We start from the raw sequence: 71,426 nt of genomic DNA on the forward strand, positions 1-71,426 counted from the left end.
GATGACTTTAAGATTAGGACTTCAGCTCCCAGAATTCCCCAGCCAGCCGTGTCTGTATACACTGAGAAGGTTTAATGCCCGTTCAAAATGTCAACTGCCTCAGAAAAGGTGACTTTAGGACCAGTCCTCACGCTTAATGACCGTCAAAGCATCCTCACAGCCACAGGATCAAAATTGGGAGGCTGGCGAACTGATGTGTGTGTGTGTGTGTGTGTGTGTGTGTGTGTGTGTGTGTGTGTGTGTGTGTTTCACGCCATCCCCATTTGGGTGTCCTTCCCCAGCTGGCCTGCCAGGTCAATGAAAGCAGCAGGATTCACTTCACGATTTCGCGATTCGTTTTAACAACTGCAGCGATTCGCATAATCACCCCAGCAAAAAAAAAAAAAAAAAAGGTCCCCCAATTGGGTGTGACTCGCTTAGCAACCGCTTAGCAATGGGAATTCTGGTTGTAAGTCAAGGACCACCTGTTCTCCGGAGCAGAGCGAGATGAAAATGAAAAAAAAAAAGAAAAAAAAATCAGCTCTGTCTTAGCGCTCATCTTGTTCTTTTCAAACGAGCCTCTCTTTTTGTGCCTCTTTTTTTGAAGGGGGGGGGAATTGGGGGTGGGTGGTCTCTTAAAAAACAGACACATTACCCACAAACACGCCCACCAAAGCTGACCCCAATGCCTGCCCGCCCTCTCTTTAAATAGGCTCTTCCAACATGACAGATGAAGAGGCTGGAGGTCAAATGGAGTTTTCTAAAATTACCTCCCTCTTTACATTCAACGCAGAGGCCGCCTTTGGAGCGAAACTATTTTAGAAATTCAAACTGTGTGCTGCCCCAAACTGGGCTGGGTGGGTGGGTGGGAAATACGCATATGCTTCCTTGTCCCAATTTATCAAGGGCAGCCTCAATTTTCTGATTCCCGTCTCTGCTGGGTTTGATTGCCTTGCCTTGCCAACGCTGAACGTTAATGGTTTCCTAATGAGAGTTTAGATTCCTTGGCACAGTGTGTGTGTGTATTTGTGTGTGTGTGTGGGGGGGAGTCCATCCAGAAATCAAATTTCCGAGTGGGAGGCATTGCCACCGTTATTTGCAAAAGCCGCTGTGCCACGATTAAACGCCGTCGCGCCGCTAGCAGCCCCGCTGCTTGGCACATCGTGGTGGAAGAGAGGATTTTATTTATTTATTTATTTTGAACTGTGGGGGATTTATGGCAGAAATTCTTTCTTTTCCCAGACACTTTGAGAACAAAAATATCCCTGTTTCTATCACCCCGGGATTTGAGTCACGCAAAGGCCTGTCGGCTGCGTTGGAACTACAACTACCATCGGCCCCAGCCAGCAACCTTTTCTCCAACTTAGGCCAGGCGTGGAAAAATCTTGGAAAAGTTTCTGTGGGAGAATTTCCTCATCTCCGTAATGAGAGGGATCGAACCTGACTCGATAGGCATGTGTTATGTGCTGTGTTATGCGCCGTGATTGGATGATAATTGCCTGTGTCTCGTTGTCAACACATAATGGAAGCATTTTAAGTTGCTGTCAGCTGTCCAGATTTTTAATATTTTCTTTTTCTGTCTTCTCCTACGCCTCTAGTTGTCCCACCTGCACGTTCTACTCATGACACGAGTGGGGTCTAAAATCTGTCCATCCTTAATACAGATAGTCCTCAACTTATGTCTTTGACGGAGTCTTGAAATTTCTGTTGCTAAGTGAGACAACTGCTTGGTGAATTTTGCCCCGTTTTAACAACCTTTCTTGCCATTGCTGTTATGCAAGTTGCTGCATTTGTTAAGTTAGTAGCACGGTTGTTATGTGAATGTGGCTTGTCCCATTGACTTTTGCATATCCAGAGGTCGTGAAAGATAACCGCGTGATCCTGGGATGCTGCAACTGTCATAAATAGGAGTCAAATGCCAAGCGTCTGAATTTTGATCACATGAGTAAGGGGATCCTACAAGGGCCGTGTGAAAAATGTGATAAATCACTTTTCCCAGTGTTATTGTTAACTTTGAACAGGCATGCTGGCTTTTGTGTTGGAGGCACCAAGGCGCTTTTGGGAATGAAAGCATTAGCTGGTTGACATCATTGTTGCCCGGTTGGGGGATCCTTTTATTTTCCCTGCTAAGCTGCCCACTAAAGTGGTACCCATCTATGTAGTCGTGGTCACCCGCTTTCAAACTGATGGTTCGGCAGGAGCTGGAATAAATGACAGGAGCTCATCCCACCTCACAGCAGCAATATCTGGTGCGCCAGTTGCGGCCCTATCTGGACCGAGATGCCCTACGCACAGTCACCCATGCGCTCGTAACCTCCCGGCTAGACTACTGCAACGCTTTCTACATGGGGCTGTCCTTGAGGACCAGGCTTCAACTGGTGCAGAATGCAGCCGTGCGAGTTGTTATGGGAGTTTCCCGATACTCCCGTGTAACACCTCTTCTCCGTGAGCTGCATTGGCTTCCGGTTGCCCTCCGGGTGAGATTCAAGGTGCTGGTAATGACCTATAAAGCTCTAAATGGCTTGGGTCCGGATTATCTAAGGGAACACCTGCTGCCGGCATCAACTTCCCATCGTCCTGTGCGCTCCCACAGGGAGGGCCTTCTCAGGGTACCGCCGGTTAAGGAATGCCGGCGGGTTATTCCCAGGGGAAGGGTCTTGTCTGTGGGCGCGCCAGCCCTATGCAACCAACTTCCCACGGAACTCAGGACTGCCCCCGACCTTCGCTCATTTCGCCGGGACTTGAAAACCTGGTTCTTCGAGCTGTTTGGCCCAGACTGAGGGGTTTTAACTAATTTAATTTAATTGGGTTTTAGTTTAACTTCAGGGACTGTAATTTAATCATAGTTTTAACTGATTTTAATTTGTATGTTATGTATTTTAATTTTCCCTGTAAACCACCCTGAGTCCTACAGGAATAGGGCGGTATATAAATTTAAATAATAAATAAATAAATAATAAATAATAAATAAACTGGGTCTCAAACATGGCTTGCTGATCATCAACCCAGCGCCCAACCACGTGAACCATCGCGTTCCCCAACAGTCATTAAATGAAGGGTGGTAAGTTGAGGTCTACCCGAATTAAGGTTAATTTTACAGCAAAAGGTTCGTGTCTTTTATATCAGTACTGAAGAGAGTCAGAAGTTACTCTTTTTCTATATTTACCTGCCTTTTTCTGCATCCCCAGCTGGCCTGTGGTCTGATCCAAAAATATTCTCATAAAAATATGGGCATGGTTGTAAAACGTAGCGGAGCAGCCCCATCTCCAGCATCAAGCCCTGATTGAATGCAAGGATCTTCAGTGTATTCAGGTTTGTCTGAATAATGTGGTCTACTGGTTGAGGCACCAGGCTAGAGAGCAGGAGACGGTGAGTTCTAGTCCCACCTTAGGCACGGAAGCCACTTGGGTGACTTTGGGCCCATCGCTAGGAGACAGTGAGTTCTAGTCCCACCTTAGCCATGAAGGCCAACTGGGTGACTTTGGGCCAATCACCAGGAGATGGTGAGTTCTAGTCCCACCTTAGGCACGGAAGCCAACTGGGTGACTTTGGGCCAGTCCCTCCCTCTCAGCCCAACCTACCTCACAGGGTTATTGTTGTGGGGAAAAATAGGAGGAAGGAGGTGTATTGGATATGTTCACCACATTTGTGAAAACAATAGAGATAGGAAAGAAATAAAGAAAATGTGCAAAGATCACAAACACTCTGTGTACCACACTGACTGCAGAGAAACTGCTTAATTATATATTGCAGGATAATTATGGAGCACTGTACTTAACTGTTTAGGTATGTAAGGAGTTACTGTTATCTGAAAGAACAGTGGTCTTTTAAATAACCCTGTCAAAACTTGTGCCTGCTGAATGCTTAGGACCGTCTCCCATCACCCACCCACTCTGAAATATTTGTGAGCTACCAAGTTGAACACAAGCCAATATATACACATTAACATTTCTGGCCACTTGGTAACCTGAGATAACAATGTCAGCCCCACAGCAGTTTTTCTGCAAGCCTCTCCATGCATGCAATCCAAAGAGAGAAAGAGACCACAAAGGCTATGAATTTTGGGAATGGGATCCCCCCCACCCCCGCGAGCACTGATGAGGTTACCTAGTTGGGTAATGAAATGTCTGCAAGAAAACTAGCAAGGACCCCACAGTAGTCGTCGTCGTCGTCCTCCTCCTCCTCCTCCTCCTCTCTCCAAACCCCACTCTCCTCTAGCACTGATGATCTTCCATAATTGTCTAATGTCTGCAAGAAAACAACCAAGCTCGGAGAGCACCAAGGACCCCCCCCATTTCAACCCCAAGCTACAAATATTCTCCTTTATTGTCCCCACCCTCAAAATCTGGAAGGCAACAAACTGGATGTGAACAGTTGTTGGTCCCCGCAACAGACAGCAGTTCCGATTGTTGTTTTTTTTTAAAAGGGCTGACGATAGACAGACTCGCCTCTTTTCTCCTGCTTTATTTTTTTATTTAAATTAAAAACAATATCCAGACACATCCATTGAAAATCGGCTTAAAAACCACTCTGAAACAACCTGCCAAGCCAAACACAACAATTAACATGAGGTCTCTTGATGGAGTTCCTTCGTCGTGGATTCTGCTGTTTCCAGGAAAAAAAAAACCACAAACACAACACAGGATGACAGACGGTTTAATTTGGAGACCAGGAAGGTAAAAGTGCAACGTCCTTACTCCAAAACACTGGGCCATTGTCCTCTTGCCCCAAAGCTTAGTGTGATCACAGGCTGTGAAGCCACACCCAGCAATTAGCTGTGAGGTTCAGGTTGTACGAGATGCTATCGCACCATGTAGGGATAAATTGACATTTTTTGGGCCAAAGGAAAGAAACGGAGGTGTGGGGGGGAGAAGCTGAAGCCCTGAACACTATCCTAACACCAAGCAGTGGATATTAAAAATAAAATGTTCTCCTCTGCTGCTGCAGACTTAAATGGAGACAAGGCCGACTGGCTAATTCTAACACTGTTAAGTTGAAGTGGGCAAGCTGGGGAATTATTGAGACAGTTGCGGATTGTTGGTTTTTTTTTGCAAAGTGAGGAGACACCCTTGGCCAAACACACACACACACTGTCCATGCTCAGATGCCTTCAAGGAGGCTGGGCTTCCTTCTTGCATTTTTCTGTTGCGGGGGAGCTAATGTAGCATTTGGGCCCAATTCTTCTACGCTAGCAGCTCATTTAAAAGCTTCTTTTCCTTGTAGCTCTGTGCAATATCCCGACAGTCCTACAAGTGGGACGAAGTCCATCTGAAGATCTGGGTCCGGCCCAACGAGATGGTCCTGAAAAGCTTTTTTTTTTCCAGAAAGTACATCCAAAGCTCTGGAATTGTCAACAAACCCAAAGACATTTTTCATCCGGTGCTCAAGAATTATGGAAAACCTGACTGGGATGAGGAGACCTCTGTTTCACTTTCCTTCCCTCCTGCCCAGTAAATGCCAGTTTGCTGGACAAAAACAACAACAACAACAAAACTTGGGAAAAGTTATTTTTCAAAAGGAACCTCACTGTTTAGCCTTGCTCACATCGCTATCTAGCTCCTGATCACTCTCCCTTTGTTTCCGTCTTCTAGTTAGTGGGGTTGATCTGGAGAAAACAAGAACAGGTTCCAGGAGGAGAATCACAATTCCCTTTGTGGCCACCACTTCCCACTACACAACCTCGAGGAACAGCGGCCCAAGTCTACCTATTGATTACAGTAAAAATGCAAAGGGATATTGCCAAGAATTTGGCTGGTGGGAAATCAGCTCCTCTGGCTTCTGAAAAACAGCGTGGGCCAACAGCACGTCACGTGCTTTTCTGAGAAACGAGACCTTTATTATTATTATTATTATTATTTTTCACGTGGCACGAAAAGCCCAGGAGGGTAAGGAGGCCACAGCTGGCTGGCAACACCAATCTCAAAATTGCAAAACAAAAGAAGAACCGTTTGGCACACTCAGGAATCACAGCGAGGACGAGAATGGGAGGGGAAGGCAGAGAATGAAAATGCAACCTCCATCCGCCCAGTTTAGCGGATGGAACAGCCACCCCGTTTGCACGCACAGAAGTCTTAACATGATACAACATACGCTGGGTCTCGCAGAAGGCTGCCAACCCTGTTGTTACATCCTGGAGAGAAACTCCACTGTGGTCGCGGTTTTGCATCCGACTTGAGAGGCTGAGCGGCATCTGGACAGTAATTGATCACGTTGGAAGGGATTTCTTGCCCCTCCTTTTTGGAGAAAATCAAATTTATCTTCCTTCCTTCCCCCACAAAAGCTCGCCACCGAAATCAGGGGGCTCCTGGGTTAAACAACACCCCCATGCCTCCCCCAAACAAACAAAGATCAATCCACGATCATTTTTTCTTGATTTCAGAATAAATGATACCGCTGTCCAGAGGCTGGGGGGATTTTGAGAGTGGCTGAGAAGTGTTTTTTGTGTTGAAAGCTAGTGTTGAATATTGTACGTCTTCTTCACCCTGTAAAAGAGGGGAAAGGGGGGAAGAGATGGAGGGATTAGAACACAGGACATAGAATGAAAGGGGCCAGGGACATTGCTCCCTTCTCACTCCTTTGGGTGGCAATCTGTGCGGAATTAGCCCCTTCCCTGCATCGTCAGCTCTTCACCAAGGAAGGAACGGGGAAACAGGAACAGCTTCAATGACGCAAAAACATGCCTCTTTGGAGACAGATACCAAATAAGGCGTGCAAACATTAGTTCAGCAAGCCTGTGAATTATTCAGAAAGCACGAGAAGTCCATTGCAAAATATGCAAAAGAAATAAATTTAATTTGCCAAGCTATTATGCACATACTCACGCTTTTTTTATTTTGATCCTTTTTGCATCTTGCCCCTGATTCCTCTAGAGCAGAGATCCCCAACCTTGGCCACTTGAAGACCTGTGGACTTCAACTCCCAGGCTGGGGAATTCTGGGAGTTGAAGTCCACAGGTCTTCAAGTGGCCAAGGTTGGGGACCCCTGCTCTAGAGGGATGAGGATCGCTCTGCTTGGACTCTGCTAATTTAACTTTTAGGCATGCATGATCACTCCCAGCAGTTGTGTCCAGTTAGCTCAGTGGGTTAGAACGCTGAGCTTGTCGATCAGAAGGTCGGCAGTTTGGCGGGTCGAATCCCGAGTGCTGCGTAACAGAGTGAGCGCCTGTTACTCGTCCCAGCTTCTGCCAACCTAGCAGTTCGAAAGCACGTAAAAATGCAAGTAGAAAAATAGGGACCGCTACGGTGGGAAGGTAACAGCGTTCCGTGTGCCTTTGGTGTCTAGTCATGCCGGCCACATGACCACGGAGACGTCCTCGGACAAGCGCTGGCTCTTCGGCTTTGAAACGGAGATGAGCTCCGGCCCCTAGAGTCGGAGACGACTAGCATGCATGTGCGGGGGAACCTTTACCTTTACCTTTAAAGGCACCGGAGCACAGCCACGAAGAGAAGGTGACAACTCTTCCTGCATTTGAAGAGGCCCAGAAAAATGACTCCAGAAATATCTGTATAGTTACCTAATCTGTTTTTTCCCCTTTTTCAACAGTTTCGGAAATTCTCTAATTATCGGCAACGATTTTATTTCACAACTGAATCTGGTTTTCTGAGTACTCTTCTTGGATCTCAGTGGCCAATAACTAACTCTATTATAGAAATTATTAACTTACCCAAACTTACCCAAGAGGAAAAAAAAAGGGGGATTCTGATTGTCTGAACTGGGACTATACTTTACGTACCTTGGGGATAGCTGCTCATCAAGTTCCCGAGTCTTTAGAATCCATTAAGGTGTTGATGACTCGGGGGAATAACTGATGTTAATGATTAAATAATAATAATGACCAAAGTATGATGCACCTTAGCAGCAACTTGGTCTACAGGATAACAGCAAGTTCTTATTTGGCTTTTATTTTTAGGCTGTTGTTTTTTTTAGTTTTCAAATAATCTGGAGACATGTACAGGTAGTCCTTGACTCAATGGCCATAACCGGGGCTAGGCTTTCAGTCTCAAGTAATTGCCGTCATAAGTTGAATCAGACCAGATTTTACGATAATTTTTATGATGGTCATAAGTGAATCACCACAGCAGTTAAGCAAACCATGCGGTTGTTAAATGAATGCAGTTTCCCCAATGGTTATGATCATGTGAATACAGGGCACAGCCACGGCTTGTAAACGCAAGCTGGTTGCCAAGATCACTGAATTGTGATCACATGACCACAAGGGTGCTATAACGGTCGTAAGGGTGAGTACAGGTTGTACTTCGAACCATCATTAGACAAACGGTCATAAGTCGGGGACTACCTCTATGCCGGCTTGCCCAGATCTGTAGGACAAACTGCCTATGAAAGAAAGGCAGAAGTAATGAAATAGTGGTCCGCTCTTAAGCAGGCCTTTCGTGTCTCCCAACATTGAAAAGCGGATCCTAAAATCGGGCCCCAAATTTCCATTTTTCTAACTTGACCTTCTTTCCTCCTTGGAATCTGGACATGTTACAAATTAAAAATGTTCCATCCTTACCGGTTTGGACTTGATTTCAGTGGCCTGGTCTGAAATGACAGAGACAGACAGGACAGAGAGAGAGAGAGACAAAATCAGGGAACTGGAACAATCAAAACTGCATCCGTGCCCCTAAGAATCACACACACAAACATGGAAAGCCTCTCCCCCCCCACCCCAACTTCCAGGTAACTTGCAAACAAATGTCTGAAAACACCTACGCTGGGAGGGAAGTCTCTCCTGATTTAAGAGACGTGGCGGGGCAAGTGCGAAAATGCCAAGTTTCTTCTCCCCATGCCAAGGTTATCTCCAACTAAATTCATTATTTTTCTAGATTTTTTTATCTCCAACCAAAGGCCAGCGAAGGAAGAACCAAGATGGTTCAAGTCTCTTCTGGAGGAGTTCTTGGTGCTCTCTAAGCTGGGTGGTTTCTGTGGGGACTCGGCTCATGAAACAAGAAGATCGTCAAGATCACAGAGCACCAAGCAGTCCACACTTCAACCCACGAGCTACAGAGAGATTCGCTTGGGTTGAATTGTCCCAAAGGTGCTTTTTTTCAAGAGGCAACTGGACTTCCTTCATCCAAGAAGCTTCTTCAGCTCTGACTGGGTGGTGGGGAGTTCTTCAAAGTCTTCAAAGAAAAAAGCAAGGAAGTCCAATTGCCTCTTGAAAAAGCTCCTGTGGGACAACCATGACCTGGATGACTGAGAAATCTCCATAGACATTTAGCTAGGTTTACGTTGAATGTTACTTCCATACGAAACTCTTAAAAGAACTTGGGGAATGTCCAGATCAATGGAAGACCATTGTTGGTTTGGTAAAAAGGGACTGGAGAGTTCTAGGATGGGACTTTCTCCCATCTCCCATTGTTCAACCCACCTCCCTTCCCTTCCTACCTGAGTCAAGCTCCAGAGCATCCAAGCCAATGCGGGGGGGGGGGGTAGACAAAGTACCGGTAGGTCAACAGCTTCCCCACATGCGTTCTTCATGCTTGTACCCATGTAGCAGAAGCTCAAGAGAGATGAAAGACTGCTTCTCCAAATGAGCATCCTGCCCAATCTCACCACCTCTGGCAAGCTGTGGAGTTTCGCCCCCACCCCACCCATTAAAACTGTCATGTAGTATAACAGCAGAAATCCCAGATGATTCAGGCTTTGGTGTGTGTGTGTGTGTGTGTGTGTGTGTGTGTGTGTGTGTGTGTGTGTGTGTGAGGGAAGAGGGAGAATCACAGAACGACAGGGGAGGAGAAAAGAGGCGAATCCCAACAAAAGCAGGAGCTTCTCCCCCCCCTCCCCAGAAACTGAGATGCCAAGAAAGAAGGTCAGGGAAGATTTTCCAAGGGGGCTGTTAGAAACAGGAGCCATAGCAGCTAGAAAAGGTCCTCCCAAGATCATGCAGGAATTTCCCAGGATGCATTTGGTCTGTGGATGGAGACACCTGCTCTCCTACGCTCTGACTCTACAGCAATGTTTCTCAACTGCTGACATTTTAAGAGGCATGGACTCCCAGCTCCCAGAATTGCCCAGTCATGCAAGAATTTCCCAGAATGCATTTCAGCTGTGGATGGAGAAAGATGCTCTGCTATTCTCTGGGAATCTACAGCATTGTTTTTCAACCTTAGCCATTTTTAAGATGTTGTGGACTTCAACTTCCAGAATTCCCCAGCCAGCCTGGGTGGCTGGGGAATTCTGGGAGTTGAAATCCACACATCTTAAAATGGCTAAGGTTGAGAAACAACGCTCTAAAGAGTGCAGAAAATCTCCGCCATTTCTCCAGCTTTAGAGAGACTCCTCTAAACCATGAGGCGATGTGTTAGTAGTGGGGGAGACTGTATCACAAATACAGGCATGCATCACACAGGTCCGGCCCAGCCCAAGGGCTGATACTTACTGTGGCCGGATGCCGAGGGTATGTTTCCATTGGATGTGTGCTGTTCCGTTTTCCTAAATAAATAGCAGACACGTGTGACCCCAAATGAAGAAGGGATCCGTTTCCCAACACAGCCAGCAAATTATTTGGGGTCTTGCCCTTCTAACTCCCCCAGTCTTAGAAATTCAACCCTGGATCATGCGACCCTGGGACACTGCAACCGTCATAAGTATGTCAGTTGCCAAGTGTCTGGATTTGGATCTCGTGATCACAGGGATGCTGCAACGGTCGTAAGTGTGAAAAATGGTCGTAAATCACTTTTTCCCAGTGCCGGTGTAACTTTGAACAGTCACTAAATTACCTTCCATCCTTTTCAATTTGACCTTCAAGCCTTTCCTCCCCAGTTAGGATCTTTCAAATATTAGAATTACCAGTAATATAATCAAAATGTTTGATAAACTACGATGCAAACTGCCCTCCCCCATCAAATCCAATGTCTTAACATCTTCTAATAGTTAAGACATTAGTTTTTTTAAAAAAAAAAGCTCTACTCCAGTCTTTTCCAAAGATGAATTGGGACTATAACTCCCAGTATCCCCAGCCAGCACACCTGTTGGCTCATCCATGAGGATTATAGCTCACATACCTGGAAGGCCTCGGAAACAGAAAGATTGATGTGTCCAGCTGAGGTTGATTTGTTCTTCTGCCCATTGTGCACCAGTCTATTAGCATTATTAGATTCAGCAATGGGCACTGAATCTAATCCCAGATCTACCAAGATACTGGGTTGTGGATACCTGCTCTGCTCCTTAGTGGATCCCATTTTGAATCTAGTAAGCCTGGTTAGAGCTGGCATGCCTGCCAGCCAATTGGCCCCTTAAGAGCTTCCAAAAGATTGTACCAGGATAGATTCGTATCCAAGGTGAAGAGAGAGGAAACAACACAACCGCTGGTGAGATCAGTGCCAACAGCCCCTTCAGAGTGCAAGTGCAAAGTCAAAGGAAACCAGGTACCCAGAGCAGAGAAAGTCAAGAAAATGATGCACCCAACTGGGAACGCCGATTTGGCAGGAGACTTACCAACAGGAAGCCTTGGTACCCAGGAAATACACAACGACCACACAAAGGATCACTCCGGCCACAGAACCGATCGTTGTCCCAGCGATGGCTGCAGGAGACATGCGGGGCTGTGTCGAACCCTCTGCTGTCAGAAGAAGACACATGAAGGTTGGATAGCAAGCACATAGCCACAGACCTCTTGATTTTGTTGAGTAAATCAATGGGGGAAGGGCAGGTAGATTTCAGTGGAAGTCCCACTCTGTGCCTGGTATCTTCTGAATGTGAAACTTAAGATGGGAGTTTAACACATTAACAGAGTGGGAAGAGACCTTGGAAGTCCTCAAATCTAATCCCCTGCTCAAGCAGAAGACCCTAGACCAGGGGTAGGCAACCTTGGCTCTTTTATGACTCATGGACTTCAACTCCCAGAATTCCTGAGTCAGTTATGCTGACTCAGGAATTCTGGGAGTTGAAGTCCATGAGTCATAAAAGAGCCAAGGTTGCCTACCCCTGCCCTAGACCATGTCAGACAAATGGTTGCCCAATCTCTTCTTAAAAACCTCCAGTGATGGAGCACCTACAACTCCTAGATGCAAGTCGTTCCACTGGTTAGTTGTTCTCACTGTCAGGAAAATTTCAGTGGAGCTAACATCTTTTAAGAGCCATCTGAAGAATAGACATTTCTCTAGTACTCTACAGTACTAGAGCTGGCCATTTTTGGGGGTATGGACTTCAACTGCCAGAAGTCCTATCGGTGGCCAGGCTGGCAATGGAATTTTGAGAAACCCACCTATTCAGAAATGATCAAGCTTGGGAAAGGATAACATCAAAAGGATAAGAAAAGATAATACCAAGAGCTTTGGATGCTGACACAACCCTGTGCACTTAAAACAGCGTGTCACCTCCACTTTCCGCACCTGATTTAGCTTCTGAACACTGGCACACAAGTTGTGACACTGCAGGAGATAATGTGAGAATGACAGCTTTTGCCATACTTGCTCAAAACAACCCCAACGAACATTTTGGTAAGGAGAAGGATTACCATGACTACCTTATATAAAAGTTTACTGTCATGCTAGATTCTCAAGTCCTTATCAGTTGGTAGTGCTAAAACAACACAACAAAGATTTCTGTGGTGCAAGTGAAAAAGCATTTAATATCTACATACTGCTAAAACTCTTTCCTGTAACCTTGAACTGGGCAAAATGGCGCACCACAGGACAAAACATCTTGAACCAAGCTACCTTCAATAAGCTAGCTTACAGAATGCATCCAAAATCTGGAAGCCATGATTCCCAGGGTATTAAAACTTTATAAAATATTTTATAACGTAAAATAGTCACCAAACAATTTATGACAAAATGTAGAAGGAGTGGCAGAACCAAGGGGTGGAGTCAAGAGAGGAATCAGCCTAGAATCTCTACACAGCCACAAATGGACAAATCCAACCTCTCTTGAATTCCTTTCCCCCCTTATCTAATGCCAAGATAAGGCTAACCCAGGGTTAGGCAACCTTGGCTCTTTTATGACTCGTGGACTTCAACTCCCAGAATTGAAGTCCACGAGTCATAAAAGAGCCAAGGTTGCCTACCCCTGGCTGTGTATAAGCTTCCTTAGCAAAACTTCAGTTTAACTGGGCCTTCAAATATGGATCTGGTCTTTCATGCCTGACACGTAATAGGTCATAAAACATTTCCTGGGCTGACGCCTGTTTGTGCACTACAATTCAACAGGAGCTGTTTTCCAGGCAGATCCATCTCTGAACGTATCACAACTTTTCCAGTGAAAGATGCACATCAAAAGTTCTGTCGCGGTTGAAGATATTGAGGAACCTGATAAAGAAATGGCTCTGAAAGGATCAACAACAGGTTGTGGGCTGTCTAGTTCAGTGATGGCGAACCTTTTAGAGACCCGAGTGCCCAAACTGCAACCCAAAACCCACATGTATCATCGGGTGCCGGGTGGGTGTGTCCCGTTGGCTGGGCATGGCTTTGGTGGTAACGGCAGCCTGGGTGGGACTAGAAAGTTCAATCAATCAATTCCAACTTTGCGAGATCTTTTTTTTTCCAGCGAGAAGTTGACATTGATTGATTGAACCTCTCTTTTTTTGCACACGGCGGTGGAGGCCGAAAGCAAAAAGGTTTTATAAAACCCAGCTGAAGGCCTGGGACTGGGACGATGGCGCGCAGGCTCACAGAGAGGGCTCTGCGTGCCACCTGTGCCACCACGTGCCACAGGTTCGCCACCACGGGTCTAGTCTCTTTTAACACGATCCCCACGACAACAGTCCTGCGAAGGAGGTTTGGCTAAGAGAGGAAAGGGCCCCAAAGCACCTACCAAGTGTTCGGGTTCAAGCTGGACTTGAAACTCGGTTCTTGTCTTAACCCCTGCTTAGCCCCCGAAGTCCTGCCAACTCTGTTACTCGGGTTATTCACCAGGTAAAGCTTTGCTGAGCCTTTCAAGATCAGCCAAGGCTGGCTGGGTGCGGTCACTCCCCTTGTTTCTTTGTCTTTCCTTGAGGATGTTTCACTTTCCACCCAACAACTGAAGAAGCTTCTTGGGTGAGTAGCAAGATGTCTTCAAGGAAAAAGAAAGGAAGTCCAGTTGCCTCTTGAAGAAGCACCTTTGGGATAACCATGACCTGGATGACCGAGAATCTCCATAGACGTTCTCTTGTTAGGTAGCAGATTGCAAACCCTTGGAAAGAATGAAGGAAAGCAAGGCAGGATGGCATCTCCTGCCACAGGCGGGGGGGGGGGTTGGACTAGAAGACCTCCAAGGTACCTTCCAGCCCAAGGATTCTATGATTCTATCCCCTCTACCACCACCACCACCATCCTGATAGCCCAATTCTCAAAGGCACAGCAAGATTGACCAACTCACCCAATACGTACGCAATATAGGAGGTATTCTACGCAAAAGGCCCACATGTCCCCAAAAGACACTTTTCCAGCAGCTCAACTGACATTCTCCCTAACAAACACACCACAAACCACCTAGGCACATCCCACTCCAAAACATTAGTAATCCATGGCACAAAAACCATGGGTTTGGGGAGAAAGTTGCTCAAATGTTTTCCGCAGCAGAGACAAAGGCTTTGACTGATACTCCCAACGCCCGCAGAGAATTAGAAGGTTAGGTTTTTCTATGTTGCAAGGTGTGTGGGATGACAACAGCAACCTTGTAGATCAAAAACTACCTGGCCACAGTTTTATTTACTTAGCTTTTCTCGTCTGTTCTTCTTTACTTTAACTAGCCTGCTGAGGTTGGCAAAGAGAAGTCAAAACTGCTAAGTTCTCTCACTCTTTTGTTCCATTGCTGAATCTGGAATTTCTGACAATTAATTTTTCCTATTGGGGCACTGAATATTTGTGCTCTGCTGATTCCCTAAATGCGGTTTCTTGTCCGCTGGGAAAGTCTGAAGGGCAAAGCATGAATGCAATGCCGTGAAGAGAAGTGTCAGGAACAAAAATAATGCATCGATAAAACCGCAATAGGCTTCCTGACTTTTACTGCATTGAAAATTGTTAGATTGAGAAGGCCCCATCCGATTCTTCCAGATTTTTTTTTTAGCACCAGAGACTATTCTGACTTTTACAATACATTGAAGCAATTAAAACATGCTGAACTTAAAGGAGGGAAAAGATTAAGGAACAAATAAAACAAAATATAAAATCCATGTCATACCAATATAAAATTAATTCCGTCCTAAAACCTGTTCTTAAAGCTAGACCAGTGTTTCTCAGCCTAAGCCACTTTAAGCTGTGCACACTTCAACTCCCAGAATTCTCCAGTCATCGTGGCTGGCTGGAGAATTCTGGGAGTTGAAGTCCACACAGCTTAAAGTGGCCCAGATTGAAAAATCTTAATGTAGACCATACAGAAACATATGGCTCCCATCTTCAGACTATAAATTTATTTATTTATTTATTTATTTTATTGGATTTGTATACCGCCCTTTCCCAAAGGACTCAGGGCGGTTAACAAAATACATTTTGTTAACGGATTTTCTTTGTTGAGCCCTGTACTCCACACCGAGGGATCTGTTCTTGCAGATGTTTGTCCTGTACTCAGTTCGTTATAGTGTAATCTGGAACGATACAGAATAAAAACCAGGGTCCACGCCTCCCCTTGGCATCAGGCTTGTTATACTATCCTTTCCGGGATAGCCTCCGGCCCCACATCATCTGACCCAAGGGGAACTCGGAGGAGTCAAAAATTGGGAGGAGGAACCAGAAAGGATCATGGACGGGTGGTCAATTCCAAGAAATTGGACTTCTCACCTGTCAATTTCACATAGACAGAGGTCGAAGTGGTATGGTTGGTGAAGAAGTTCCTAGCCTGGCAGGTGTAATTGCCTTCATCTTCCCACTCCTTCAAGTGAACAGTGAGAGTGTCTTCCGTCCCATTCTTGACCGTGTTATTGAAGAACCACTCAAACTTTGCCGGAGGCACAGATTCCGCAGAACAGAGAAGAACCAATTCGGAACCCAGGGGTTGCTCTATGGGTCCTGACTGGTTCAGCCGAGCAGACGTGGGCCCGTCTAGAAAGGAAAGGAGGTAGAATCAGGGCAAAGGAGGGGTGGGGAGGGGAGAGGAGGAGGCCCAGCTGGTAAGCAGGGGGAACGTAACCCCACCCCACAAATCAGCAAGATTATTAGGGGGCCCCCTAGGGTCAGGAAAAGGGCTTATCACGAGCCAAGGTTCAGTTTCAAGTATGAGCTTTGGTGGTGGGACTCCATCTCAGGACCCCAGAAGGTTGCCTCAAGTCTCTGCAGAGGTCCTTCCCTCCTTGCAAGGTCTTCTTCCGCTGTCTTCCAAGAGGATTGGGAGGAAGAGGGCTCCTGTCTTCTACAACTAAGGATCCCCCCTATTTGTCATTTTGGAGATGGGTAAGAAAACTCTGGTGGCCATATCTCCACCATAAAGCAGGAAGAAAGGCTCCGTCAAAGGAGGGATTTACTTACATGCCAGTGTAAGTATACTGGGGTTGCTTTCGGCGGTGGTGAAAAGATTCCGGGCCGTACAAGTATAGCTTCCTGCATCGGGTTGTTGGAATTTGCGCAGTGTGAGGGTTCGATTTGCACGGTCAAATTCTACGTTTCTTGGGAAAGGTTTACTGTCCTTGGACCAGGTGACGTTGACTGTGGAGCTACCGGAGGTGTTACAGTTCAGCGTGATAGCTTCATTCTCAGCCACAAGAGATTCCCAAGGCCACAGGATTGGTTTTGAGAGATTTTCTGCACACAAAACACAACAAGGGTCATCTAGGGGGTTACTTACACCTTCCGATACTTGGCTGTCCAGCAAGGTCACCATCTAGGTATCGTCAGGGTTGGGACATTTTGAGAGCTCTCCTCAGGGGCCTGAAAAAGTTGGGTGGGTTACTTTAGCCCCCTCCCCTTCGAGCCACCGTGGCCGACGGACCAAGTCAGGGAGATGGTTAGCACCAACAACTTTCTGCTAAGACGTTCCTGCAAGAATCTCAGATTGGGGTCCGCTTCTACAGAACGAGCGAGCCGTACGACAGAAAGACACGGGTCGGTTTGGGTTGAGGATGATTCCTGCTGCCCACTTTGAAACTGACAATGAAGTGGAATCATTACGCGTGAGCTTTCAGAAAACGGGATTTTAATGGTTTTTCTTTCCTTCGCTTCCATCGAACAGGCTGGACATTCTCTTATAGTGGTAGACGGAGCCTGGTTCCTTTTCTTGATAAGGACGAGGAGAGCCAAGGATTGAAGGAGGACGCTGGAATATTTTTTTTAAAAATAATAATATTTTAACGTGAAACAGGTCACAGAGGAGTGGAGGGCAGAAAAGTGGGGGGGGGGGCTTCCTTCTTATCAGGTCTGCTTCTGGACTTGCCATTCTTGGGGGGGGTGGTCCCGCTGGCCCCCAGCCTTGCAAGAGGAGCTAAAACGGACAAAGAGAGTTGAAAGTTCTTGTTCTCTGAATCTGCTCCATTGGCAGGTAACGGCCACGGGCATCCAGAGGATGGATGGCAGCAGGTAAAAAACATGTGTGTGTGTGTGTGTGTGTGTGTGTGTGTGTGTGTGTGTGTGTGTGTTAGGCAACCTCCTTTGGGATTTGGAAAAGCTCTCACAAAATGGCTGCTGCTGGCAGTTACAAGACACCTCCCCACCCCGCCATCGATACGAAAGGCTGCTTCCTACATTTAAAAAACCCCAGTTTACCTCTCGGCTTTTCAGGTAGTCCTCGACTTTCGACAACTGAGCCCAACATTTCAGTTGCTAAGTGAGACGTTGGTTCAGTGACTTTAGCCCCATTTTACAAGCTTTCTTGCCGCGGTGAAAGAAAGCGAGTTGCCGCCCTTGTTAAGAAGTTACAAAAAGGGGATCGCACGACCCCAGGATTCTGGGACAGTCATAAATACGAGTCATTTGCCCAACGTCTGAATTTTGATCTTGATACCGTGGGGATACCGTAACGGTCATAAGTGTGCAAAACGGTCATGAGCTGCTTTTCTTCAAGGCCGTTGTAACTTTGAACGGTCCCTAAATGAACTGTTGGAAGCCGAGGACTATCTGTATTTCTTGGTAGCCTTCTTCAGAAAATATTGAGCTGCAACATAAAATGCACCACCGTTGCCCAATGAAGCTGGTCATGCACCAACTCAACCTCCCATCTACTGATTTGGCAGACCCCACCACTCCACTGGGCTTTACAGGCAGTCCTCGACTTACGTCCAACAGTTGGGACCAGAATTTCTGTTGCTAAGCGAGGCGGTTGTTAAATGAGCGAGCTCTCTGCTACCGGCCTTTTGCCCCTTTTTCAGCCTTAAGAGTTCAGACTGCACATTTTATTGAGAATTTTAAAAGTCTAGAAGAAAGCTTTTTTTAAAAAAAAAAAAGATTTTTTTTTTAAAAATCTAGTTTATTCTCTTTGCCCGTGTCCTGCTATTTAACTTTTGCTGGATGTTTCGCTTGTTTAGAAAAAAAGGATACAGAGACTATTTTGCTACTGGGAGGAGACAATGGAAGACATAAATAATAATTACGTGGCTCTTGTTTTCTTGAAGAGCTGAACAGATTCAAAACAATCACGAAAGAAAGAATAGGGAAAGAAAAGCAATACATAATAGGCCATAGGTCCTATTACAAAGGGAGGGGGAAAAATCCTTTTTTTACAGAATTTCCCTGCACGGAAAACACATTTATTTTTTATTTATTTTAATCCCATTTATATCCCGCCCTTCTCCGAAGACTCAGGGCGGCTTACAATTTAAAGCACAAATGAATGTGCTTAGCAATAGCCTTCATTCTATGTCTATGCCTGCTTATTAGGGCTTTCACACACACCCCAAGCGGCATTATTACAAAGTCAGCTTAATTGCCCCCAACAATCTGGGTCCTCATTTTACCTACCTCGGAAGGATGGAAGGCTGAGTCAACCTTGAGCCTGGTGGGACTCGAACCTGCACTCATTGCAGGCAGCTGGTGTTACTTAAGGAGGCATTAGCCCACTGCTCCACCAAGGCCATACAGGTATTCCCCCCCCCCAAACAGCAGCTTTACTTTTAGTGGCTCATTTTTTAAACTAACAATTTTAGTAAGCATTGGCATCAGACTGTTTTCCATAAGCTGGGCAGGAGCTGGTTCCTGTGATCAGTACAGTGTGTTGCCAACGTGGACTGCTGCCAACGTAAAAGGGCATAATATCAGCCGAAAATTTTAAAAAGGAGGGCAATTAAACACAGTGGCTTCCATCCAGACATGTCTGCATTAGCCAGGATGTTCCCAGGTGGCTGTAGAAACCATCATGCTGTGTCATATTTCAGTAATTAAATTTCACGAGTCCAATGAAGAAGGGGGGGGAGAACCCAAATAAAGAAAGCAAATAATAATAATAATAAATTGCAGCGTTGGCTACAATATTATTGAGGATGCATTGTTTTGCTGGTCTGTCTGTCTTTTTGTTTTTATTTTAGGACACTGGGATAATCTGGGCTGAGGCGCAGATGAACAAGTAGAGAGCAACCTCAAAGCAAAGAAACCGTTTATAAATTCCAGGAAAGAAAAAGAGCACCCCAAATCCCGGGAGAAATCAACTTTTGCAGATCACTGCTCTCATTAGCTTCTTCCCTTTTGGTCTAATTTGCTGTTTAGCTTCTCTTGCCAAGAAGCCACCTCACAAAGTCCTAGAAGGGACAATAGATCACACGTAGATCGGTCTGGTAAAAACCTCTCAAAGGCTGGTGGAACCAGGATCTGGCGGTGGACTGCAGGGGAAAAAATAATGTTTCTTGCACCGCTTAGATCAGTGATGGCGAACCTTTTAGAGACCGAATGCATGCCCAAACTGCAACCCAAAACCCACTTATGTATCGTCGGGTGCCGGGTGGGCGTGGCCCATTGGGTGGGCGTGGCCCATTGGGGTGGGCGTGGCTGCGGTGGTAACGGCAGACTGGGTGGGACTAAATAGTTCAATCAATCAATTCCAACTTTTTTTTCCCCCCTGGGAGAAGTTGAAATTGATTGATTGAACCTTTTTTTTTTTTTTTTGCAAACGGCGGAGGCCTAAAGTGAAAAGGTTTTATAAAAACCAGCTGAAGGCCTAGGACTGGGGCGACGGCACGCGTGCCCACAGAGAGGGGCTCTGCGTGCCACAGGTTCACCACCACGGACTTAGATCCTGTGATCCATTACCTTGGCAACTAGCCACAAGGGCTGTTTCTTTAGGCTGCCGGTTGCTTGTACAAATTATTTGCTTGTACAAATTATTTTATTATCAGGACTCTGCAGAATATCAACTTTTGACTCTCTCCATTTGGGCAATCTGAATTCTCCGCCCACCTCTGCTTCCCACCCAGGTTTTCTTCCTGATCCAAGTCTCCCCAATTCCTCTAAATTTTATACAGATAATCCTTGACTTACGACCACAATCCAGCCCAATTTTTCTCTTGCCGAGCGAGACGGTTGTTAAGTGAATTTTGCCCCTTTTTATGACCTTTGCTGCCAGTTGTTAAGTGGATCGCTGCAGTGCTTGGGTTAGTAATCTGGCTTCACCCCCACGGACTTGGCTTGTCAGAAGGTCACAAAAGGGGATCACGTGACCCTGGGACGCTGCGACCGTCATAAATGTGAGTCGGTCGCCAAGCGTCTGAATTTTGATCATGTGACCATGGGGATGCTGCAATGGTCACAAAGTGTGAAAAACAGGCATAAGTCATTTTTTTCAGTGCCATTTTAACTTTGAACGCTCACTAAATAAATTTGTTGTAAGTCGAGGATTACCTGTACAGTTCTTTCAGACGTGTGTAAGAATTACAGATCCACAACTCTTACACTTTTAAAGCTTTTGTAAGAGAAGAAGTCCAGACAGATTGGTGTAAACGGCCCAGTAGGCTTCCTAAATGATTGGAATCCCACACACACACACAAAATCAACTCCAAAACCTTAGTTGCTTAGCCACTATTTTCTTTATCAATTTGATATTTTTAAATTGGACTACATTATTTATCTCGTTTTCTGTCAGGTTCCCCTGAAGAAATTCACACCTGTACAGGTGGAAAATTTCAGCAGGAAACCTATGGCCTCGTGTAAAAAATTTTCAGGATCCAAACTTTGCAGGAGACAAAACAGAAAATGGAGCAACCAAATAGGCTGACCCAGTTGATGGCTAAGCTGTTGTTCCGCAAAGGAAATTGGTGGCCAAAATTGCTCCCTGATGCAAATATGAAAGGTGGGACTGACAGATTCTCTAACTTTTTCTGACAGCTCTTTTGCCTTCCATCTCTGTTCCAAAGCAGCCTTGCATTTGAGTTCCAATATCTTCTCTTGCAACAGCAACTCCCTATCTTACTTTTGGTTTTGCTTGATTAAAAAAAAACACTGTCGTCATTTTGCACAGTTTCAGTCGGGCCCTTCTCTGCTTCTACTGTCTTGAGATTTTTTCAAAGACGCACAGACGTAGGATCAAACTGCCTGATCTGAAGGCCTCTCTTATTATTTTTGCCCAATTCCATATTTCTAGCAATGTCTGATACTGTTTCTTCTGGATGGGAATTCATCAGGTGGCACATTGACCAGCTGAGCAGAATTTAACAGAATAATAAAGAGTTGGAAGGGACCTTGGAGGTCTTCTAGTCCAACCCCCTGCTCAGGCAGGAAACTCTATATCATTTCAGACAAACGGTTGTCCAATCTCTTCTTAAAAACCTCCAGTGATGGAGCACCCACAGCTTCTGGAGGGAAGTTGTTCTACTAATTGTTCCCACTGTCAGGAAATTTCTCCTTAGTTCCTGGTTGCTTCTCTCCTTGATTAGTTTCCATCCATTGTTTCTTGTCTTGCCTTCAGGTGTTTGGAGAATAGCTTGACTATTAATGTGAAGTTAACATAACCTTATTACCCTAGGACAATAATTTTGAAATGGATAAAAACAAATTCATATGCATGTCTTTTTGGAACAGCCCCCTACATTTATTCATTCTTTTGAGTACTTTTGAGAACTAAGACTAATAGAAATCGTCTGACACAACCTTCAACCTTCAAAATTGTTCTATTTATTACAGATAAAGCTTCCTAAAGATAAAGTGATGAGCAGGTATCGGTCCTAATGACTGTCTTTCTAATGTTATGGGAGTTTGCAATCAAAACAATGTTGGGAAATGCAGTGACAAAATTTGACATTTTCTCCATCAGAGAAATGAACTGTGGGGGAAAAAGAAAGAAGACACCCCCACATGGCTGGTCTTTTAAACTCCAGTTCCCTCAATATTGTTTAAGGATGACCAAAAGGACGCACAAAAAAGAGAGAGAAATTACAACACTGTAGACGTTGACAATTCAGAATGAAGAAATGCAACAACATTGGAGAAGTTTGAAGCGACAGGAGACAAGTGAATTTCTAATGTCCATCGTACAAATTCCACAATCATCATCTTAAGAATGACAGTGAAAGGTGGTGAACGCCAAACCTTGGAAGGAAAGTAAACGGTTGCATCAAAACTCAAATCCAGTTACAGGACACAAGAAAGTATCTTAGGAAAAACAGTCACGAACAGAAACCATACAAGTTGGCTAAAGCCATGAGATTTCGTGGCGGGGGCGGGGGGAAATGAAAAGAAACTCTCCAGGACTTTTGAAGATTCCGTTGCAAGGCAAACGATTTAAATCCAGCCCAGTCACGTGGGATCGTCTGGGGACAGAACCCCTGTCAACACACCCAAAAGAGTCGTAGATGGAGGAGAAGAAGCTGTCAAGGAAACAAGAATACCCAAACATGTACAATAAATAGAACGGAAGGCAAAAAAAGAGATGTTCAGGGATTGGGTGTCAACCGTCCCATTGGGCACATTCAACAAAAGAAACTCCCGGCTCTTTGGGTGTTGTGTAGCGGGTTCTTTGGTGCAGGAATGAAGATGAGGCAAGTGAGTTCAGGAAAACTCATGGTTTATTGCTTGCAGAATCTGAATTGAGGAAATGGCTGTAACTAGCCGCAATATATAGTCTAGCCCATAGGTGGCAGCCAATAGGCTTGAAGCAACCATTGCCGCCTAGGGATAGCCAATAGCAGCACTGGAGACTTGTAGTCTGGGTTGCTGGAGAGCTGTTAGCTGCTCCAGCAACCCATGTGGTATTACTAATGAGCCCAATACATAACATCAGGTTAACCAAGAGTGTAGCTTTAAGATAAGATAAGATAATCTTTATTGTCATTTTTTACTGTGGGCACAATGGCGCACATCAAAAATGAAGCGAAGTCAGTTCGGGGATTCCCGTGAAAAGCTACATAAGGTAACTCCCTTTTCCCTTCGGGTCACCCAGAGTTCAGCGTTCACCCATTGAGTTTAGTTCTTTTGCTTTGGGTAAAGCTGTCTGATTTATTCAAAACATTCTCCATCCCTTGGCCTTGTTAGATAATGTCTCCCCAGCAACTGACGGCTCACTTGAATTCCACAGCCTCCTCCACCTTTAGGAAGCCACCACCTTTCGCCCAGCAATGTTTGGCAAAGCTGTGAGCAAAAGCAGGTACAGGCTACTACCGGTATGGAGTCGAGTCAGATTTGACACTGGCTTTGTATGATTCCAGACAAGTCCCACGGAGATAGGACATGAGACAGGTGTATAAATTACTAGCCTCAGAAAGATCACCCCGCTTAACAGAACTCATTTATGGAGACCAGAAGTCCATACAACCATGAATATACTCACCCAGGACACAGACAGGCTGGGTTTTAGACTGGGAGAGTCTGGTTTCGTTGTTGGAGGCCTCACATGTATAGGTCCCATTGTTGGCAGAAGACAAACGAAAGAGCCGATAGATCCCCCCTGAATGTGTAGCATTCTTGAAGGACCATGTATAGTTGGCGGGTGGGTTGGAGTCAGCTTGACAGGACAGGGTGAGATTGGAGCCTTCTGCATAAAACTGCCCTTTGGGGCTGATGACTGGGGCATCAGGCCCATCTGGAGCAAATATAGGAGAGTTACAGGTTGAGGAAGGCCAGGGAACTTGGCAAGGAGGGTATTCAGAAGCCACATTTGGTCAAAAAGCTATGAGCTGGAATGACGCATGCCGGTGTCATCGGTGTGGGGCCACAGTGTTGTTCTTGGCATTCATGTGATAATAAAGCAGGGGTCACCAACCATGGCAACTTTAGGACTTGTGGACTTCAACTCCCAGAATTCCTCAGCCAGCATAGCTGGGAGTTGAAGTCCACAAGTCCTAAAGTTACCAAGGTTGGTGATCCCTGCTATATAGGGAGGAGCTGCCCTCCAAAATTGAGTTTGTTCTTCATATCCAGGAGGTATTTAGTTTGGCAGCCTAAAGACAAGTAGTCCTCAACTTACGAAGACCACTGGGAGCGGAATTTCCATTTGTGGTTGTTAAGTGAGTCACGTCCGATTTTGCCACCTTTTTTGCCATAGTTGTCAAGCAAATCAACCGCAGTCGTTAAGTGCATCGTGCAATTGCTAAGCGAAACCAGCTTCCCCATTGACTTTGTTTTTTGGAAGCCGGCTTGAATGGTCGCAAATGGCAAACACGTGATCCCAGGATGCCACGGCTATATTGTTCATACATGCCAGTGGCTAAGCATCTGAATTTCGACCACGTAACTGTGGGGATGTTGCGATGGTTCTAGCTGTGAGGACCGATCGCTTTTCCCCCCCCGTGCTTTTGCAACTTTGCATGGTCACTAAACAAATCGGCGTAAGTCGAGGACTACCTGCAATCTTCCAGCAGCCTTAGAGGAAGTGCCATTATCCATTTATCTCAGTTTCATGCCTGGTAAGAGTTCAGGAGCCCAAATTCTTTTTTACCAAGAAAAGGAAAGAAGGTAGAAGAAATCTAATGTGACTTTTTATAATTCGTCTTTGGGGCCGACTAATTTACATAGTTTAACCTTCTCAGGGTGCCCAGGGACCCTCGCTTGGGGTACCCTGGCCAGAGAGAGAAGCAAAACAGTGAAGCTAACATGGAAAGCTAAGCCAGCTAGCTAGCTAGCTAGCTAGAAGGGTGTGTATGAGGGGGTCCAATCCCTATTTTACATCAGCCTGATGTTACTTTCTCAAGTTACAGATGGCCTTGTAAGCCAACACCTCCCTCTCCAAAGCCTTAAACTGCCTTTCAAGAATAATAAGCCCAGGTGGGCCATTGACGAAACTGGAAAATGAAACTGCCCTTTAAATATGCAGAAGAAGCAATTACTACTTCTGGTTCTTTGGGTGCGGTCTGTAAGCAGCCGTTGACTGGCGTGAAACAAGAAGAAATGAGGGTTTTTTTTCCCCCCCACTAAAATAATATTTCGGGAAGGTAGCTACTTTATTTCATGTAGCAAGGAGTACTAGTATTGAGGAAGTTACAAAAGGAGTACAGACTGTCTCGCAATGTTGTAAAAATGGGGCTTGCTTACAGCAAGGACTCACATTTCATCAATTGACATTTCTACTTAAAGAAACAAAAAAAAAATCCCCTTTGAACAGAGACGGTGTCTGTGCGGTGGAGGAATAATTGATGGAACACGTTATTCTCTATGGCTGTAGGAGAGGACCAGGCAGAATCAGAAGGTGGGGTCAAATGCATCATTACTTTGGAATCGTTACGCTCCCACAAGTTATTTGCTTTGAATATTAGTAGATCAGATTCCTGTGCATAAGTAGCACGTAATGAACTTGAAGGGCTTTGAACTCAACTCCTGTTCCTGGTTACATGTCCTGACAATTGTCATCTCTGCACAGAGGCTCACCAGCAATTATTATTTCCACTCTGTACTGAATATCCTGCTCATTCTGGTTTGTTTTACCACCAAGTGTTATTATCGGATCAATCCGATTTTGTTTCCTTGACCACAGCCAGGTACTTGTTCTACAGCCTGCGCAATACACCTGAGCGCAAATAGTCCTCCTTACGGCCACAACTGAGCCCAACATCTCTGTTGTTAAGTGAGACATTTGTTAAGTGAATTTTGCCCCACTTTACGACCTTTCTTGCCTCAGATGTTAAACGAATCTCTGCAGTTGATAAGTTGGTAACCCGGTTGTTAAGTGAATCTGGCTTCCCCATGGACTTTGCTTGTCAGAAGCTCACAAAGGGGGATCAGAGGACCTTAGGACACAGAAACGGTCGTAAACATGGACCAGTGGCCAAGAGTCTGAATTTTGATCCCGTGATCACAGGGATGCTGCAAAGGGTGGGGGGAAAACCCCCCACTTTTTTCAGTGCCATTGTTAAGTTTGAACGGTCACTGAGCAAACAGTTGAAAGTTTGCCCAGGTTCGCCTGGTGCGCCAGTTGCGGCCCTATTTGGACCGAGATGCCCTACATACAGTCACTCATGTGCTCGTGACCTCTCGAATAGACTACTGCAATGCTCTCTACATGGGGCTGCCCTTGAGGACCACCCGGAGGCTTCAACTGGTGCAGAATGCGGCCGCGCGAGTTGTGATGGGGGTCTCCCGATACTCCCATGTAACACCTCTGCTCCGCGAGCTGCATTGGCTACCAGTTGCCCTCCGGGTGAGATTCAAGGTGCTAGTGATGACCTATAAAGCCCTAAATGACATGGGTCCGGATTATTTACGGGAGCACCTTCTGCCGGCGTCAACTTCCCATCGTCCTGTGCGCTCCCACAGAGAGAGCCTCCTCAGGGTGCCGTCGGCCAGGGAGTGCCGGCTGGCAGCCCCCAGGGGAGAGCATTCTCTGTGGGCGCACCCGCCCTCTGGAATCAGCTTCCTATTGAGCTCCGGATGGCTCCCAACCTTCGCTCTTTTCGCCGCGACCTGAAAACCTGGTTATTTGAGCTTGCCGGCCTGGACTGAGGGATTGGGATTTTAAACTTTAGAATTTGTCTTGTTGGGGCTAACTTAACTTAATTTAATTTATTTTTTAACTTTGTATACCATGTTTTAACTGCCCTGTACACCGCCCCGAGTCCTTTGGGAGAGGGGCGGTATATAAATCCAATAAAATAAATAAAATAAATAAATAAGTTGAGGACTCTCTGTAGTGGTGGGTGTGTAGCAAGAGGGAGAATATTGACTGAAGCAAGTGAAGGGACTCAAAGCACTCAGAATGGATCTGTTCAATGTCACTCATACATTCCCCCTTTTAGAAGTCAGACTCTTATACAAGCTTGCTCGGAAGCTCGTTCCCCTAATCCCTGAATCTCTACAAACCAGACTTACAGAAGACATTCAGAGTGTAGTTGGCGGAGTTGTTAGAAAAACTGTTAATCCCACGGCAAGTGTAGAGGCCTGCATCCTGGCGACTTGTTCGACTCAAGCTAAGGTTTTGCCTGTTGCTGCTTAAAGCAATGTGGCCTCCAGCCTCCAGTTTCTGGTTCCCCTTAAGCCAATCATAGGAAACATTAAAGCCTGAGGCTGTACAATTGAGATAGGTTGTGCTATTCTCGACAATCTTGCCAGGGTCACTGATGGAGATATGATTGATGGCCTCTGTCAGAAAGAGAGAGAGGAGAGAGAAAAAAAAAAGGGGGGGAGTCATTGTTATTTGAGTCAAACGTCTGACCTAAGCGGGCCTCTTCTACATGGTTAGTTGACTCGGGACTTCAAGATCTAATCTTGAATTTCCATATAGAAGGGGTTCTGCAGTCAGATCTGTGGCTGTCTGCATTTAGGATACGTTGGTCAGCCAGGTGTGAGTTAGCTGTGAGATACGAAGCAATGTTTACAGGACAAAAAAGATGGGAGAACTTTGATATATGTCAATTGTCTTCTCCTGGACTGCAAGATTTTATCAAAATGCCTCAAATGTTCCATTCAGGACGATGGCTAAAATGGGAAGGTGGGAAAAACTGAGGCCCAAAATTAGGTTAAACTGAAAATTTAGCAATTTTAAAAAAAAAGGAAGCACAAGGTTTATGTTTTCAGGAACAATATTATCTGTCGCTTCACTGTAAAACAACAAAGGTTTTCTGAACCACTTCTGTGACGTTCAACAACCACCAAGAAGGAAATGGGCAGAGATAAACCTCAAATGAGGCAACTTTGAGGCAGATAAATACATGGAAGAGAAGAATATCAAACACTTACAGAATCAGAGTGAATATCGGTGGATGGCCTTGAATTCCTAGCCAGAAACTGGCCAGTTGGAAACATTCAGTGCTAAAGATGTAAACAATACTGGGATAAAGAGAGGGTACACAAAAAAGAAGAAAGACTGACAAAAATTGCACAACTGTTTTAACTATTTGGGTTCTCACACTGCGAGGAAAGAAAACACAAGGCAAAGAACTCAGTCTGACTATCAGAACTGGCTCAAAATATGCCCGTTTCTGAACCGCAGTGACCATAAAGGAGAAGCTTTGACGCTGACAAGTTGAAGGGGCATCACGCAAGGATCTCATTTCTACTGAAATGACTTTCAGTCCTTGGAGGAATCAGATAGAATCTAGTCTACCAAAGATCAAAGATATTGAAGAAGAAAAGGAATCAAAAGAGGAACAATGTGTTGTGGTAGTCATGGTAAGGTCCCAGAATGGAGTACCATGATAGGAAAACTCAAACAAAAATGCAGGAATGTTCAAAATCAAATCCATGCAGAGCTCTGAAAAGGAGGCTTCAAGGTGACAGGAAGCGAAGACAGAATCACACCAAAAAAAGGCACCCAGAGAAATTACCCACAGCAAGTCCTTCAAAACATCTGAGTAAGCTTGGCCATCCAAGCTACTCACCCTGAACGCTGATCTCCAGGACGGTGTAGTCCGAAAGTCCACTTTCAACATTGGTCACTTTACAAGTATAGTTCCCAGCGCTCTTCCGAGTAAGACGCTGGACCAGGTGTGAATTGTTCTGATGTTCCAGAAGCTGCCCATTAAGATACCAATAAAATTTTGCAGGTGGATTAGAGATGGCAGAGCAGGAGAGGCTGAGAGTGGAATGCTCATGGTAAACCTGTTGTAGGGGGCTCATTACGGGGCGTTCAGGCCCGTCTGGAGCAAACACAGGAAAGTCGTATGTTGGAAAAGCTACTTAGAAAACTACCAGTGCTATGTCTCAAAACAGGATGGGACAACTCACTGAAGCCAACCCAACGTGGGACAAGCTCGCTGCGGGACAATTCAACAAATACAAAAGGTAAATTAATTTTTGACGGACCCGTGGCCAATAATAATAAAGAAAATCAATCCATCAAGAAAGGAGCTACAATAATTTAGACGAAAACGCGGTCACCGATAATAAAAGTACCTGATGAAACGATTAATACGGCACTGAATTGTCTCGCAGTGAGTGGACCAGTTGTCCTAGACCCGTCTGAAAATACAATCCTACATTTTTGGTGTAACCATACGTAGGGAGAAATCCCTGGGAGTGGAAGACCAGGGAATGTCTGAATAAAACCTAAGAACAACAATAACCTCTTAACATGTTACTTGGCTCAGTTTTCTGGGGCTGTCTTTTATTTCTTGCTCATTTTGCAAGCTCCAAGCTTTAATTCAAGCTAAGCGCAGTGAAGAACCTGGTTATTTTTGAGCTTTTCTTTAGCATCCATCTGAGGAGCAAAGAGCTGGGCCGGGCTGAAGGAAAATGAATAGCCCAAAATCACCCGGTTGGTTTTCATGGCTAAGGTGGCACTTGAACTCACGATCTCCCACTTTCTAGCATGGTGCCTTAACCACTAGACCAGAGGTCCCCAACCTTTCGGGCACCAGGGACCAGTTCCACGGAGAAAGGTTCTTCCGCGGATGGGAGAGTGCGTGATTTCGTGTGCTACCTGCATCCCGCGGATTGGGCTTTGCTTGTTTGTGCGGACCGGTGGCTGGCATGCTGCAGTCCGGTACCGGTCTACGGATCCGGGGTTGGGGACCCCTGCACGAGACCAAATTGGCTCTTTATGCCTCTTGGCCATTAGTAATCATTACAGGACTGGATCCTGAATTCAAATCACCAACATTTCCTGCCTTCAGGTTGAGCACGAATTCCGTTCGACTCCCTGGGCTGAAAGAATAATGGCCACGTAGGACAGGTCAGGGGAAAAAAATAAATAATCTAAGTAGAAGGGCCAAAGTCTCTTCCTTCCTTGGATGCAGATTAACCAGAAATCAGCCATTCCAAGAAAAGACAGAGAGAGACTAGAACCAATCACAATGGCTAAGAGGGTCAGTTAAAAGGGGCCAAGTGGTGGTTAGCCGTTGGGTGGATGGGAAGGGACATCTCACCGCCTCCAGCCTAAACTTACAGAAGATTTCAAGCCGGTGAGGCTCACTGCTGTTGGCAGAGAAGCTATTTTGCCCAGAACAGATATAGCTGGCTGCGTCACTCCGAGCAGTTGAAAGGAGTGTGAGGGTCTGGCCGTGGTTCTCCAAGAGGACCTTCCCTCCTCCTTCAATCGGCTGGCCTGCTTTCAACCAGGAGTAGGAAACATTGAAACCCAAAGAGGAACAGCGAAAAGTGACAGGATGGTTTTCTACCCCATGAGAAGGCCCGGTGATGGTGACTTTAAGGACGGCACCTGTGAGGATAGAAAAGGGGCAGGAGAGGCTCCGGGTTGCTGAGGAGTCAAATCATCCACCGCCCACCACCAATTTTATGCAGATGGCAAAGTCCAAGGAAAGAAGCAAACTCTTTTTACAAACAGACAGATACCATCAGTCACAAAGACAATCAGTTTGGGGAAATCACAGAGGAAACACGCTGTAGGCCTAACAGCATTTTAACAGCTGCAGGAGAAGCCCAGAGACAGAGAGATACAGGAAGTCCTCGACTTACAACAGTTTGTTTAGTGACTCTTTGAGGTTACAACGGCCCTGAAAAAAGCGAGTTAGGACTGTTTTTCACACTTACGACCGTTGCAGGATCAAAATTCAGATGTTTGGCAACTGACTCCTATTTATGACCGCTGCAGTGTCCCCAGGTCATGTTTAGAGACTGATTCGCTTAACAACCGTGGTAGTAACTTAATAATGGCAAGGATTCACTTAACAACGGTGGCAAGAAAGGCCGTAAAATGGGTGAAAACTCACTTCACAAATTGTTTTACTTAGCAACAGAAACTTTGGGCTCAACTGTGGTCGTAAGTCGAGGACTCCCTGTAGGAGGACTTAAAAATAGGGGCAAAGTAGCCAACAAACCAAGCCGTCAGTGTGGAATCTACTTTGAAAAGCTCATCATTTATATGGGGGCAACATGAGATGGAGGCTGATCCTATGGAGTGGAATGGAGATCACATAGGAAGACAGCAGATCCCAGCAAGCACAGAGCGTGTAAAGAATTCACACCTTCTTACGAAGGAGATACCGAAACCCTTTTGCCAAATGCCTTTTTTTTTCATTTCTCACTTTGTTCATTTTTTTATGGACCCAGCAAAACACACAACAGGTCAATAAAACACACTTTAAAAGGCAGAGAAACCAAAAGTGAAACCATTAAACCCTGAAACAAACAACGACTGACCAGTTCTGGTAAGTTATAGCTAAGGATGGGAACCTGGCAACTTTTCCAGCCCTTGCCCCAGTTAAGAATCGGTACTGATGCAAGACGTAGGCATTTTATGAGTTGCCCTTAAAAGAATACAACTTTGCCTTTGCTACTTATAAAGGTAAAGGTAAAGGTGTGCCAGTCATTTCCAACTCTAGGGGCCGGTGCTCATCTCCGTTTCAAAGCCGAAGAGCCAGCGCTTGTCCGAGGACGTCTCCGTGGTCATGTGGCCGGCATGACTAGACGCCAAAGGCACACGGAACGCTGTTACCTTCCCACCGTAGCGGTCCCTATTTTTCTACTTGCCTTTTTACGTGCTTTCGAACTGCTAGGCTGGCAGAAGCTGGGACGAGTAACAGGCGCTCACTCTGTTACGTGGCACTCGGGATTTGACCCGCCAAACTGCCGACCATCTGATCGACAAGCTCAGTGTCCTAACCCACTAAGCCACCGCGTCCCTTTGCTACTTATAGCCCTGTGCAATTCTTCTACTTCTTTTCCTCCAGGATTATAGTTAAGAAGGTCTACAGCAGAGGTCCCCAACGTTTTGGGCACCGGGGACCGGTTCCGTGGAGAGAGGTTTTTCCGCGGACCGGAGGGCGCGTGGCTTTGTGTGCTGCCTGCCTCCCACAGATTAGAATAGAATAGAGCTGGAAGGGACCTTGGAGGTCTTCTAGTCCACCCCTCCCCCCAGTTTAACAGGAGACCCTATAACATTTCAGACAAGTGGCTGTCCAGTCTCTTCTTAAAAACCTCCAGTGATCAAGCACCCATAACGTCTGAAGGCAAGCTGTTCCCTGTCTGTGTGGACCAGTTGCTGTTGTGCTGTGGCCCGGTAGTGGTCCACAGACCGGGAGTTGGGGACCCCTGGTCTACAGTCAAGATGGTGGTCTCAATCAGTTGATCAAAGCCCTTCCTGGGTTTTTGATGCCCATTGTTGATGCAGCTTTCACTGGGTGGTTGCGACCACAATCTTCTAACACCCCCTGACTAGAGCCTGCTGACTAGTCCAGGGGTAGGCCAACCTTGGCTCTTTTATGACTCGTGGACTTCAACTCCCAGAATTCCTGAGCCAGCCACGCTGAGGGGAAAGGGAGAGGTTTCCAAGCTGAGCCATGCTGGCTCAGGAATTCTGGGAGTTGAAGTCCACGAGTCATAAAAGAGCCAAGGTTGCCTACCCCTGGCCTAGGCCTAGGCCGCTCTATGACTTGTGGACTTCAACTCCCAGAATTCCTGAGCCAGCCACGCTGAGGGGAAAGGGAGAGGTTTCCAAGCTGAGCCAGGCTGGCTCAGGAATTCTGGGAGTTGAAGTCCATGAGTCATAAAAGAGCCAAGGTTGCCTACCCCTGGCCTAGGCCTAGGCCGCTCTATGACTCGTGGACTTCAACTCCCAGAATTCCTGAGCCAGCCACGCTGAGGGGAAAGGGAGAGGTTTCCAAGCTGAGCCATGCTGGCTCAGGAATTCTGGGAGTTGAAGTCCACAAGTCATAAAAGGGCCAAGGCTCCCTACCCCTGGATTAGTCTGTGCATTAGTTTGTTTTTGTACACCTTATTAAATTCTTCCATTTCAGGAGAAGCCAAACTTGGCTTTTTAACAGTTTCGGCTTAAGACGCTCCTCTCTCTTTTGAACAGGCACCCTGTACAGATAGTCCTTGAGTTACAACCACAATGGAGCTCAAAATGCACAGAATACAATGATTGCAATCGAGGATTTTCTAATCCGCTTTCTTCTTGTTTTGACCTGCTGGCACCCTTTTCAGTCACGGCTGCTCTTCTTCTGCTTGCGTACTGAGGGAATTGCAAAGTCTTATTAGGTGATGAAATAAAATAGCCCCGGGACGATTCCTATCCTCCGGGGATCTAGAAGATTACGAACAGAGCAGCGGCGGGATTTGTGCCACAACATATCGCAGAAGAGCACAGGAAGCTGTTAGCACTCAGCTAACTTTCAGCTCAGAAAAAGCTAAGTACAGAATAATGGAATAAGAGAGTTGGAAGGGGCCAAACCCCACTGCTCGAGCAGGGGACTTTATCCCATTTGAGACAAGTATCTGTCCAGTCTCGTCTTAAAAGCTTCCAGTGATGGAGCACCCACAACTTCTGGAGGCAAGTTATTCTATGGATTAATCATTCTCACTGTCAGGAAATTTCTTCTTAGTTCCAGGTTGCTTCTCTCCTTGATGAGTTTCCATCCGTCACTTCTTGTCCTGCCTTCAGGAGCTTTGGAGAACAGCTTGACTCCCTCTTATCTGTGGCAGCCTCTCAGATACTGGAACACTGCTATCATGTCATCCTTAATCCTCTTCTTCTGAACTTTTACAAAATACAGAATAGAGTTGGAAGGGACCTCTCTGTAGGTCTTCTAGTCCAACCCCCTGCTCAGGCACGAACTCCTATACTATTTCAGGCAAATGTTTGTCCAATCTCTTATTAAAAAGCTCCAGTGTTGGAGCATTCACCACTTCTGAAGGCAGGTTGTTCCACTGATTAATTGCTCTCACTGTCAGGAAGTTTCTCCTTAGTTCTAGGTTGCTTCTCTCCTTGATTAGTTTCCATCCGTTGCTTCTTGTCCTGCTTTCAGGTGCTTTGGAGAATAGCTTGACTCCCTCTTCTTTGGGGCAGCCCCTGAGATACTGGAATGCTGCTATCAAGTCACCCCTAGTCCTTCTCTTCATTAAACTAGACATATCCAATTCCAGCAACTGTTCTGTGTATATTTTAGCCTCCAGTCCGCTAATCATCTTAGTTGCTCTTCTCTGCACTCTTTCCAGAGTCTCAACCTCTTTTTTACATCGTGGTGACCAAAACCAGAGGCAGTATTGGACTTCGTTCTAGTCCTTGACTTACAGCAACAATTGAGCCCCAAATTTCCATTGCTATGCGAGGCAGTCATTAAAGTGTGCTATGCCTCATTTCAGGACCTTTTGCCACAGTTGTTAAGCTAATCACTACAGCTGTTAAATGAAACATGCAGTTGCCAAGCAAATCGGGCTTCCCCCGCTGATTCTGCCTGTGGGAAGCCAGCTTGGGAAGGTTACAAATTGTGATCACATGAGCCCAGGACAGGGCAACCATCATAAATACATACCAGTTGCCAAGTGGTGAATTTTGATCACACGATCACGGGGATGTTGCAACGGTCGTGTGAAAAATGATTATAAATGACTTTCTAAATTGCTATTGTAACTTCGATCACTCAACTGAATAGCAGAGTTTGGAAAAGGACCTTGGAGGTCTTCTAGTGCAGCCCTCTGCTCAGGCAGGAAACTCTATACCAGGGGTGGGGAACCTTGGGTCTTTTATGACTTGTGGACTTCAACTCCCAGAATTCCTGAGCCAGCATGGGGGAACTATGGCCCCCTCATGACTCGTGGACTTCAACTCCCAGAATTACTGAGCCAGCATGGTTCAGCTTGGAAACCTCTCCCTTTTCCCTCAGCATGGCTGGCTCAGGAATTCTGGGAGTTGAAGTCCACGAGTCATAAAAGACCCAAGGTTCCCCACCCCTGCCTTATCCCATTTCAGGCAAATCAACAACCACTTTGCTTAGCAACAGAAACAAATAATTGTAGGTCGAGGATTATGATGGAAAGCAACAGAGCTGACTGGAAGTTGAAACACATTTTGGAAGTCAGCAATGGCAAATTGTTTTCTGTACGGTTGCCAAGAAAACAACACGGATGTATATCCATGAAATCCCCAGGAATTTAGTAAGAGACCTCATCTTTTTATAGTGCAAGGAAAAGCATCAGGCAATTCTTGGCACATGTTAAATTTTGCTTTCCCAATCTTGTTATATCCAACCAGGATGTTTTATATTTCTTCCTTCCATTATGAACATAATGTACAGACGGTCCTCGACTTAACAACCATATGTTTAGCCACCATTCAAAGTTACAGTGATGCAGGAAAAAAAGAGAGAGGCTTGCAGCTGGTCCTTACAGTTAGGGCTGTTGCAGAATCCCCAGTGTCACATGATCAAAATTTGGGCAATTGATCACCGAGATGCATTTACAAGAGTCGCAATGTCCCCCCCCCCCGGTCACATGATCACAAATTGTGACTTTCCCAGCTGAGTCAACCAAAGTCAGTGGGGGAAGCTGGCTTCATTGAACTGCAGCGATCTGCTTAATAATGGTGGTGAAAAGGTTGTAAAATGAGGCATCGCTCACTTAGCAACTACCTTGCTTAGTACGACTTACTTAACAACCACTTTGCTTAGCACTGGAAATTCTAACCCCAGTTGCGGCCATAAACCGAGGACTACCTGTACGGTGAGCTGATTTTTGTACGGTGTGCCAATGAAGTAAACCAATTCATTCTTTTGATAGAAATATGCTATAATCACTACCAGAAATCCCTGGTCTATTTTGCCAAGCTCCGTTTCGTGATTAAAAATTATAATTCCACCACCAGATAACTGCACTTTTATGGTGACAATAAACGCCTTGGTCTCTGATTAATTTTGCCCTCGTTGACGCATCCTGCTGGCGATGAAAACTCAGGCCAAAAATTAAAAAGTGGCTTTTAAGTTTTCAGAGGGTTTGTAGGTTCCACCTCAAAGGCTTTTTAAAGTGGTTGGCGAACAGGCGACAGAGGAAATGTTATTGTTTAGTTAAAGAAAGGGGAATAAATTGCTTTTGGAGGCCCATTTCTGAATGAATAATAGATGAGCGTCTGTTGATTGCTTCATTTTCAAGCACAGCCTGGGATAAATCTCAATTTTCTTCCTTGCCAACGTCAACCAAAGGCAATGTTGTCGCTCTTTCTGGATCTTAAAAGGCTGCCCAATTTAATCTTTCCTACTGGATGTTCGTCTGCATATGGGGCACTGTTCCTGATGCCAACAGTCTTATCTAGGCCTGGTGCCAACCAATTAAAAAAAAAAAAGCTGTTGGGTTAATGAAAAACAAGGAAAGAGAAGGAGAGCAAAAAAAAACTTTGCAAAGGGAAGAAAGAATGTAGCGTGAATCTCCATGGGCTTTTGTAAGAGAAGTCCTTTTGCACTTCCAACCTTTGTGTGAAAACTTATTGAGTTACGGTATTCCAATTCCCAAATCCACTGACTCTACTCTTGTCTTTCTGACTAATTGTTTCTGCAGAATCTGTCTCAAAAACAGAAGGAAAAAGAGAGTAAGGCAGGCTTGAAATAGCAAAGAAATTAGCCACATGAACAGGAAACAAGATGTTTCTCTGCTCCTCCTTTGCCATGTGTTGGTTAACAGACTGAAATCCAGAAACCTGGAATAATGGGAACTCTTTTTTTTGCAACCCTTAAGTGTCTTCTCTCAGACAATAGAATACAATTGCTAGCCTTGAAAATCAGCTTAAATATTGCAAATGTATTTTCTCAAGGACCTGAAGATACTTCTGGAACAATATTGATTTTATATTATTTCAGTAATGCTTCCACAGGCACTTAACTTTTTCTTTCTTTTTCTTTCTTTCTTTCTTTCTTTCTTTCTTTCTTTCTTTCTTTCTTTCTTTCTTTCTTTCTCTTTCTTTCGTAATTCAAGAGGGCAAACATACTTAACATTCCTTCCTCCTATTTTCATTGTAACAACAACTCCGTGGGGGGGAGTGGGGCTAGGGTTGGTGACTGTCCCAAATCACCCAGGTGGGACTAGAACTCACTGTCTCCTGGTGACTGGCCCCAAATCACCCAGCTGGCTTTCACGCCTAAGGAGGGACTGGAATCCCCAATCTCCTGGTAATTGGACTAAAGTCATCCAGCCAGCTTTCACATCTGAAAGATTGTTCCAAAGTCACCCAGCCAGCGGAACTACAACTCACAGTCTCCTGGTTTCTGGGTCAGCAGCTTCACCACTAGACCAAACTAGCTCTTTCATTACTGTAGACCAGACGTAGTTTGATACAAGGCTGCCCTTCAGAACTACCACACAAAATTTCATAAAAGCAATGCCGGCTGAGGATTATGGGACTTGAACTCAACACGCCCCAAGAGGATGACAGATCGGCAAAGGCCGCTGTCCAGTAAGAAGCTGCCTATTGCTATTAAAAGAGTCGCTTTGGACAGTGAGATGGGCAGCACACAACTTTTAATAAATAAATGAATGTATTAAATGAAATTAATAAATGAAAAAGTACAATGAAATTGTGGGTCTCGGTCATCACACCTTGGGGGTGGTGGGAAGAAAAAGTCAATTCTGCCAACATTCTTCCGTGGCTCAAAAGAGACAGACCGTTCCAGTGAGGGAAATTAAATATGTGCAAGGACATCAGTTGTTTAACCAAACAGCTCCTGTGTTTACCCTGCAGTTGGCAGCCCATACAACAATGAAGATTCCTCTTAGGAAGGACAGAAGCAAAAATGCAGACAAATAGAGCCTTGGTGGAGCAGTGGGCTAATGCCTCCTTAAGTAACACCAGCTGCCTGCAATTAGTGCAGGTTCGAGTCCCACCAGGCTCAAGGTTGACTCAGCCTTCCATCCTTCCGAGGTAGGTAAACTGAGGACCCAGATTGTTGGGGGCAATAAGCTGACTTTGTAATAATGCCGCTTGGGGGTGTGTGTGAAAGCCCTAATAAGCAGGCATATACATAGAATGAAGGCTACTGCTAAGCTTGTAAGCTGCCCTGAGTCTTCGGAGAAGGGCGGGATATAAATGGAATTAAAAAATTTAAAAAAAAATGAGGGGACTCCATCAGTGGGGGCCATGGAAATAAATGGCTCGGCATGTTGGAAGTTTAAAAAGAGCATATGCTGAAGAGGTGGCTGACTTATCCAAAGCACCAGGCAATAAAAGTTACGTATTTTTGCATCGTTCCCTAACTTTTCCTTGAGATCTCAAAGGAGAAAACTCATGGGTTTCCTCCTCGTCTTTCAGAACTGGGTTAAGACTGACTGTCCCAAAGCCATCCAAGGACTAGAACCATGTGGACTTCAGCTCCTAGAATGCTTAGCAATGGTCATGCTGGCTGGAGAATTCTGGGAGTTGAAGTCCCAGCATGCTGGCTGGAGCATTCTGGATGTTGAAGTCTCAATATGCTGACCAGGGGATTCTGGGAGCTGAAGTCCCAGCATGCTGATTGTGGGATTCTGAGAGTCAAACTCCCAGCATGCTGACCAGGGGATTCTGGGAGCTGAAATCCAAGCACGTCGGCTGGGAAATTCCGAAGTCCAGAGCTCTTAAGGGCTGTCATGATTGGAAAATGCTGGACTGGACAGCCATTTGTTAATTTTGCTTTCTGTATTGATCAGGAAGCCAGAGGCGAAGTCCCAAAGGGCCTTTTCCAAAGACTAGTGGTTTAAGGATCATATTGTGGATTTTTTTTAAAAAAAACCGGAACAACAAAGATAGCATTTAACACAGAGCTGATGAGTGACCAACGGTTCACCAGTACAATTTAACGGGTCCAATCAAACTACCTCCACAGAATCTGCTCAGTAGCAATCTTGAGGGGAGGGGGAGGCTTCTTTCACACATGCCTATAAGGACAGCAACATAAATAACACCTTGCATGATGAAAATCGACTGGAGAAAAATTTGATATCCAACTGAAATCACCTCCAACTCAACACTTTTCAGTGGACGCCCACATGTGTATAATTGTGGAAAATCAAGTATTTAGTAACCAAGCAAGAAGTCAAGTTACCCAAGCCTACCACGGTTTAATACTATGCTGCTGGTAGATCATTGCACATTATTTTTCAGTGGACATGCAATGCTAGAGGCTCTGCCAGATCTAGGAAATATAACAGAACGACAGAGTTAGAAGGGACCTTGGAGGTCTTCTAGTCCAACCCCCTGCTCAGGCAGGAAACAGTATCCCATTTCATACAAACGCTTGTCCAATCTCTTCTTAAAAACTTCCAATGTTGGAGCACCCACAACTTCTGGAGGCAAGTTGTTCCACTGATTAATTGCTCACACTGTCAGGAATTTTCTCCTTAATTCTAGGTTGCTTCTCTCCTTGATTAGTTTCCATCCATGGTTTCTTGTCCTGCCTTCAGGTGCTTTGGAGAAGAGCTTGACCTCCTCTTCCTTGTGGCAGCCCATTGGCTATTGGAAGACGGCTATCATGTCACCCCCTGGCCCTTCTTTTCACTAGACTAGACATACCCAATTCCTGAAACCGTTCTTCATACGTTTTAACCTCCAGTCCCTGGATCATCTTTGTTGCTCTTCTCTGCACTCTTTCTAGAGTCTCAACATCTCAACATATAACTCCATTTGGGCATGATCAATTCGACCACAACTTTGCATTTGGGCAAAAGTAGGAGATGTATCTCCAGCCAGGATTTGTATCACCAAGAGATATCCAGAAGCAAGTTGCATCTGTGCATACAAAATTGAAATGGTGTCCACTCCACTAATTTCATGTTTTGAAGTGGCTCGGGAGAACTTCCCACAGAGATAGCAACAACAATAGCACTTAAGGCGCATATACCACTTCATGGGGCTTTGCAGCCCTCTCTAAGGTTTACAGACTCAGCATGTTGCCCCCCCCCCCAAAAAAAATCTGGGTCCTCATTTTAGCCACCTTGGAAGGATGGGAGGCCAAATCAACCTTGAGCCGGTGAGCGTTGAACTGCTGGCTGTCGGCAGAATTAGCCTGCAATGCTGCACTCTAAACATTGCTCCACCAGGGCTCTTTAGCTAAAGAATTTTTCCCTTTCAGACTCAAGTCAATTCAGCTGCATTTGTTTCCCTCCAGTTTGACAGTACAGGTAGTCCTTGACTTACAACAGTTCATATAGTAGCCATTCAAAGTTACGGCATTGAAAAAAAGGGACTTATGGCCGTTTTTCACAATTACAACCATCGCGGCATCTTCATGGTCATGTGATCAGAATTCAGACACTTGGCAACTGATTCACATTTATGACGGCTGCAGTGTCCCTGGGTCATGTGACCCTCTTGTGCCACCTTCCGACAAGCCACGTCGATGGGGAAGCCAGATTCCCCCAACAACCATCACTGCAGGGATTCACTTAACAAGCGCGGCAAGATAGGTCGTGAAAGGGAGCAAGATTCACTTAATGAATGTCTTGCTTAGCAACAGGAATTTGGGGCTTTACTGCGTAAGTTGAGGATCACCTGTACAAACCATTTCTATAGCAACAAGCCTAGAAAATCCCGAACATTCACCATAGTATCTTCTCCACAAATTCCTCAAGAGAATTTTGCAATTTTCGTTAAGAAAACTGGTGTGGCTTATTCTGAGCGCTGCTTCCCAGTGTGCCTTTCCCCTTTGCACGCTTTCTACACAGCTATTTTCACACATTCTCCTTTTGGCCCAGCAATTTTCTCCAGCCTAATGAAAATATAAGGATAAAAGGCGTCAACCCGTGTATATGTTGTGCCCAGATTGCTTCTACCGTCCAAAGAACCGCACGTAGGCAAGCAGAACTGAATTTTCACTCGTGTATCGTTCGAGTACATTTCATTTTTCTCCCAATTAAGGGTCACTCTCCTCTCATTGTTCAGATGGATTTAAAATAGTCGAATCAGCCAAACAGGTTTTTAAAAAAACAGCACCAGAGGCCTCCATCTCTCTGCTACCCAATTCTCTATCACAGACTTAAGCCCATCACAGAGGCAATCTTGGGCAAATCTAATCAGAGCCGACAACGTATTTAACATTCCTGAAAGTCACTTCATTTATTTCAGAGCAGCCAGCAGTTACAACCAGATCCCGTAACTGAATCTCCGCTTCTCTGTATACAGATCGATTGTAGTTAGGGAATGCCCTGAGCCAGTGTTTCACCACCTTAGCAACTTGAAGTCCTCTGGATTTCGACTCCCAGAATTCCCCAGCCAGTATTGGGAATTGCGAGACTTGAAGTCTGTCCATCTTCAAGTTGCTAAGGTTGAGCAACACTGCCCTAAGCCATGTTTAGGTTTTTTTTTATCACATTTGGCTGCTGAAGCCACGACAGCCAAGTTGACTTTCTCAGCAAAATAATGTTAGAATATGTAATCATGCGGTTGGAAGGGACCTTGAAGGTCTTCTTGTAGTTCCTGCTTGACTACTTGACAAATGGGTACCCTGTCTCTTCCGGTGATGGGAGCACCAAGAATTTCTGGAGACAAGCCCTTCCACTGATTAATTGTTCACACTGTCAGGAAATTTCTCCTTAGTTCTCTTTAACTAGCATCCACCCATTATTTCTTGTCCTGCCCTCAGGTGCCAGAATAAGTCAACCCCGTCTTTCTTGTAACAGCCCCTCGAGAACTGGAAGACTGTTATCACATCACCCCTAGTAATAAGAGAATAACAGAATAATAATAATAATAGAACAGCAGAGTTGGAAGGGACTTTGGAGGTCTTCTAGTCCAACCCCCTGCTCTGGCAGGACACACAATGCAATTTCAGTCCTTCTGTTTAGTTTAGTTTGGTGCAGTATGTTGTGGGACGTCAGTGACAGTTGGCAGCTTAGCACAGCATACAAACCCAGCCAACCGTGTCTGTTAACAAACGGTGGTGCAAACAAACCACATATAATAGCTTGGGTGGTTTGACCTGTTATGCTAAATTAAAAATCGAGCAGGTCCTTATATGGCTCGGGGAGATGTAAAGACCCATTGTAAAAACATCTTGAAAAAGACACTTCTCTACCAGGAATGAGATCTTGAAATCAAGCTAATGTCTTAGAGCAGGGGTGTCAAACTCAATTTCATTGAGGACCGCATCAGCATTGCAGTTGCCCTCAGGGGGCCGGGTGGGTGTGGCCTACTGGGTGGGCGTGGCTAGAGTGCGTACAGCCTACTGGATGGGCGTGGCCAGCTCTACATCGTTCGCATCAAGGGTGCCTATGGGGGCCTGGGCAGGAGTGGGACAGATCTGAGGGTCTCTGGCAGAAGGAGGGTCTCAGAGCCAAGGCAGTGGGGGGCATTCCCTCACTGTTTCCAGGATGGCTTCGCGGGCCGGATGAAACCACTTCGTGGGCCGGATCCGGCCCCCGGGCCTTGTGTTTAACATGTCTGTCTTAGAGAATGCAGAGAAGAGCAACAAAGATGATTAGGGGGACTGGAGGATAAAACATACGAAGAGCAATTGCAGGAATTGGGTATGGCTAGTTTAATAAAAAGGACTGGGGTTGACATGATAGCGGTGCTCCAATATTTGAGGGGCTGCCCCCCAAAAGAGGTCCACCTGTTCTCCAAAGCGTCTGAAGGCAGGACAAGAAGCAACGGATGGAAACTAATCCAGGAGAGAAGCAACCTAGAGCTAAGGAGAAACTTCCTGACAGTGAGAACAATTAACCAGTGGAACTACCTGCCTCCAGAAACTGTGAATGCTCCAACACTGGAGGTTGTAAAGAAGAGATTGGACAATCATTTGTCTGAAATGGTAAAGGGTTTCCTCCTGGAGCAGGGGGTTGGACTAGAAGACCTCCAAGGTCCCTTCCAGCTTTGTTTATTCTGAATAAGAAACAAGAGCGTTCGAGCAATTCGGAAGAAGATGCAACAGAATTCAGAATGACAACTGAGGTTCAAAGCAGAAAGAGAAACAGCTTCAACCCGCACAGAGAACGTAAATCATACCTAAGACCTCTATGTTTGCTTGGCCGCTTCCGTGCACTGAAGGTCCGTTCATGACCACCAGGTAGGTTCCGGTGTCGTTCAAATTTAAGTTTTTGATGAGTAGGGAGCACCCTAGGCCTACGGTTTCACGCCCGGTGTAGGAATTTCCAGTTGTGTTTCCATTTATCGGTGGTAGGTAGAGAGTGACAATCAGGTTTTCTTTCATTTCGATCCCTCGGTACCAGTTGCACATAGCGAAGTTGGCCGCGTCGTGCTTGAGGGTCAGGTTGATATTCCGCCCTTCGAATGTCTCTGGTGGGTTCGTGGAAATGGAGATCTTGTGGTCAGTTGTCGGACTTAGTTGGCCTTGAGCCAACAGGAAGGACGAACTGAAGATGGAAGCTAGAATGTGGAAGGAAGGGTGGGGGGGGGAAAGGAGAAAAACCTCATTTCAAGCAAAATACCTACTCTGGCCACCCCACAGTAATATATCCTCAGAAGAATGCCGATGGAGATTCCCAGTCATCCAAGTCCTGGTTGTCCCAAAGCTGCTTTTTCAAGAGGCAACTGGACTTCCGTTGTTTTTTTTCCTCGAAGACGTTTCGCTTCTCATCCAAGAAGCTTCTTCAGTTCTGAAGAAGAACTCTCCTTCAGAAGCTTCTTGGGTGAGAAGCGAAAACGTCTTCGAGGAAAAAAACAACGGAAGTCCAGTTGCCTCTTGAAAAAGCAGCTTTGGGGGTCACAAATGCTAATTACATACTCCAATCATCATAAATACATGCCAGTTGCCAAGCACCCCAATTTTGTTCACAGAACCGTGAGGATTCTATGACAATTATAAACAGTGCTTTTTTTGTAAAAGAAAAAGGTGCCGGAACTCCGTTCTGGGCGTTCTATGACAAAAAGATCTATCTATCTATCTATCTATCTATCTATCTATCTATCTATCTATCTATCTACCTACCTACCTACCTACCTATCTATCTATCATCTATCTACCTACCTACCTACCTACCTATCTATCTATCTATCTATGCAGTGCTTTTTTTGTAAAAGAAAAAGGTGCCGGAACTCCGTTCTGGGCGTTCTATGACAAAAAGATCTATCTATCTATCTATCTATCTATCTATCTATCTATCTATCTATCTATCTATCTATCCAGTGCTTTTTTTGTAAAAGAAAAAGGTGCCGGAACTCACACATATCATACAACCCGCCTTGCCTACCCTACAAGGTTCCATCCAAAAAAGGTGCCGGAACTCCGTTCTGAGCGTTCTATGAGAAAAAAAGCCCTGATTATAAAGCAGGTAAGTCACTTCTCCAACATTCAGTCAGAACTGAAGAAGCTTCTCGGGTGAGAATCGAACCGTCTTCAGGGAAAAACAAAAAAGGAAGTCCAGTTGGCTCTGGAAAAAGCACCCTTGGGATTCCCCAGGGGAATCTTAGCTGATCGACACATGCCTGCTCCTCAAAATAATCTTATAAATTTATTCTTGTTTAAAATTGGTGACCCTAATGATGGCGAGGAACACCACGACGATGTGATGAACGACACTCGTCTCCCTAAGTTGGTTAGCAAAGTATAAAATATAAATATAAGAAAAATTTAAAAAGCGATAGTGGAGTTTATTTATTTCTCACGGTGTAGCAAAATGCAACATAGTGCATAAGACTCATGGAAACAACCTATCCAGTGTGTATCAAATAGTTGAGCTAAAGGATCTAAAATCCACTGTGTTTTTTTTAACCCTCTTCTTTTAATAATAATTTTATTTATATACCGCCCTTCTCCCGAAGGACTCAGGGCGGAATAATAATAATAATTTTATTTAGATTCCTTTCCTACTGGTCCTCTCAAAATATGGCGGGCCTTAATTCCCACAGCTCATCACATTCCTCGGGGCTAAAATTCCTGAAAATTGAAGCCCAGGCATAATTTGAAGAGCATGAGACTATAGACTGGCTATTTTGTATTCCACTTGTGACAATTATTGTCAAGAAAGTCTAATCAAACGTATCACTTCCATACAAAGCTTTCCTAGAGGATTGCTCAGTACATTTACTGGTCTCAATTTAATCCAGGATTAAAACTTTACAGAGAAGGTACTATATTGAATGGTCAAGATTTTCTAGGTTTGTTGCTATAGGAATGGTTAGAATTCTCGACTTGCGACAACTGAGCCCGACATTTCTGTTAAGCGAGACAGGCGTTAAGTGAGTTTTGCTCCATTTTACGACCTTTCTGGCCGCAGTTGTTAAGTGAATCACTACAATTGTTAAGTTAGTGACATGGCTGTTAAGTGAATCTGGCTTCCCCATTGAGTTTTCTGGTCAGAAGGTCACAAAAGGGGAATCACAGGATCACCCTGGAAACACAATGACCGTCGTAAATATGAGTCGGTTGCCAAGCATCTGAATTTTTGATCATGTGACCCTGGGGATGCCGCAACGGTCGTAAGTATGAAAAATGGTCATAAGTCACCTTTTTCAGTGCCCTGTTGTAATTTTGGTCACTGAATGAACTGTTGTAAGGTGAGGACTGCCTGTATATATTATTATTTCAAAGTAAAAAAATGAGGTTTCATTTTAGGACCTTTTTCTACTGCACAAAAATGACTCGGAAGTCAATGCCTTTTTATTCTTTCCCTTCCCTCTCCCCTGCCCATTTCTCTCTTCCCCCTTTACTCCATTATTTTAACTGTTTTATTTTCATTTTTTCTTCGTATTTCTGTATTTTATATTTTGATCAGCTAATAAAAATTTTGAAATTAAAAAAAAACAATCTTCAGGATTTTCTTTGATGGAAGAACCAACTATGAGTTTGGTTTTCTGCTACACAACAACAGATGTGGAGGTCTACGTAATAGAAAAACTACGCTTTGTATTTCCTAATACTTTTTTAGCACCACCGCCACCCACCCCACCCCACCCCGCCGGAAAATTTGCTAAAAGCGGTGCTAAGGTTCATTCTTTGAATGGGCCGGCTGGCTTCAGATAGACAAGGCTAAGCTTGTCCAGCAAAGGGTGGCACAGAGTTCAAATTCTATCCCGCTCTTTCTGGTGGATTTTAAGCCCTGCTACATTGGTAGTCTTCAGCATTTTGTGGGCACTTAACCAACATCTTAGCATGTTGGCTGAACCAGGTATTGAATGTAAGCCATCTTTTAGGGTTATATATTTAGACACCGGCAGATGAGAATTTAGCAACTGTGTTTTATTAAGCTGAGTTTAGGACTGCTGCTGTGCCGCAAGGCCCTCTGTAATGGCACACCCCCCCCCAGCTTCTCTCCAAGATCTGTGGGGCTCAGAAAAGGATTCAAAGCTTGGTTGTTCCCCCTGGCCGGTTACGGGATGGGCACAGAGGGCCCCCCCCACGAGTTAAGTTTGGCTTTTGAATTGAATTTCTACTCTGCTGAGCCTCTTTTGTTGTTCTTGCCCAGCCTTGAAAAATGGACTGAAGAAAGAAACCCACACGCTCCCGGTGCAGACAGCAAGAGAAGAATTAAGAAGCAACAAGCTGCATATTCCACATCTGCAAGGGGGAAGGGAAGAATTTCCAGGAAAACAATCGTCCCTGAAAAAAAACAGGAGGATTCAGTTCCCGAGCAGATCTCGGTCAGATGGAACGAAGGACCTTCCTCTTCCTCCTCCTCCTCCTCCTCCTCCTCCTCCTCCACCCTTTTGACGCCAGCTGCTTTGCAGATGTTTGGTGGGACCCCAAACTCTCACGACTGCTAGCCAGCTCAACCAATGATCATTTAGGGAATCTCGGTTAAGGCTGCGGAAAGTTGGTCAGATTCCAGCTGGGGGCCACCTAACCGGGAAACAAACCACAGCCATCTGCGGCAGCAAACGAGGATTTTCGGGAATCCCCGAGCCGCCGCGCGCCCCCCACCCAACCGCCCCCCCCGGAACCTTTCCGGGAAAAACAGCGGGGGGTTCCAACTTCAAAGGGTCGAGCCGACGGGGCCACCCACCCACCCCTCGCCCCTTTTTACCTGCCAGGAGCGCCGCCAGCCAGGAGCGCGTCCATCCGGGAGGGTCCCGAGGGCGGAGGCGCCCAGCTTTTGCCTGCCACTCCATGCTGGACCGGCCGGGCTCCGTCGCCCCGCGCTGCTCGCCTGCCACTCCAGCCGCCAGCAGCAGCGCCTAGTGGTTTCTGCGCCCCCAACCGCCGGGCCAGAGAGGCACAGGGGCGATTCGTCGCCGAGCCCCACCCAGCTCCGTTGCCCCGCCTTCGGGGCGCGGCCACGAAGAAGAGGAGGGGGGGGGGTCAACTTATTTTTCCCAAGCGCCAGGAGGCAGGACAAGAAGCCACGGATGGAAACTGATCCAGGAGAGAAGCAAGCTGGAATTAAGGAGAAAAGTGCCTAACGGTGAGGACAACGAACCGGTGGAACGACTCGCCTCCAGAAATCGTGGGCGCTCCATCACTGGAGGCCTTTAAGAAGAGACTGGACAGTCACCTGTCTGAAACGGGATAGATTGTCCCGCTGGAGCAGGGGGCTGGACTAGACGACCTCCAAGGTCCCTTTCCAGCTCTACTCTATTCTGAGCCTGATTCTGAGACGCGGACCGCAGCTCCGGGCTCTCTGCCCTACCAGGCACCTAGCCGAGGTCGGAGCCCGCCGGGCTGGGGAGGGGGGGGGAAGGGGGCCGCCGTTGCAAGCGGACGTCGGACTCAGTTTCCCCTCCGGGACGCCGCTCGCTGCTCAGCTGGGCTCGGCCGAATTATTGAATTATTATTATTATTATTATTATTATTATTATTATTGTTATTGTTATTGTTATTGTTATTGTTATTATTTATTGCATTTATATACCGCCCTTTCCCTGAGGACTCAGGGCGGTTTACAGGGAGTTAAAATCAACCATACAAAAGTTAAAACCCAATTTAAAAAAAATTAAATCGAATTATCCCAGAGCTTGCCGGGCTGGGCCGGTCACTGGCTTTGCGCGCCCTTTGGGCGCAGATCGGGTGGGTTGGGCTGGATCGGGAGATGCGGGCCGCGAGGGAAGGCGAGACAAGCCTCTCCCCGCCACCGCCTCGCTTTGGGCTAAGCCCGATTTGGGGAAGGAGCCGGGGAGATCGGGGATCCCTCCCCTCGAGGGCTTTGCGCCAGGCGTGGGACGAGCCCCCCCCCTTCCTGGTCTGAATGTGAGCTGTGGATGGCGGGGTGGCCAGGTCGCCAATTTGGTCGCTCCCCTCCCAAGACTTTTAAGGGGAGCCCGCCCCCGCCCCTCCAGCAATTTCCCCCCCCCCTCTCGCTATCCATCCCCCGCCCCAGTCTACCCGCAAACCTTCATTCGTGGTTTCCTTAAGCCGGGCTGTTAAAACTTGACGCTAAACGGGGGGGTGGGAGCGAGTTTGGGCGAGCTGGGTTAGGATCGCGCAGCCCCGCTTCTGAATAGGAATGGGAATAGGATCGTTGGAAGAGACCTTGGAGGTCTTCTAGTCCAGCGTTTCCCAACCTTAGGAACTTGAAGATGCGTGGACTTCAACTCCCAGAATTCCCCAGCCAGCGTAGCTGGCTGGGGAATTCTGGGAGTTGAAGTCCACGCATCTTCAAGTTCCTAAGGTTGGGAAACGCTGCTCTAGTCCAACCCCCTACCATTTCAGACAAATTCGAGGAAGGAATGGGGGGGGGTGTTTCCGGGAACGAGGCAGTGACGAGCAGCGGAGACCCCGCCGGACTTTCCACTTTCCAGCCGCCGGAGAAGGAATCACGCGGCCCCTGCGGGTGCCCATCCCTGCCCGCCGCGGTAGACGGGGAGGACCCCCCCCCCCCCGGCTAGGACCCGGAGCTGGAGAAACCTCGGAAGAGCCGCTCTGCTGCCCTCCCCAGAGTTGGCCCGCATCTTTTGGCCCTTCCACGCGGCGGGGAACCTCCGCGTTTCGCCTCCCGACGTGCGCGGAAAGTCGCGTGAGTTGCAGGTGGCCGCTCGGTTCATTCTCTGCGCGCGAGAAGCTTCGGGGCCTCTCCAGAGGAGAGACGGCGGGGGGGGAAGAGAGAGACAGGAACACCCCCCCCAAAGTAAGGTCAAAAAAGTCAGCGCCCGACGGTGCGAACAAAACTCTAGCTGCGACTTAGCTAAAAAAAAAATCAACACTTTCAGGGCCTCCATTTTGACTTCTTTGACCACAGCTGCAGACAGAATTGATAAAAGTGGAGAAAATATTACTTTGGAGTTTGTCAACGTGTCAAGGCTGCTAATGTCGGATGTTTTTGCATTGACAACAGATGGAAATGTAGCCATTTTCTTCCTTTCGCTTTTGGAGTCAGAGGATGCCGGGAAGTGTGTGTGTGTGTGTGTGTGTGTGTGTGTGTGGGGAAATGTGAATGAAAGTCCAGCTGGACATAACAACACTAAAACGCAGCTTGAGAATCAAGGTTATTGAGCCCAGAGCTGATAAAGAATTGGCAGCTGGGGAGCAAGCCCGGGCTTCAAGCTAATTGGAGGAAGGTGATTTATGACTGCAAATTGGAGGAAGGTGATTTATGACTGCAGTTGTGCTTTGATACTAGGTGCCCAGGGGAGGGGAATTCAATTTTTGGCTTTGATTATGTAAGTGCCGGTATTATGCTACTGGAATAAAAGATCCTTCATCTGTTGGAACCATGACACAAAGGCAGCGAGTTCAAACAGGGTCCTAACCCATGGTTTGGCCAAGCAAAGTGACAGTGGGACAACTTGCTAAAATTCTGGACTTGGAAGAACCAAGATTATAAGTATTAGCAGTTAAAGGGACGCGATGGCTCAGTGGGTTAGGACGCTGAGCCTGTCGATCAGAAGGTCGGCAGTTTGGCGGGTCGAATCCCGAGTGCCGTGTAACAGAGTGAGCGCCTGTTACTCGTCCCAGCTTCTGCCAACCTAGCAGTTCGAAAGCACGTAAAAATGCAAGTAGAAAAATAGGGACCACTACGGTGGGAAAGTAACAGCGTTCCGTGCGCCTTTGGCGTCTAGTCATGCCGGCCACATGACCACGGAGACGTCCTCGGACAAGCGCTGGCTCTTCGGCTTTGAAACGGAGATGAGCACCGTCCCCTAGAGTCGGAAACGACTAGCACGCGTGTGCGGGGGAACCTTTACCTTTACCTTTTAGATAAAGGGATGGGGAATTGGTGCCCTGAGATTGGGGAAGTTGTGGGTTTATATAGGAATGATTCATGGTCCTACAATTGCCCCCCCCCCATATTTGACTGTATTTTAAGTGCTCCAAGCTGGATTGCATTTAGAGCAATTTGCAACTTCCTGTGACCACATGACCTTATTTTTCAATGATTTACTTTGGGCTTTTGGCAAAACTGGACTCATAGGAAATCATTGGTTTGCTCAACCATCAGGCTGTTCATTTAACAACCGTAGATTCGCTTAACAAGTGCTGCAAAACGAGCTGTAAAATCAGCTTGCCGTGTGTGTGTGTGTGTGTGTGTGTGTGTGTGTGTGTGTGTGTGTGTGTCCCAAATTACTACCCTCCCAAGTTAAGAACAGGAACGGGCAGGCTCCATTAAAGTCGTAACTTGAGGACTCCCCACCTTGCAAATGAAAAGCTATCAGTAAAGCTAATCTGATTGTGGTTCCTTGTTGCAAACGAGACTGGGGGCTCAAGGCCCTTGAGGGTCCTCCTGCATGTGCAGAAATATAAAATACATCTTAAAACTACATCCCAGCAAAAAAAAAAATCTGCAGTGGGGAAAAAAAATATTTTCACTCTCAATTGCTCACCCACTGTTTCCTCCCAGCCTCTTGCGTTGTCCAGGCCTAACTTGACTGGGTGGCTTCCTTTCCAAGCAAGTGACCTTCTATTGGTTGAAACTTGTCTCTCTGTGTGTGTATGTGAGAGAGAGAGTGAGTGTCTGTATTTGTTGGGGGGGGGGCATTTAGCACCAGTAACCTCAAGCCCACATACACTTTATGAATGATCCAAGCAGGAAAATCATGACACTTGGGAGCTGTATTAGTCCCTGATCAATCAGAATAGAGCTGGAAGGGACCTTGAAGGTCTTCTAGTCCAACCCCCTGCTCAAACAGGAGACCCTGTACCATTCCAGACAAGTGGCTGTCCAGTCTCTTCTTAAAAACTTCCAGTGGTGGAGGACCCTCAACTTCTGGAGGCAAGCCGTTCCGCTGGTTTTCACTGTTAGTTCTAGGTTGCCTCTCTCCTTGATTAGTTTCCAACTGTTGCTTCTTGTCCTGCCTTTAGCTGCTTTGGAGGATAGCTTGACTCCCTCTTCTTTGGGGCAGCCCCTCAAATACTGGAATACTGCTATCCTGTCACCTCTATGTCCTTCTTTTCTCTCGGCTAGCCATAACCCAGTTCCTGCAACTGTTCCTCGTATGTTTTAGCCTCCAGGCCTTGAATCGTTCCAGTTACTCTTCTCTGCACTTTTTTCAGAGCCCCAACATCTTTTTTTGCAATGTGCTGACCAAAACTGGATGCAGTATCCCAGGTGTGCGGCCTTACTAAGGTTCTATAAAGCGGTACTAACACTTCGTGTCATTTTGGTTCTATGCCAAAGTCACCTCTAGGAGATAAGAGGTGGCTTTGATCAGAGAGGGGAGGTGGAATATAGAGAATGAGACAAATAAATAAAAGTCATCCTAATAAATAGATCTGCGCAACCAGCCGCTGTCTCTGAAGAGGATGATGGTGGTTGAAGGGTTCCCAGTAGCAAACCGATGGCTGGAGGGGTGACACTGGCTAAGGACGTGATGCCACACAGCCCTGCCTCCTGCTTATGCTATTCAAGACAATCAACACACAAGTGTTGTTGAAGGAGTTTATTTCTTTCCCTGTTTTGTCCTGAATCTGACTCCAGATAATTTTGCACGATGGCCCCGTTTGTTGCCATCCAGACACCAGATGTGGAAGACGAATTGGATGGTGTAGGGCAATGCCCTACAACTCCATCTCCTGGGAAGCAGTTGAAAAAGTTTATGTCCAGGATGTAAGAAGTCCTGCAGAAGGTTTTCATGCAGTGCAGAAAACCACCCTTTTGCATCTTCAAAAGTTAAATCAGGTTAGATTTTTCTTTTCAGCAATCTTGCTAGAATTGCTGTTGCCACACAAGGTGACTTCTGCGTCTCCTGAGGTACAATTGCCTTTCTGGAGACTACTATCCCACCAAGCTTGAGGAAGGATTATGGGGCCCTCTGCTGATGGCTCAGAATATTACTTACCGCTCCTCACTGACAAACATCTTACTTTGCTCTACGAGTAAATTCAGCTTTTCCAAATTGTTTGCTTGTTGGGACATTGAGGCTTTCACCGACTGGGTCAAATGCATTTTTAAAAAATTTCGCAAGAGACAAGAAATGCTAAATCGAGTCCTATACCTAGCAGTTAATGTGTCAACGCTGCTAACATCGGATGTTCTTGCTTTGACAACATCTGGAGATGCAGCCATTTTTCTTCTCATGTTTTACTCTTAGAATTAGAATATGATACTGGGGAGGGGGGAGGAGGAGGAATGTGTATGGGAGTTAGTTAGACACAACAATAGTGCAGTAGGGTGTGAATCAAGGTTTTTTTTTGAAGTAAGAGATGATAACTTCCCTCCGCCCAGTACGCTCCCACAGAGAGGGCCTCCTCAGGGTGCCACCGGTCAAAGAATGCTGACTGGTGGCCCCCAGGGGGAGGGCGTTCTCTGTGGGTGCACCGGATTTATGGAACCATCTTCCGGTCGAGCTCCGGATGGCGCCCGATCTCCGCTCCTTCCGGCGCGATCTTAAAACCCATCTCTTTAAACAAGCTGGCCTGGCCTGATGGGACGGGGTGGGATTTTTATAAATGAACTTCAATTTTAATCTGTATTAATTTATTATGGGCATTGTTTAATCACGTTTTAATAATTTTTAATTTTTGTATCTAGTTTTTATGTATTGCCCTGTTCACCGCCCTGAGTCCTCCGGGAAAAGGGCGGTATATAAATTAAATTAATAAATAATAAATAAATAAATAAATAAGAAATGGCAGGTTGGAGAACTGGAGGGAAAGCCTGCGTTTCACATTCATTGGAGAATGTGATTTATGACTGTTAATTAGAGGAGGGAATGGCGCTAGATACCATGTGATCAGGGGAGGGGAATTCATATTTTGGCTTCACCTGTGTACATGCCGATGCTATGCTACTCGAATAAAGATTCTTTAAGGAAAACAATGCCTCAAAGTTCTTTGAAGAGTTTCATCTGTCGGAAGCATGACATTATGAAGCAGAGACGGCCAACCTGGTTTGTGTTTGATTGCTCTCGTTTTTTTTCTAAATTGCACCTGCCCTAGTCCTTCTGGATTGTATTTCGTTATTTTAGTCTTTGCTTTTTGCATTTCTTCTCAGTGTAAACTGCATCAAGGTTTATAAGAATGGGAAGCAGTTAACCAATCCACGAAGTAAAAAATAAACACCAGCTGCAGGTTGAAGGATGTTGAAGCAGAATCCTTGAACTTGCATCCATTTGTTTAGTGACTGTTGAAAGTTGCATGGGAAAAAAATGACTTATAACTAGTCCTCACATTTACATTCCCCCCCCCCACAGTCATGTGATCCAAATTTAGGTGCTTGACCAAGGGCCTGCATTTTTGATGGTTACAGCATCCTGGGTTCACATGATCACCTTTTGCAAGCAAATGGCAAGCTAAGTCAGTAAGGGAAGCTGGATTTGCTTAACGACTGTACGATTCCATTAATAACCGCAGTGATTCACTTAAGAACTGCCTTGTTTAGCTATAGAAATTCTGATCCCAATGGTGATTGTAACTTGAGGACTACCTCAACTACTTTCTAACTTGCCAAACTGGTAGGTGATTCAACTCCATTTGGGCCACTGGGAAAAAAATCTTTCGAGGTGACCTTCTATCTGCAGGTAATCCTAGAATCGGAAATCTCTCAATTTTTGGAGCTGCAGCTCTAGGAGGCTTTTTCTTAAGGTGCAAGAAAAGAGCAGCTCATGAAAAATCTCGGCATTTTTACTGTGCCTGGCTTATCCTTCTATCATTTCCATCTAGCATCTTTGGCAGTTGAAATCCAGGCTATCTAAACTAAGGACATCAGATTGGGGAAAAAGCATCCATATCAGAAATAGGCAGATTTGGGCTTTAGCAAATCCACAGGATGCTCCTGGATTTAAATCTGACTTAGAATTACATTGAGACGGGAAACTATTCTTCGACTACAGTTTAACACATGGATTTACACCACCTTCAAAATTTGGCATTCCCCATGCACAAACTCTAGTCCTCAACTTACAACCATTCCTTTAGTGACCAGAGTTGAAATGGCACTGAAAAAGTGACTTGTGGCCCTTTTTCCACACTTATGACCATTGCAGCATGTCCATGGTCACATGATCAAAGTTTGGATGCTTGACAACTGCTTCATATTTATGACGGTCGCAGCATCCTGGAGTCACGTGATCCCCTTTTGCGACCTTCTAACGAGCAAAGTCCGTGGGGGAAGCCAGCTTCACTTAACAACCGCAGTGACTCCCTTAATAACGGGCAGGAAAGGTAATAAAATGGGGCAAAAACTCACTTAACAAACGTCTCACTTCGCAACCAAAGTTTTGGGTCCCATTGTCGCTGTAAGTTGAGGATTTATCTGTATTTCAGTTTTATAGCTTATTTAAATCAAAATAAATAATTTTTGTTTTTAGTTTCAGAAATGATACAGTCCATTCTGCTAATTAAAAATTTCTAATGATGTTCTGAGCAATTTTGATTTCCCTAACGTTAAAAAAGGTAGCCCTTGATTTATAGTCATTTGTTTAGTGATCATTTGATGTCACAACGGCATTGGGAAAAAATAGGAGTGGTCCTCGCACTTACAACTGTTGCAGCATCCCCAGGGTTGTGTGATCAAAATTCACATGCTTGGCCATCGGCATCTATTTATGATAATTAGACTCTCCCAGGGTCATGTGGTCACCGTTTGTGACATTCCCAGCTGGCTTCCAACAAGCAAAATCAATAGGGGAAGCCATATTCACTGAACAGCTTTGTGATTCATTTAACAAGTGCAGCGATTCGCTTAACAACAGATTTGTTGTTGTAAATAGGTTGTAAAATCAGGCGTGACTCACTTTAACAACTGCCTTGCAATGGAAATTTTGGCTCCCCTTGTGATAAGTCAGGGACTGTACTGTATTTTGTCTTTATTTTATTGGTCTATCCTTTTGTTCCTAGACGTCTTTAAAAAGTCTAAGAAAAATGTAATATTACACCCCAAATCTACAAGATGTTTCTGATTCTGTGTGAAGATTGCTCATAGGATATTCCTCAGCTAATTTGAAGTCTTTGTGTGTGATTGCCCCCCCCCAACACCAAGAGATCCATTGAACAGCACAACGATGACGACAATGGAAACAAATACAGCACAATGGCAACAGCTCAATGGGAAAGATTTATTGAATCCAAATTTCCATACTTCTCAGTGATTTTTGATTAACCACACAAATATTTTTTTTTCCAGAGGGGAAAAAGAGAAGTGATATGCAGTCATAGGAAGTCCTACGACACACAGGGGAGCCCAAACATTATTTCTGAAATCTGATGCTTCGTGTCTATAAAGCATTGAAGTGGTGGAACCTCTGTCATATTATATTTCTTATATCTTCATAAAGTGTAACGGAAAAGAAATAGGATCTAATAGATGTAGAACTAGACAGGTTTAGCTCCAGCGAATTTGAAGGTCTGTGTTTGTGACTGCCCCCCCAGCATCAAGAAATCCACGGGAACACCAGTAACAATGGAGACAAATAGAGCACAATGCCAACATCTCAATGGGAAAGGTTCATTGAATACAAATTTCCCTACTTCTCAGTGCATTTTGATTAACTGCACACATTTTCTTTCCAGAGGGGAAAATGAGAAATCATATGCAATTATTGAAATTAATACATTTTCATAAGAACCTAAACAAAGCAAGGACATTTTTCGGTAATGTATGAACAACCAATGATTCAAAGCCTTTTTAAAAGGTAGTTAGAAGATCCCCGAATCCTATGCCTTGAGAATAAAATTGCCATCTTAACACATAATGATCAAGATTGGGTTTCACTTCTGGTGTTTAATCCTGGCATGGATAAGGTCCCCAGGGAGTCGGCTTTAAAAAGGGGGGGCTCCAGATTTCAAAAAAAATCAAAAGGATTTCGAAGCAGAGGAAGCCTCAAATACGCTGCTGTTCTTGCGTTCTTCTGCCTTGATATTTTCCATCAGAAATCGGAGAAGGAAAGCTGAAAGGGAAAATATCTACAGTATTAGGTACAATTTTTTATTTGACATTTTGGTTTGAAAATTCTGTGCTGAAAGTAACTACAGGTGGGGGTTTACACATCCTGAGTGAGGAGTAGTTACAACTGAGCAAGAAATAATGCAGCATGTTGCTGTCTTTTTTTTTCTTATGTGAGAAAGACATTACAACGTATGATTCTATGATTTTAGGAAACTAGTTACATTTTGCTTCTGGATTCAATTCAAGATGCTGGTTTGGCCTTCAAAACCCTTTTTGGCAATGAAAGCTTTTTAATATGGCTGCTTTTGACACTTTTACTGATTTATTTATTTATTTATTTGCTGTATGCAAATAATTGATAGAAGGACAGATGGATAAATAGGTACTGTAGATAGATGATAGACAGATAGATAGATATAGAGAGATAGATAATTAGAGATGATAGATAGAGAGATAGAGAGATAGATAGGATAGGTATAGAGGGAGATAGATGGATAGATAGATAGATAGATAGATAGATAGATAGATGATAGATAGATAGATACAGTAGATAGATAGATATAAATTGTTAGATGATGGATGGAGAGATGGAGAGATAGATAAGAGAGGTAGATAATAGATGGATGGACGATAGACATATAGATAGGAAAATAAAAACTTGGGGAAACTAGAGCAAATGAATCATTCCTGAATATTTTCTCTAGAATTAATACTTACACCACCCTCATTGTCTTTCCGTTCTTCATTTCTGTTTTAGGCTTTTAAATTTTCCTAAAAAAGAGAAAAAGAGACCCCCCCCAAGGATATTATCAGGAATGCAATCATCTCCCTTCCTTGCGAACTATCACAATATCAGCAAGGGACCATGTGCTTCCACCCTTGGGGAGGGAACATTTTCAGTCCCCAGGCAGAGACTCCTCGATCTCTTTGGCCAGCTGCTGGCTGGGGAATTCTGGGAGTTGAAGTCCACAAGTCTTAAAAGTTGCCAAGTTTGGAGGCTGCTGTATTTGGTGAAGGATCAGGAGTTACCTGTTCTGACTACTCACTTTTCATGTCAATCTCCAAGGTTGTATTTCTCCTCATGAAAGAGACCTCATTAATCACACTACAAGTATAATTTCCAGAATTCTCTGGGCTGATTTTCCGAAAGAGGATCATGTCATCCAATTTCTCTCCATTGTAAAACCAAGTATAATTGGCTGGAGGAAACATAACAGCTTTGCAAGTCAGTTTGACCTGTTCTTGTTGGACATCAATAGTCTCGTTGATAATTGGAGGGTCGGGTCCATCTGGAAGAAACATGTATATTTAGGATTATTTTTAGGCAGGAGAACATTTTTGCAAAAGAACATCCTTGCAACTTTCTGAATTACCATTTCATTTCATTTAATGTATCAGTTGAGAGGACTACCTCAGTTAGCAGCTGGAACAGTGTTTCTCAGAGTTTAAGACTTCAGCTCCCAGAATTTCCCAGCCAGCCATCTTGGCAAACTTAAGACATGTGGGGAATTCTGGGAGCTGACGTCCACACATTTTAGACTTGCCAAGCTTGATAAACACTGAACTGGACTGACCAAATTAGAAGATCTGTGGACTTCAGCTCCCAGAATTTCCCAGCCAGCCATCTTGGCAAGTTTAAGACACGTGAGGAATTCTGGGAGTTGAAGTCCACACATTTTAGACTTGCCAAGCTTGATAAACACAATTGGACTGACTAAGTCCAGATAAAGAAAAAACAAACAGAATTAACCCAGTTTCTGGGTCCTGCACTAAAAACTGACTCCTACACTAATGAAATGGCTTGAGTTTATACCAAATGGTGAACCACTGAGTAAGAAGGCTAAGGACTCATGAGTTAGGGTCTCCTAACTCTTAACAGAAATGCAAAATATACAGTAAAAAAAAAAGACAAAGTTGAATGTAGTGAGTACCGGCTGCACGCTATGACTGGAGATAGGAAGATCAGACTTACAGATAATGCCTAAGTGATAGGGTTTGCTTTCATTGGAAGAGATGCTGTTGGAACCATGGCAGATATAGTCCCCAGCATCGCTTCGGTGTCCTGGGTTCAACTCAAGAGTCTGGTTGTTGTTTGTCAAAGAGATGTGGCCAACTGTGTGCACTGCCTGGCCTCCATTGGTCCAAGAATATGAAACGTTGTCACCTCTTGATGTGCAGTTCAAGGAGATTGGCCTGCCCTCAATGGGCACTAGGGGACCAGTGATGGTGACCTTGCTTACACGACCTGCAGGATGGGAAAAAAGCAGAGAGGAAGGCCTGGCATGACACATGAAAAGCAAATTGCAGGAGAGGCCTGGAATCCTCCATCCAATTTGGGTCACCACATTACAAAAAAGAGGTCGAGGCTTTGGAAAAAGGGCAGAGAAGAACAACTCAGATGATTAAAGGCCTGGAGACTAAAGCATCTGAAGAACAGTTGCAGGATTTGGGAATGGCTAGTCTAAAGAAGGACTAGGGGTGACATGATAACAATAACAATAACAATACAGCCTTGGTGGAGCAGTGGGCTAATGCCTCCTTAAGTAACACCAGCTGCCTGCAATTAGTGCAGGTTCGAGTCCCACCAGGCTCAAGGTTGACTCAGCCTTCCATCCTTCTGAGGTAGGTAAAATGAGGACCCAGATTGTTGGGGGCAATTAAGCTGACTTTGTAATAATGCCGCTTGGGGTGTGTGTGAAAGCCCTAATAAGCAGGCATATACATAGAATGAAGGCTATTGCTAAGCTTGTAAGCCGCCCTGAGTCTTCGGAGAAGGGCGGGATATAAATGGGAATTAAAAAAAAAATATTGCAGTATTTGAGGGGCTGCTACAAAGAAGAAGGGGGGTTCAACTTATTTTCTGAAGTACCGGAGGACAGGACAAGAAGCAACGGATGGAAACCAATCAAGGAGAGAAGCAACCTGGGATTAAGGAGGGAGGACAATTAACTAACAGAACAGCTTGCCTTTAGGGGACTGGAGGCTAAAACATATAAAGAACGGTCGCTGGAATTGGGTATTTCTGGTTTAATGAAGAAAAGGACGAGGGGGGACACAATAGCAATCTTCCAATATTTAAGGAGCTGCCACAAAGAAGAGGGAATCAAGCTATTCTCCAAAGCACATGAAAGCAGGACAAGAAGCAACGGATGGAAACGAATCAAGGAGAGAAGCAACCTGGAACTAAGGGGGAATTTCCTGACAGTGAGAACAATTAATCAGTGGAACAACCTGCCTCCAGAAGTTCTGAATTCTCCAACACTGGAGTTTTTTTTAAAAATAAAAGAATAGACAGACAACTTGTCTGAAATGGTGTAGGGTTTCCTGCTTGAGCAGGGACTTGGACTAGAAGACCTCCAAGGTCCCATCTCTATTCTGATTGATTGATAGTTAATCGGGATATCAGTGACAGGGAGCTGCAATGGTATTGAAAAAAGGGACTTACGACCAGTCATTGCATTTACTTGGGTGCTCGGCAACTGGCGTGTACTTACTACACTTTGCACATCTCTGGTGGTCAATGGAGGAAGTTGAGGTCACTTAACGACTACACGATCCATTAAGAACCACAGTGATTCCCTTAACAACCGTAGCAAAAAAAGGTCGTAAAATCATGTCCAGGTCCTTAATAACCGTCTTGTTTAGCAACGGAAAGTCTGGTCCTGATTGTGGTTGTACAGTACATAGAGGACCAACTCTATTGGCCGTGGGTGACCCCTTTTAAGCCTGCCCTTGATTACTCACTTTCTTCCAAGTAAATCTCCAGGCTGCTGCTGTTTCTTTTCTCGTAAAGGACATCATTTTCAGCCTGGCAGATGTAGCTCCCTGTTTTGTCCGCTGCGAAATCTCCAAGGAATAACTTGGGGCCCGTATCTAGTTGCTTTCCATTATGGAACCAAACATATAGTGGATGGGGAAATGAATCGGCACTGCAGGTGAGGACCACATTGGTGTGTTTGTTATAATATCGTTGGGTTGGCTGGATTTCAGGGGTATCTGGACCATCTTCAAAAAATAAACAGATAATGTAAGTCGCTTTGGATATGGACTGCATAGCTTCCCTCTGCTATTTCAGTCTGAAAGAGTCTTTCATGGATTATGTCAGTGGTAAAAAGGTAAAGGTAAAGGTTCCCCCGCACACGCGTGCTAGTCGTTTCCGACTCTAGGGGCCGGTGCTCATCTCCGTTTCAAAGCCGAAGAGCCAGCACTTGTCCGAGGACGTCTCCATGGTCATGTGGCCGGCATGACTAGACGCCAAAGGCACACGGAATGAACGCTGTTACCTTCCCACCGTAGTGGTCCCTATTTTTCTACTTGCATTTATACGTGCTTTGGAACTGCTAGGTTGGCAGAAGCTGGGATGAGTAACAGGTGCTCACTCTGCTACGTGGCACTCGGGATTCGACCCGCCAAACTGCCGACCATCTGATCGACAAGCTCAGCGTCCTAACCCAATGAGCCACCGCGTCCCTATGTCAGTGGTATTCAACCAAATTAGAAGATGTGTGGAGTTCAGTTCCCAGTATTCCCCAACCAGCTTTGTTGACTACGGAATTCTGGGAGTTGACGTCCACCCACCCAGTTGCCACAACTGAGAAATACTGGCTTAAAATAGAACACCAGGGTGATTATTTGAAGTAATTAAAAAAGGAAACCCAAACCCAATGGGAGTGAGATGATGTGTCCCATAAAATCTGCTACACTGGGCTCGGATGACCCTTCCCATTCTTGGTTCCCGCCACCAGGCCAGCCACTCATTTGCACCCACTATGATTTTGGGGTTATCTTTATATCCATGCATGCATGTTTGGGCGAGTAGGATGGTCTGTGGTGCCCATAGAAACAAATGAAATTAAAGAAAATATGAGGACTGCTGCTTCCAAAAATACAGAACAGCAGCGAGCAATGGGGCCAAAATCAGCCTGCAGGCTTTCAAGCCTAAGGTAAGGCAGCACTAGAACTCATTGTCTCTGGTGATTGGCTGAAAGTCACCCAGCCGGCTTTCACGTCTAGAACTCACTGTCTCCTGGTGATTGGCCCAGCTCTTCTGCCTAAGGTGGGACTAGAACTCACAATTTCCCAGTTTTTAACCTAACGCCTTAACGATACACCGAACTGGCTCGCGAATTTAGTTATAACTCAAATGCAGAGAATGGGCTCCTTTGGGAATTGTAGCTAAGTCCTCATTGGGCCAGCCCTGTTCGGGCTAGGGTAGTGGTGGCAAACCTCTGGCAAGCCTGCCAGACGGGGCACTCGGAGCCATCTCTGTGGGCACGTGCACCTGGCTGGCTCTTTGCCTAGGTTTTGGCAAGAAGAAGCCATTTCCCAAGCCCCTTCCTAGCCAAAACAAGCCTCCGGAGCGAGCGCGCTGTTTTCAGCTTTGAATGATATCAAATCTGACACCAGAAACAGACTAACAGATGACCTGAGTGCTGCGTGTGTTGCTCTCAAACTTACAAAGTCTAAGCCAAGGTTAGACAAATTATCAGCATTATTATTGCCTACCCCTGAGTTAGGAGAACATCTCAGAGGTGGTGAATTGGAGAGCTAAGACCAAGCCGGACATCGCAAAAGCCAAATACTTACAGAGAACATTGAGTTTGAGAATGTCGCTGATTCTGGTGCTGGTGTTGTTGGTAATTTGACACTGATACCCCCCAGCATCGCTCTTGGATACATTTGGAAAAGAAAGATTTTGATTATGGTCTGAGAGATGGGACTCTTCGGTGTAAAGGTTTCCATCTTTAAACCACGTAATCGTTAGGTCTTTCGGTGCACTGCAGGTGAGCCAAACTGTACTCAATTCCACAATGGTGTTGCTTGGTTGTGCAGTCACGTTCGGCTTGGGCAGAAAATCTACAGAGAGGAGAACAAGCATTATTACAAGCAATCTTTTCATTTATAGTATGCATGTTTTTACTTGTACACCACCTTTATTATTTTTACAAACGATTCAAGAGGGCAAACATATCCAACGCACCTTCCTGCTCCTGTATTCCCCACAACATCAAAGTTGTGAAGTGGGTCAGGCTGAAAGAGAGTGATTGGCTCAAAGGCAGGACTAGAACTCACCGTCTCCCGGTGATTGGCCCAAAGTCACCTGGACAGCTTTCATGCCTAAGGCAGGACTAGAACTCACTGTCTCCTGGTGATTGGCCCAAAGTCACCTGGACAGCTTTTGTACCTAAGGCAGGACTAGAACTCACTGTCTCCTGGTGATTGGCCCAAAGTCACCTGGACAGCTTTCGTGCCTAAGGCAGGACTAGAACTCACGGTCTCCTGGTGATTGGCCCAAAGTCACCTGGACAGCTTTTGTGCCTAAGGCAGGACTAGAACTCACTGTCTCCTGGTGATTGGCCCAAAGTCACCTGGACAGCTTTCGTGCCTACGGCAGGACTAGAACTCACTGTCTCCTGGAAACTCCAGAAGCTATTACAAAATGGTGGGGTCCTTGGTGTTCTCTGAGCTTGGTGATTTTCTTGGAGATGTTTCCTGACCCAACTAGGTAAGCGCTAGAAGGGAGTGGGGTTTATAAACAGAGAGCAAATCCCAGTCCTATTTAGTGACATTTTGGGTAATAAAATGTCTGCATGAAAACAACCAAGCTCAGAGAACACCAAGGACCGCACAAGTCAATCCTGAGCTATTTTTTTCTGTCAGTGTTACTAAACCAGGGGTAGGCAACCTTGGCTCTTTTATGAGTCTCGTGGACTTCAACTCCCAGAATTCCTGAGCCAGCTTGGCTGTAATAATTTAATAATAATTTAACCTAAGAGAGAATAATTAAACCTAAGAGAGAAGGGAAAGGTTTATCATTTATTAATTTACTGTATAATCACTGAATCATCAAAAGTGAAAAAAATTGTACAGCCACAAATCACATTTAAGGAGATGGTGATCAATTGTGGAGGTTGTTCGTTTTCTACCAGTGTTTCTCTTGGGATATGTGTGCCAGAGCAGAAGCCCTTCACCTGAGTAATTGGGTCCAGCCCTCTCAACGTGTTATTTGCATGGGATCTTGGATAACAGCAATTAAAAAGAAGAAGATATGAAACCTTACCTACAACAGCTATGTTTGCGTAACCTACATAAAAAAGCCCAGGGCCTCCTTCTATCAACAGGTAGTTTACAGAATCTTGGAACGTTAAATCACGGATGATAAGGGAACAATTTGGGAAAATGTCCTCTCGGCCCGTGTACTTTGGCCCCTGGGTGGACCCGTTGATGGGAGGGCGAAATCTTATTCCAATTTCCTGCATTGTGTCTGGAGAAAAGCCCTTGGACCAGCTGCAGTAGACAATCTCATCTAGGGGTTGTGGGGGATCCAACCTAACGTCGAGCTTCTCCATTGGATGTGGAGGATCTGATGTAATATTGACTGTCTCTTCGGCTCCAGCCAGAGGGAAGAGGGCAGCTGCGGTAGAGAAGGAAAGAGGAAGACAGAGAGAGCAATGGTTCTTAGCAAAATAGGCTTTAAGCAAAAAGCCCACTGAATTACAGGTAATCCTCAATTTACAACAGTTCATTTCATGCGTCCGAAGTTACAACAGCAGTGAAAAAAGTGAGTCCCCGCCCCACCCCAGGCAACCGTTGCAGCATCCCCGGGATCACGCGATCAAAATTCAGACCTTTCACAACTGTTTCATATTTATGACGGTTGCAGTGTCCCGGGGTCACGTGATCCCCTTTGGTGACCCTCGTGATATGCAAATTCAATGGGGAAAACCGATTCCCTTAACAACCGTGTCACTAACTTAACAATTGCAATGATTCACGTAACAACAGTGGTAAGAAAGGTTGTAAAAATGGGGCAAAAACTCTCAAATGTCTCGCTTAGCAACAAAAAATTTGGGTTCAGTTGTGGTCGTAAGTTGAGGACTATCTGTAATTCAATTCTTCGTAAAAACAAATGTTGGCAATGTGTTGATTTGCAATGTAACTAAGAGTCAAACCACAGCGATGCTCAGGAAAAATTAGCAACGCTCTATCAATCCGATTAATAAAAAAAACAGCTGAGAAAAAGCTGAGGGCACATAAAGCACAGAAATATTAGGTCCCTGCGTCATGTTAAATTATAATTTCAGTGTAAATCATTGAATATAGCACAGCTGACCGGGTTCGCCTAACATGCTGTATTAAAATCGAACGAGCTATATTATAATAAAATGTAATGTGCGAACTGCGTCATAGTATCTGGTGTAGCTTTTTTTAGACTAATGTCTTAGTTCCATACATTTTTTGCCTAGATCTGAATCATCTGAAATTTCCCAAATAGTCTGCAAGGGCTGGTCCACATTCATATCTAGCACACTTCTTAATCTTGGCTGAGTGGCAGCTGCCTAGGCAATTGTGTGGGTAACGATCTCAGAAGAACTTTTAGTGCTATGACATTAAAAGGACGGTCTCTTTTATACAAAATTGATGGGACCTTTGAGTGTGTTAAAATGTTGGAGTTCAAATGCTCCAAATTCTTTCTTTCTTTTTTTAATGCTGTATATGTATGAGCTTCCAGCAAGCCATTTCAGATTTATTTAGCTATTTTGGGTTTGATTGTGATACTATTGAGCTACATTCATTAACTGAAATGCAAGCCATATTCATTACTGGCCCCCAAATGCTGTTTTGCAAAATAAGACCAGCATTAATGTCAAAACGATAGAGCACAGCTAAACAAACAAACAAACAATCCAGTAGAAGCTTCCGGAATTCCAATTCAAATTATTATTAATAATTAGGTTGAATACAGCAGCCTACTCTAATTTTATTTATTTATTTATAACATTGAAACAACCGCTCATCTTTCAACCGACTCTGAGCAGCTCCATGTCAAAGCTATAAAACCCAACCAATTACAAGCTTAAAAACAACCGGATCCCGGTGCCAACTCGGTTCTCTGGGCAGCTTATAAAAAATAAAACTATATTAAACCAATTAAGAACATAAGACAGCTTGGACTAAGCAGCCATTAAAACTAGAGGTGAAAAAAAACACCCCAACTCTCCACCCAAACTCACATCCAACCCTTGCAGAGTCTGCTTATTTGAGGTTTTCACCCATACCTGCCCAAAGCACCATCCACCAGGAACTTCTCCATCCAAGAATACTGCACGCCCCATTCATCAAGTAAAGTGACCTTGTCTGCATTGTATAAGCGGAACGTCTTCAGGCTTCTTGGTTCCAGAATCAAAATCTGGAACCATTGGGGACCCTGACCAAGCCTGATCCAACAGGAGCATGACAGATCAGATCTGGCCACCTCCTTAATGTTTCCACCAAGGTGTGGTCATCTCCTTGACTCTCGACCTCCTCATTGCTAACACAAGAGGTGTGGCCGGATTCACAAACGGTAATGGGAAAGGATGAAAACTCCACAATGCAGTATATTTAGAACTGTAGTAAAGTTTTTATTTGCTAAAAGAACATGAGTCACACGGTTTACTAGTTACAAAGCGCTGTGGCAAAGTCCCATGTCATTTTTCTTTTATGAGGTTTTGTGATAGTTTGGCCTCAACTGAATGTTTTCGAAGCATCTCACCCAGTCTTCTAATTGTTGAAGAATTGTTCCAGTTTGCTGATCTTTTTTAGATCAGCTTTAGTCACAAAGTTGTTGCGGCCGTTGCGGTGTTTCCATAACCAACCTGATTTCTGACATTCCCTGCTGGCTTACCACAAGTCCTTGGGGAAGCCAGCAGGAAGTCAGAAGTGGCTCCCAACTTGCTTTTTTCCCCACCTGTGGTCTTTCTGTTTCTCAGTTCAGGTAAGGAGATGTTGATTTATCTTTGAAGTGCATTTACCACTACTACTATTTTTCCATTCATGATATATACTTTTCTTACATCACCACAGGATCGTCCAGCATTGGAGTAAAAAAATATGATCAGCCTAAAATGTAATGTCCGAAAGGAGCTTTTTCCAAAAAGGCACCTGGACTGTCTTGCATTTTTTTTCCTTGAAGACATTTTGCTCCTCATCCAAGAAGCTTCTTCAGTTCTAGCACTGATGATGTTACCTAGTTGGGTCATGAAATGTCTGCAAGACAACCATCAAGCTCAGAGAGCACCAAGGACCCCACAGTCCTCCTCCTCCTCTCCACAATCCCCACTCCCTTCTAGCACTGATGATGTTACCTAGTTGGGTAATGAAATGTCTGCAAGAAAACAACCAAGCTCAGAGAGCACCAAGGACCACTCACTTCAGCTCTGAACTAGAAATATTCTCCTTGATTACTTCTTCAGTTCGGAATTGAAGAAGCTTCTTGGATGAAAAGTGAAATGTTTTCAAAGACAAACTGCCACGAAAGTCCAGCTGCCTTTTAGAAAAAGCACCGAGACAACCATGACCTGGTGAGGATGATGTTTTGGAGTTCTTTATTACAGGCGTTAGCTGGGTGGATGATGGCTCTTCTGGACCATCTAGGGATGAAGAAGCAATCCAGAAATGTTTGAATCGAACAATTTAGGCTGAATCCTTCCACCCCTTCACACGCAAGAGCAAGCAGGCTCTTGATTGTCCCAAAGGCGCTTTTCCAAGAGGCAACTGGACTTCCTTGGTTTTTCCTTGAAGATGTTTCACTTCTCATCCAAGAAGCTTCTTCAGTTCTGACTCAACGACTCTCAGAAAGAGTGCTAACAACCAGATGACTGCAAGGAATATAAATCCTTCCATTCTCCACCATTCAGTCAGAACTGATGGAGCTTCTTGGATGAGAAGCAAAAGGTCTTTGAGGAAAAAGAAAGAAAGTCCAGATGCCTCTTGAAAAAGCGCCTTTGGGACAACCGTGACCTGGGTGATGGAGAATCTCCATAGACACCCTTAAAAGGTAACGTTCATTCTGGCCCCATCAGACCGTGCTACCTTTCTCTCAAAGGGCAAGCAAACATGCCTCATGGTTGTCTAGTTAGAAATAAAGCTGACTGATTGTGTCTCATGTTTTTGACCGACAGCTGAGATGGCCAGAATGAGGTCCCTGGGTGTGTTACGAAGCACTGAATGCCAACTTGTAGGTACTTTTCTGACAAATCTCTTGGAAGGGAGACATTGACTTTGGCCTATTTCCCTGTTGGGGAGCGGCCAGTCTGGCAGGGAGGAGGGATCAAACACATATCTAGTCTAGAATCGCTGTGCAATCACAAAAGGGCTAGGACCGCTCTCCCCCTCCCTAAATTCCTTGGAGCCTTAACTAATTGTTACCAAGAGTTGGCTGGGAGAGTATAGGCGGAACGTGATACAGGAAGTCCTCGACTTAAAACAGTTCATTTAGTAACCATTTGAAGTTACAACGGCACTGAACAAAGCGACTTATGACAATTTTACACACTTATGACCGCTGCAGCATCCCCATGGTCACATGATCAAAATTTGGTTCATGTTTATAATAGTTGTAGTTTTCCCAGAGGTCACATGATCCCCTTTTGTGACCTTCCAACAGCAAAGTCAATGGGGAAGCTGGATTCATTTCACAACCGTGTTACTTCCTTAACAGGTGCAGCAATTTACTTAATGTGTCAAGATCAGTAGTAAAATGGGGCAAACAACTCACTTAAAAACTGTTTCACTTAGCAACAGAAATTCTGGGCTCAGCAGTTGTCTCAGTCTAATTGTGTAAAATAATGATGATGGTGATGATGATAATGATGATGATGATGTTGGAAGGGACCTTGGAGATCTTCTAGTCCAGGGGTGTCAAACTCAATTTCATTGAGGGCCGCATCAGCATGGCGGTTACCCTCAGGGGGCCGGGTGGGTATGGCCAGGGTGGGCGTTGCCTACTGGGTGGGTGTGGCTATAGTGCGTATGGCCTACTGGGTGGGCGTGGCCAGTTCTACATTGTTCGCATCAAGGGTGCCTATGGGGGCCTGGGCAGGAGTGGGACAGATCTGAGGGTCTCTGGCAGAAGGAGGGTCTCTGGGCCAGGGCCAAGGCAGTGGGGGCCGTTCCCTCACTGTTTCCAGGATGGCTTCGCGGGCCGCATGAAACCACTTCACGGGCCAGATCTGGCCCCCGGGCCTTGTGTTTGACATGTCTGTTCTAGTCCAACCCCCTGCTCAGGCAGGAAACCCTATACCATTTCAGACAAATGGCTGTTCAGTTTCTTCTTAAAAACCTCCAGTGTTGGAGCATCAACAACTTCTAGAGGCAGGTTGTTCCACTGGTTAATTGTTCTAACTGTCAGGAAGTTTCTCCTTAGTTCTAGGTTGCTTGTCTCCTTGGTTAGTTTCCATCCGTTGCTTCAGGCACTTTGGAGAATAGCTTGACTCCCTCTTCTTTGTGGCAACCCCTGAGATATTGAAACACTGCTATCATGTCACCCATAGTCCTTCTCTCCATTAAACTAGACATACCCAATTCCAGCAACCGTTCTTCGTATGTTTTAGCCTCCATCCCCTGATCATCTTTGTTGCTCTTCTCTGCACTCTTTCTAGACTCTCAACCTCTTTTTTACATCGTGGTGACCAAAACTGGATGCAGTATTCCAAGCTGGCTTTACCAAGGCCTTGTAAAGTGGTATTAACACTTCACGTGATCTCGATTCTGTCCCTCTGTTAATGCAGCCTAGCACTGTGTTGGCTTTTTTGGCAGCTGCAGCACACGGCTGGCTCATACCTAAGTGATTGTCCACTAGGACTCCGAGATCCCTCTCACAGTTGCTACTATTGAGCAAGGTACCCCCTATACTGTACCTGTACATTTGGTTTTTCTTGCCTAAATCTAGTAGTTAGCCTGAACTCTGCAGGTGTAGTTCTGGTTAGCCTGTATTATGTTGGGTTACTTTACTTTTTGTACTTTCTATTTCTTCTCAATGGAAACAGAGTCAAGGTTCGCAAGCATGGAAGGCAGTCAACAAATCCATGAAGCAGATCATCCACAACCCAGTGTGGCTGGCCCTACTGATGCAAAGACCTATTACAGATTGAACGATGTTGAGGTAGGGCTATTATGACCTTGACAACGTGTTGGGTGATTCAACATTTCTGGGCTACCACAAAATTCTTTCTAGGTGACCCTCCGTCCTACAAATACTACTAAAATTGTCTCCCAGGTTTTGGAGATGAGGCCGTAACGGACTTTTTTTTCCAGACCTAAGACAGAGCCAGCTTATGAGAATTTCAAGCAGTAATTTATTTATTTTTTTCTAGAGACCGTGGAGTTAAAATCCAAGGTATTTAAGGAGACCAGGCTAGGAAAGGCTTCCACAGCAAAGAAAAGTGAGTTTGCGCCTTAACTAATGTTTTTGATCTTGTTAAGGTTTTTTTTAAGACACAATCCAGCTAATAACGAAGGTGTACAAGGCTGAGTCCAACACCACAGAATCAAGTGGTCAAACATATTGTACTTTGACACTGACAACAACAAAGCAACACAATTGCCAAAGAGAACGATTTATTGAGTGCAAATTTCCATACTTCTCCATGCATTTGAATAACTGCATACATTCTTTCATTACAGAAATGCAAATTGTATCTGGATATTGATATGATCCATTGTTGTAATCTTAATGGAGAGCCAGGGGTGGTTTCAACGTAGATTTCAAAAATTCAAAATTTACAGTGATGTAAAAACAGGTGAAGTGTCAACTTGCCTCAGAAATCAGAGAATAGAAACCTAAAAGAGGAAACACTGCATCGTTAAAGCACAGTTTGTGTTCCAGATTTTCATGTGCATTGAACATGCTACACAGATAAAACCAGGTGAAGCTTCCGTGTTGTGGCTGCCATCTTGGTTGTTTTTACCTACTCTGTGGAGACCCCAGATTCCCGCCCCGATGTCTTGCAAACATCAAAACAGGTGGGAAAACTAGGGCAAATGAATCGTTCCTGAATATTTTCTGAAAAATTCATACTTACAGTGCCCTCAACGGCGGTTTAAGCTTCTTAATCTTCTTAAAGAGAGAAAAAGAGACCCCAAGGTAATGTCAGGTGTGTCTCCAACCTCAATCCCCAAGTAGGAATTCCTCATTTTTTTTTGCCATGGAATTGCCTAGGCCTCGGCTCTTTTATGACTCATGGACTTCAACTCCCAGAATTCCTGAGTCAGCATAGCTGACTCAGGAATTCTGGGAGTTGAAGTCCATGAGTCATAAAAGAGCCGAGGTTGCCTATCCCTGGTGTAGGGTTTTCTTTCCTTCTACTCACCTATCATGTCAATCTCCAGAGTGGTCTCCCGTTGCAGCCCAGATATAGGATTTCTTGCTACACAAGTATAATTCCCAGAATGCTCTGGGATGATATCCAGAATGATCACCGTGGGGTTGTCCACAATTGGCAATCCATTGTAACGCCACAGAATGTGTACGGGAGGAGAGGAAACAGTTACGCAGCTTAGAGTGATTTGGCTTAGGTTAAGGTCAACCGTCTCATTGATAAAAGGAGGGTCAGGTCCATCTGCAAGAAACAGGCATATTTTTAACCAGAGAAAAATATCTTTCAAAATCACGGCCTTGCGGTTTTCTGAAATGTGACAAGGAAGAATGTTCCCATTTCTTTTTGTCTAATCTAATGGGTCTGGGGAAGGGACTGCCCTGGGATGTCAACTAGATCAGTGTTTGTTTTTCAAATTTGTCCATTTTCAGATGGGTGGACTTCAACTTCCAGAATCCCCATGCTGGCTGGGGAATTGTGGGAGTTGGAAGTCCGCCCCTCTGAAAATTGCCACCTTTGGGGAAAAAAAAACACTGGCCTAAACTGCTCAGAATGCCTAGGTTGGAAAAATCAAAATTAACCCGGGTTTGGAGTTCTGCACCGACCTGAGAAATGGGTTGGGTTCATAATAAGTGCTAATTTACCGAACCCCTCCCAAACAAACCAAGTTTAAAATGAACTCAGCTTCCCGTATAATTTGAATGTAGCCACTAGGTTAGCAAATGATCTGTTTCCTTCAGAGACATTCAGAGGCTCAAAACCTGAACCCTTGCAATTCCTACACTGAGAATTGAACGTGTTCAGAAGATGAAGGTTGAATGAGCTCAGGCTAGAGAGAGGTTGTAAAAAAGTACACAACCAAGGTAGCTGTTGCATTTGTCTTACAACCAGAAAGTTTGTGAGGTACGCAAGCCTCTCTTTCTAGCCTGAAACCTGCACTAGGTCGTCTAAGAATCACAGAAGAATAGAATAACAGAGTTGGAAGGGGCCTTGGAGGTCTTCTAGTCCAACCCCCTGCTCAAGCAGGTAACCCTCTACCATGTCAGACAAATGGCTGTTCGATCTATTTTTTAAAAGCCTCCAGTGATGGAGCACCCACAATTTCTGGAGGCAAGTCATTCCACTGATTAATTGATCTAAATGGGAGGAAATTTCTCCTTAATTCCAGGTTGCTTCTCTCCTTGATTAGATTCCATCCATGGCTTCCTGTCCAGCCTTCAGCTGCTTTGGAGAATAGATTGATTCCCCTCTTCTTTGTGGCAACTGCTGAGA

At 45.2% G+C, this 71,426-nt stretch overlaps 2 protein-coding genes across 2 annotated transcripts in view; both read right to left on the reverse strand.

The window, feature by feature from the left end:
- Positions 1 to 4,431: 4,431 nt before the first annotated feature.
- Positions 4,432 to 47,011, reverse strand: LOC310644392 (cell adhesion molecule CEACAM6-like). Its single transcript, XM_083369315.1, has 9 exons — positions 46,786 to 47,011; positions 42,809 to 43,189; positions 23,576 to 23,827; positions 16,365 to 16,637; positions 15,681 to 15,941; positions 11,419 to 11,542; positions 10,361 to 10,413; positions 8,492 to 8,520; positions 4,432 to 6,461 (listed from the first exon to the last, which is right to left on the reverse strand). Exons 1-9 carry the CDS (start codon positions 46,868 to 46,870, stop codon positions 6,339 to 6,341), a joined length of 1,581 nt encoding a protein of 526 aa, XP_083225441.1. The 5' UTR covers positions 46,871 to 47,011; the 3' UTR covers positions 4,432 to 6,338.
- An 8,911-nt stretch (positions 47,012 to 55,922) lies between these two features.
- LOC310644827 (cell adhesion molecule CEACAM5-like) overlaps positions 55,923 to 71,426 on the reverse strand; it is a gene marked incomplete at both ends in the record, with an annotated part of 18,752 nt that continues 3,248 nt past the window's right edge. Inside the window, 7 exons of the mRNA XM_083370139.1 lie at positions 55,923 to 56,017; positions 57,063 to 57,305; positions 57,989 to 58,261; positions 59,761 to 60,021; positions 61,603 to 61,872; positions 63,077 to 63,430; positions 70,149 to 70,397. Of these exons, the coding sequence (XP_083226265.1) occupies positions 55,923 to 56,017; positions 57,063 to 57,305; positions 57,989 to 58,261; positions 59,761 to 60,021; positions 61,603 to 61,872; positions 63,077 to 63,430; positions 70,149 to 70,397 (1,745 nt within the window). The remainder of the gene's footprint in view (positions 56,018 to 57,062; positions 57,306 to 57,988; positions 58,262 to 59,760; positions 60,022 to 61,602; positions 61,873 to 63,076; positions 63,431 to 70,148; positions 70,398 to 71,426) is intronic.

This window comes from Vipera ursinii (assembly GCF_947247035.1).
Source record: "Vipera ursinii genome assembly, chromosome: 9".
Taxonomy (NCBI): domain Eukaryota; kingdom Metazoa; phylum Chordata; class Lepidosauria; order Squamata; family Viperidae; genus Vipera; species Vipera ursinii.

What these genes read in the sequence shown, in the direction of transcription:
- LOC310644392 (XM_083369315.1), bottom strand. Translation starts at nt 46,870, where the DNA reads ATGGAGTGGCAGGCAAAAGCTGGGCGCCTCCGCCCTCGGGACCCTCCC. An exon ending in AGCAAACATAGAGGTCTTAG is followed by an intron (nt 23,828 to 42,808) that starts GTATGATTTACG and finishes TATTTGCTCCAG; the next exon opens with ATGGGCCTGATGCCCCAGTC. An exon ending in CTGAAATCAAGTCCAAACCG is followed by an intron (nt 6,462 to 8,491) that starts GTAAGGATGGAA and finishes CCTCTTTTACAG; the next exon opens with GGTGAAGAAGACGTACAATA.